Source organism: Nerophis lumbriciformis, linkage group LG38, assembly GCF_033978685.3.
Source record: "Nerophis lumbriciformis linkage group LG38, RoL_Nlum_v2.1, whole genome shotgun sequence".
Classification (NCBI taxonomy): Eukaryota; Metazoa; Chordata; class Actinopteri; order Syngnathiformes; family Syngnathidae; genus Nerophis; species Nerophis lumbriciformis.
In genome coordinates this window covers 13,374,820-13,444,562 of record NC_084585.2, presented here as the reverse complement: position 1 = coordinate 13,444,562, position 69,743 = coordinate 13,374,820, and the positions used below count along the sequence as shown (strand labels likewise).

The 69,743-nt window shown below is 42.4% G+C and overlaps 7 protein-coding genes across 19 annotated transcripts in view; 3 read left to right on the top strand and 4 right to left on the bottom strand.

Moving 5' to 3' along the window:
• The window catches only part of ddx27 (DEAD (Asp-Glu-Ala-Asp) box polypeptide 27), a 13,750-nt gene extending 3,244 nt beyond the window's left edge, over positions 1–10,506 (bottom strand). Inside the window, exons 1-16 of the mRNA XM_061932478.1 lie at positions 10,302–10,506; positions 8,522–8,677; positions 8,384–8,443; positions 8,058–8,241; positions 7,871–7,929; positions 7,688–7,771; positions 7,399–7,504; positions 7,154–7,327; positions 6,937–7,087; positions 6,776–6,875; positions 6,548–6,689; positions 6,329–6,482; positions 4,306–4,387; positions 4,060–4,237; positions 3,877–3,983; positions 3,708–3,801 (exon numbers count right to left, since the gene is read on the bottom strand). Of these exons, the coding sequence (XP_061788462.1) occupies positions 3,708–3,801; positions 3,877–3,983; positions 4,060–4,237; positions 4,306–4,387; positions 6,329–6,482; positions 6,548–6,689; positions 6,776–6,875; positions 6,937–7,087; positions 7,154–7,327; positions 7,399–7,504; positions 7,688–7,771; positions 7,871–7,929; positions 8,058–8,241; positions 8,384–8,443; positions 8,522–8,677; positions 10,302–10,385 (1,915 nt within the window). The 5' untranslated portion in view covers positions 10,386–10,506. The remainder of the gene's footprint in view (positions 1–3,707; positions 3,802–3,876; positions 3,984–4,059; positions 4,238–4,305; positions 4,388–6,328; positions 6,483–6,547; positions 6,690–6,775; positions 6,876–6,936; positions 7,088–7,153; positions 7,328–7,398; positions 7,505–7,687; positions 7,772–7,870; positions 7,930–8,057; positions 8,242–8,383; positions 8,444–8,521; positions 8,678–10,301) is intronic.
• A 4,088-nt stretch (positions 10,507–14,594) lies between these two features.
• On the top strand, positions 14,595–24,173 carry pltp (phospholipid transfer protein). Of its 5 annotated transcripts, none has more exons than XM_061932813.2 (15): positions 14,595–14,736; positions 17,667–17,779; positions 17,932–18,031; positions 18,100–18,228; positions 18,312–18,467; positions 22,134–22,197; positions 22,261–22,416; positions 22,487–22,663; positions 22,731–22,790; positions 22,861–23,025; positions 23,096–23,163; positions 23,228–23,270; positions 23,362–23,425; positions 23,507–23,583; positions 23,674–24,173. In XM_061932813.2, the coding sequence occupies exons 2-15, from the start codon at positions 17,668–17,670 to the stop codon at positions 23,746–23,748; spliced, it is 1,446 nt and encodes a 481-aa protein (XP_061788797.1). In that variant the 5' UTR covers positions 14,595–14,736; position 17,667; the 3' UTR covers positions 23,749–24,173. The 5 variants fall into 5 exon arrangements, with proteins under 5 accessions (XP_061788797.1, XP_061788793.1, XP_061788795.1 ...); XM_061932809.1 differs by having other exon boundaries at positions 14,627–14,736; positions 17,647–17,779; XM_061932811.1 differs by having other exon boundaries at positions 14,715–14,857; positions 17,647–17,779.
• On the bottom strand, positions 24,089–36,726 carry khk (ketohexokinase). Of its 7 annotated transcripts, none has more exons than XM_061932816.1 (8): positions 36,533–36,726; positions 26,252–26,368; positions 25,972–26,106; positions 24,944–25,016; positions 24,720–24,872; positions 24,571–24,659; positions 24,350–24,507; positions 24,089–24,281 (listed from the first exon to the last, which is right to left on the bottom strand). In XM_061932816.1, the coding sequence occupies exons 1-8, from the start codon at positions 36,643–36,645 to the stop codon at positions 24,175–24,177; spliced, it is 945 nt and encodes a 314-aa protein (XP_061788800.1). In that variant the 5' UTR covers positions 36,646–36,726; the 3' UTR covers positions 24,089–24,174. The 7 variants fall into 7 exon arrangements, with proteins under 7 accessions (XP_061788800.1, XP_061788802.1, XP_061788798.1 ...); XM_061932818.1 differs by having other exon boundaries at positions 24,726–24,872; XM_061932814.1 differs by lacking the exon at positions 25,972–26,106 and adding an exon at positions 25,658–25,792.
• Positions 36,727–37,172: 446 nt separating this feature from the next.
• Positions 37,173–47,650, bottom strand: ctsa (cathepsin A). 3 transcript variants are annotated; one of them, XM_061932532.1, is made up of 14 exons: positions 47,525–47,650; positions 41,624–41,787; positions 41,439–41,550; positions 41,317–41,367; positions 41,164–41,250; positions 40,916–41,071; positions 39,059–39,235; positions 38,879–38,970; positions 38,147–38,225; positions 37,924–38,072; positions 37,763–37,838; positions 37,602–37,691; positions 37,444–37,545; positions 37,173–37,371 (listed from the first exon to the last, which is right to left on the bottom strand). In XM_061932532.1, exons 2-14 carry the CDS (start codon positions 41,785–41,787, stop codon positions 37,288–37,290), a joined length of 1,419 nt encoding a protein of 472 aa, XP_061788516.1. In that variant the 5' UTR covers positions 47,525–47,650; the 3' UTR covers positions 37,173–37,287. The 3 variants fall into 3 exon arrangements, with proteins under 3 accessions (XP_061788516.1, XP_061788517.1, XP_061788515.1); XM_061932533.1 differs by having other exon boundaries at positions 47,498–47,557; XM_061932531.1 differs by lacking the exon at positions 47,525–47,650 and having other exon boundaries at positions 41,624–41,811.
• Positions 47,651–48,227: 577 nt separating this feature from the next.
• On the bottom strand, positions 48,228–50,145 carry snrpb (small nuclear ribonucleoprotein polypeptides B and B1). The gene is made up of 7 exons (XM_061932389.1): positions 49,986–50,145; positions 49,311–49,462; positions 49,113–49,224; positions 48,881–49,033; positions 48,683–48,812; positions 48,478–48,603; positions 48,228–48,399 (listed from the first exon to the last, which is right to left on the bottom strand). Exons 1-7 carry the CDS (start codon positions 49,986–49,988, stop codon positions 48,359–48,361), a joined length of 717 nt encoding a protein of 238 aa, XP_061788373.1. The 5' UTR covers positions 49,989–50,145; the 3' UTR covers positions 48,228–48,358.
• A 151-nt stretch (positions 50,146–50,296) lies between these two features.
• LOC133578181 (E3 ubiquitin-protein ligase RNF182) lies at positions 50,297–52,869 on the top strand. The gene is made up of 7 exons (XM_061932388.1): positions 50,297–50,735; positions 51,168–51,356; positions 51,424–51,577; positions 51,642–51,709; positions 51,793–51,901; positions 51,971–52,188; positions 52,259–52,869. The coding sequence occupies exons 2-7, from the start codon at positions 51,309–51,311 to the stop codon at positions 52,439–52,441; spliced, it is 780 nt and encodes a 259-aa protein (XP_061788372.1). The 5' UTR covers positions 50,297–50,735; positions 51,168–51,308; the 3' UTR covers positions 52,442–52,869.
• An 11,544-nt stretch (positions 52,870–64,413) lies between these two features.
• On the top strand, positions 64,414–65,581 carry LOC133578144 (regulator of G-protein signaling 9-binding protein). Its single transcript, XM_061932331.1, has 4 exons — positions 64,414–64,499; positions 64,637–64,856; positions 64,922–65,125; positions 65,262–65,581. Exons 1-4 carry the CDS (start codon positions 64,455–64,457, stop codon positions 65,579–65,581), a joined length of 789 nt encoding a protein of 262 aa, XP_061788315.1. The 5' UTR covers positions 64,414–64,454.
• The last annotated feature ends 4,162 nt before the right edge of the window (positions 65,582–69,743 follow it).

The following is a 69,743-nucleotide window of genomic DNA, read 5'->3' as shown; positions in this document are numbered from 1 at the left end:
GTGCAGTGTCTCAATTTGGCGGCTGCATCTTTTGCAGTGCGCATTTGTAGGGTGCCGACCAGGGCTGGGCGATATATTGATATACGCGATATATCGCGGGTTTGTCTCTGTGCGATATAGAAAATGACTATATCGTGATATTCGAGTATACATTCTCACGCAGTTGCTTTTAGCTGCTGGCATTACACTACAGGCTCTTCCCACTCCTCCTTGTGTCTCCTTCTCACAGACAGCAAGCGCACCTTCTACATGCGTCACATACTGTCACGTCATACGTCACATACGTATACGCCCTCGCGGAGCAGAGAGGTAGCAGCATGGATAACGTTAGCTGTGGTGCGAGTGGTAATACGAGAGAAAGAAGGTGCGAATCTGGTAACAAATGAAGGAATAATTAATTCCCAAGAAAAACCGCACGGGGTCCATCGTCTGGCGGTGGTTTGGCTTCAAGTGGGAATATGTCGAACAGACAACCGTAATTTGTCAAGTGTGGGGCATAAGCGTTTCTACAAAAAGTAGAATTACTGCTAATTTGTAGCATCATTTGAAAAGTCACCCGCTAGAGAATGAAGAGTGCTTACTCCGCATGTCAACATCTCCGGCCGGTGCCACACCATCAAAATGCAGAGGCAAACATTTCCAGATCAACACCGTATGAAAAAAAGAGTCGACAACAAAAGGAGATAATGTCCGCAGGAACCTACCACATAGCGAAGGACGAACACTATTTGATTTCCTATTATGTAGCTCATTTTTATTTGACACTTAATGAAATATCTTGTGTGACATCATGTTTTTAAGCTATTGTAGTGGCATTCTGTACAAAAAGTGCACTTTAATTTAGTGTTATTTTGATAAGTCATCTTAGTGACACCATGCACAAAAGTGCACTAACAGCTTGTTTTAAAATGTCTCTGACAATCTTGCACTTTCTGTTTTGGAAATGACATGACTGTTTGTGCCATTGCTTAATAACTGTTTAATAAATACAGTTTTGGTAAATTGACTTAGTTGTGATTTCCTTCTCTGCCTGAAAGTTTAAAATGAGCATATATTAATGCAGTATGAACAAGAATGTTTTAATGTAGACAATAGAATCATCATACTGGTATGATTATATGTATCAAGTGTTAATTCAAGGCTAAGGCAAAATATCGAAATATAGATCGTGTATCGCAATATGGCCTAAAAATATCGAGATATTAAAAAAAGGCCATATCGCCCAGCCCTAGTCATCATCGCCATATCGCCCAGCCCTAGTCATCATCGCGGTGCACGAAGGCTGTTCCAATTCAAAAAAGTTCCAAGTGTCCTTCGAATCTGGCTGACAAATGTGTTATTTTCTCCCATTAGCAGACAGGTTGCATCCGTGGACACTTCGTGGCCTTTCATATCCCGAGATCCTTTGCGCACTTAACTCTGAAAATTATTTTCAACATGGCAAAGCTATGCGGAGCGGAAAGAGAGACATTAAAATGTAAGAGCTTTATTTATTCATTTAAAACTTCTAAAAGCAGACATGTCAAGCTGGGGTGACAGTAGTTATATACATTTGTGTTAAAATACGAGATCTCGACTGTCGTAATGTTGAGCGACCTCCGTGCTCTTTGTTTCTGTCTTTACCCCGAGGGAGAGCCATATATCCAGGCATTGCAGATGGCTTTGTGCCTGTAGCTATTTTAAACGTTGGGAAAAAAAAGCCTAACATCTTTTAATTAACTTTTTTAGACCGCGATAAGTTGACTTAATTATGTTCTATTATTGTGTGGTCGGAATAGTGAAGTATTGTAAATGTGTGCATCATTGTACCGATATTAGTTATTGCTCTTTTTTGTGTACATTTGCATGTTATTTGAAAATGTTTACTTCTATTAATAATTGTTGTGTTTAACTTTTCTGTTAGTTTTTTTTGCTGTGCAGAATAATCAAGGAGGACTTGGACAACAACAGTGCAAAAATAAATGACACAAAAACGTATACACCAGTTTGGAGGATCATTTAAAAACAAAGTATTTTTGTAACTTGTATAAATTAATAAACTCATGTGCTGCAGTTGTTGTGATTCATTTCCTCTGCCTTCATTGCAAATAATTATATGATAATAATTATACTAAGCTATCCCAATATTTACTGTTACTGGCTATAATACAAACAATTTGACAAGATTAGTACATCAATTGTGAGTCACTTATTAATAAAGTAACTGCTAAGTAAGATTGTGTGGTGTTGCTGTATGAACAGACCGTAAGGACTCTTTCTGGGATACTCATACCTGCCAACTTTTGAAATCAGAAAAACCTAGTAGCCAGGGTCCAGGGGCCACAGGCCCTGGTAGGTCCAGGACAAAGTCCTGGTGGGGGGTTCCTTCGCCCCCCGACGCAAAATGATTATTAGCATTCAGACAGGTTAAAATGTTGCTAAAACCCTCACTTTTCTATCAGTCACAGTGACTTTTCAAAACAAAAATATTACAGCAAAAATCATATGGGTTGATTGACATGTTTATTCTGTAAGCTAACTTCAATAGTTTGAAATTATTTTGACAGTTAATGCCAGTTATCCTGTCAACCTTTCACAAGACTTCAATTTGTTAATTGAAAGTATAAACACTTTTTACAGTAAACAAATGGTAAAACAGTACTAAACAATTCCATTAAAAAGAAAATTGGTGTCATTATTAACTTTCTGTCCAAACTTGTATAATCTACTGCCTTGTTCAATTGTAAAAAATATTCTGTGCCTAAAATTCACATTTCTATCACAATTATCATACTGTAAACATGGTAAGCTAACTTCATTAAAATTAATAGTCCTGTCAATAGCATGGAATTACAATTCAAATGTAGTTTTTTTGTAAACCTTTCAAAAGAATTCAAAATATGAAAAATTAATGAAAATTAATTTAAGCCATCAGACACTTGAAAAGTGGCACATCACATCTCTAATGTAATCATTTTAACTTTTCAACAGAAATAGCACTGCAAAAATATTAAGGACATACTTCTGTATTTTGGTAGTTATGCTGTCAACATTTAACAAGATTTCTTCAACTTGGACTTGAAAGCATAAATAGTATTAACACTTTTAACAGTATAACAGTACTAAACAATTCCAATAGATAATATTGGTGTCATTACCTTTTTGTGACTAAAATCCAAAGTTTTCCACTTGTATCGCTAGCAACGGCATTAGACTTGTGTTTCTTTGTCCCAACGTGGTCTTTTACATCGCTAATTCCTCCGTGTCCGATCGAAAAATCTTGTCTGCACAAGGTGCAATTCGCGTAGTTTTCACCCTTTTTGGAACGGATAATTATTCCCGGATAGGCTTTTGAATATTCTTCCCGGAATGATTGCAGTTTTCTTTTCGGTTTAAGACTCGTTTGCGATTTTTCTCCGGCTGATTCCATGATCGTTCGCTCATTTGGAAACAATGGGCAACAGGTGCCTCGTGCTTGGCAGCGGTGCTATAAATAGCCTCCCGCATGGCATTCGGAATGGCTCGACAGGAAGTTACGGGAAGCAGTGTCGATTATCATTGTTGTTACGCGATTTCGTGAATAAAACTTAAAAAAAAAAATTGTTTTAATTAATGAAAAACCGTATTTTTTATCACTGCAACCGTAACCCGGAATAGGTTGATGAAAACCGTACTAATTACGGGAAAACCGGAGTAGTTGGCAGGTATGTGTATGATTTTCTACTCACTGCGGTTCTGTTTTCTTTCCTGTGGCGTTTGAAACCAAACTCTCGGAGTATCACTGGGGGCGGAGCCATCCAGGCGCTTCTGTGCCACGCTTAACTACACACAAAACACAACATGTTGTATTCCATGGTTGCTAACGTGACACGTGTCACCAGTTGGCTCAAACAGTACCTTGGCCTCGGAGGCAGCCAGCTCCCTTTCTTCCCTCTCCAGCTTCACAACAGCTTCCACGTCTTTCTCCAGCTTGCCGATGAGGTCTCTGAACTTCAGGACGACGTCTGTGTCAGACACACAAAAAGAGTTTCAATGCCAGAAAATGTGAAGCAGATGTCCAGCAGAGAATGTTTCGCAGACCTGCAGGCAGCACTCGAGCCTTCACTGCAGTCTTGGCCGACTTGACCACTTCCTTCAGCGTCTTCCTCTCCGACTCTCCCACCAGCGACACAGAGCGACCTGAGCGACCGGCTCTGGCCGTCCGACCCACTCGGTGCACATAGTGCTTCACGGTGGACGGCATGGTGAAGTTGATCACCTGACACAGGAGAAGCACGCGCCCTCAGTCAACAGGCCTGTTTGTCAAGTCCACCTGCAGCCTCTCACCGTTTTCACTCCGTTTATGTCCAGACCTCTTGCAGCTACGTCAGTGGCCACCAGGATGTCGATCTGGTCGTCTTTAAAGCGCCTGCAGAGACACATGAACACCATGGCATCTTGTGTTTCATCACCATTGCCTCTCTAAACCACAGGTCTTCAACAGGGGTCCGCAAATGTACCGCAGGGGAGCCGTGAAATCTGCAGGTGATTGTTTTTATTTTTTTATATTTCCCCCCGCAATTTTTCCACAAATGTGAATGTCTTTAAATAGATATGAAGATTGAGCCAACATACTGCAATAAATAGTAACATAACGTGACTAACGATATTGTTGTATTCATGTTTGCATTTAAGATAGCCAGTGATTGGCGTGTTAGTTGTCAGCTGGCAATAAGATAGCAAGTTGTCAGCTAGCGATTAGCGCACCCGTTGTCAGCTAACGATTGGCGTCTTAGTTGTCAGCTAGCAATAAGATAGCCAGTTGTCAGCTAACGATTGACGTGTTAGTTGTCAGCTAGCAATTGGCACGTTAGCTGTCAACTAGCGAATGGCGCGTCAGTTGCCAGCTAGCGAATGGCGCGTTAAAGACCTACCGTATTTCCTCGAATTAGCGCCCGGGTGGTAACTAATTTAAAACCTCTTCTCACTCCGGTGCTTACCAAAGGCATGCGGTAAATTTAGGCATGCGGTAATTATTTTAAAACCTCTTCTCACTCCGGCGCTTACCAAAGGCATGCGCTTATAAATTTGAGTGTGATGTAAGGATACCATGATGACAACGTTTAATGTCGCAATAAAATTTAAAGCACAATGAATCATCCCGGGAGTTCTTTTTGTTTGGGTCTGAAAAGGCAATTATAACGTGACACTCTTTATTTTTACGAGGGGTCATTCAACAATTACGTACGCATTTTTCTGTATGTAAAAACGCATGAAAAACAAATTGAAAATAAAACATTCTACTTTAATTCTTAACTACGATTGTAACAACAAACATTATCAATCAATGTAAACAACATCCGTGAGGCCAGAGAGAAAATATCATTGGAACTTGAACAAACTGAAAATGTTCCTGTAGGCATTACTGACAGATGCTTCCCCCACTGCACCTTGATGGACATCTACTACGGTACTTGTACTACATCCTTTGGAGATCCATCAGTTGTTAAGACCTCTTCATCTTCAACGTCGTCCATTTCTCCGTCACCTTGTCTGACATGTACGTCCAAAACTACAGCACCGTCGTTTGAAATAATTTCGTCTGTGTCCGCTTCCTCATCACTTCTTACGGCTATGTCTTAGTCGTCATCTGTGTCATCTTGTGTCAGGGGCTGATTGAAGAGGCCGTGTATATCAATACATATGTATTATTTTGCGAAACGAGTTTGGCCCGGCGGTAATTCTAGGCATGCGCTAATTATTTTGCGAAACAAGTTTGACCCGGCGGTAAATCGCGGCATGCGCATACTATATACCCGGCGGCAATTTAAGGAAATACGGTACTGTGGCCAGGGACTTATTTCCTTAGTTCGTAAACAATAACAAAAACAACAAAATATTTTTTGATAATAAAAAAAGATCTAATCACTGTAGTATTGACCATATACTGATACTATACTATCGTTACGGTCAATAGTTGTATCGATCCGCCCACCTTTGCCAACGTTCAAGAACTTGCGCTTAGCAGTTAACATGGATTATTGTCTCCTAAAGTGTGTGGTGTAGCCTGTTTAGCTCTTCCTCGTTCTCCAGTGATAATGGTACTTGTAAGAAACTTAGTTGATTTGTCGCTACGGAGGTGAGGATTGCTGACTTCAAAGTAGCTTTGCACTGTGCAGGAATGCTCGCTAGCCACTAGCTAGCTATCAAAGACGCTTCAGTGTGTTTTCTCTTGTCGCTGCCAAATTAGTGGAACATAGCTAGAACATGTCAACATGCATTATCCCAATATTACTATAGTATTAAAAACTCTACTGTCGGTCAAATTTATATAAATGATATTGTCTATATAGTGGTATCTATAGTGTACCTGAGGTTCTCCAGTCTTTGGTTCTGGCTCAGTTCTCCGTGCAGTTCCCCGACCTTGAGCCCCATGAGACCCAGCAGTATGTGCAGTCTGTGCGCTTGCTTTCTGGTCTGCGTAAAGACCATCACGTGGTCCTGGAAGGTTCTCGTCAGCAGAGCTAACACAAACATGAGTCAGGACATCATGTCACCTGACCACCATTACAATCAGAGGCGACGTTACCTGCCACCACCGCCTCTCGGTCTCCCTCGCGGTTTGCTCGGATCCGAACAAACTCCTGTCGCAGGTACGGAGCCACGTCAGTGTTGCTGTTGACAAAGATCCTGACGGGCTGCTTCAGTGAGACAGCTGCCAGGTCCTTCACCTAGAAACAGAGATCACATGATACTCATGCGGTGGAGACGCAGGTCACATGACACTGACGCCAGGTAAGAGGTCATGTGTGAGTACCTCTTCGGTCATGGTGGCAGAGAACAACATTGTCTGTCTGTTGTAGGAACACAGCTTGATGATCTCCTTCATCTGCTCTTCAAAGTACTCGTCCAACATCCTGACGAGCACAAAATAACATTTTACATAATTTTTTTTTGGCCGGTTGACTTTCGCGCTACCTGTCTGCCTCGTCCAAGATAAGGATCTCAATGTGGGTCAGCTCAAAGCTGGGTGTGTTGTGAAGGTGATCGATGAGTCGGCCGGGCGTGGCGATAAGGACGTCTGGCCCCGCCCTCAACGCCGCCTCCTGAGACTTGAGGTCCAAGCCACCTGCAGAGAGACGAAAGGTGAGCTGAAGTTCGCAACAACAGTACGAACGCCTGTGAAGAGTCGTACCGACGGTTAAGCAGGTGGTGATGGAGGTGAACTGGGCCAACTGACGGGCCACAGAGTGAACCTGAATGCCCAACTCCCTGGTAGGAACCAGAACCAACACCCGGGTCACTTGGGACGTCTTGGGCTTGTACACCAACCGCTCCAACACGGGCAACATAAATGCCGCAGTCTTTCCTGAGGAGTGTAACAATATGACAATAGCATCTGGTACGGCAGCTTTATGTTCGACCTTGTGAGGAAGATACCTGTCCCGGTAGCGGCGCAGGCGCACAGGTCTCGGCCCAACAGTCCAACAGGGACACAGGCCTTCTGGATGGGGGTGGGCTGCTTGAAGCCCAACACTGTGATGGCCTGAAGGGAACCAGATAACTCAAACAAACCAAAACTGGCACCACATGGAGAACAGAAGGCTAATCCTGCCTGACCTTTGTTTATCTAAATGTAGCTCGATGAGCACGAAACAAAGTTCATGTAGCATAGCATAGTATAGGTTTGACAAAAACATCAGTTGATCACGCTACAGAGACGCATTACCTTCAGGATGGGTCTGGACAGATTCATGTTGTCAAAGGTCAGCGTGTCATCGAACTCTGAAGCGTCTTCATGGAATGACTGAGCCTGAAAACACATGTGTGCGCACACACACACATAGGTCTGTTACTATTGTGACAAAACACAAGCCTCCATGAACACAGGCAACCATTAGCTAATTTTCACCTCCTCCTCCTCCTCCACCTTCCTTTTCTTCCCCCGTTGTTTCTTGTCTCTCAGCGTGTCTGCAAGCAGCCAACAGTTATTTGCATTGTTGGTATTAGCATTAGTATCCTTATTTTTAACAGGGCCTCCTTCATAACAGCTTCCCTCAAAAATTCAAAATAAAATCTCCATGGTTGGTTCGACTCACCGGCTTTGGTCAAGATCTGCTCATCGTCCGAATTAAATTCATCATCATCATCTTCTTCTTCCTCCTTCGCCTCTTCATCATCATCTGTCTTAATTTCCATTTTCTCTTCCCCCTCATCCTCTTCATCCTTGTCTTCTGTTTTTTCTGCAGAAGATGCGGCTGCATCACTTTGGGATGATTTCTCCTGCAGAGCAGACAGGAAGTAGAACTTGAGCCTTTATATCGACATGTACACAGTAACAAAGTATAACACACAAAGCATGTGAATAATCAACACAATAAACAACACAAGAGCATTGGATATCAGAAGTAGAAAGTGGACATACCTCAGCTTTCCTCTTCTTTCGAATTTTCTCAATTTTTTGGTCCAGAGTCGTGAGAGTTTTCTGCCCCACAAACAAACACCAGGAGAGGATCAGAAAACAAAAGCACAAAAGAACTGAGTATGTTCCGTTGAGTTCTACCTTCTTCTTGAGCTGCTTCATGACATCAGCCATGATCCACTCGTCATTTTGGGCCAGCCCGTCTCTCTCTCCAAACACAAAGTCAGTGTTAAAGTCTCTCGCCCCGCGACTCTGACTCCCAAACTTCTTTTTCCTGTTCAGAACGATCGGCTCATCCTGGAACACAAAATAAGTAGAAATCATGAGTAGTAGGACAAGAACTACCATGAAATTCGAATTCGAAACGCTAATATTACATATACCGTATTTTCCGCACTATAAGGCGCACCTAAAAACCTCAAATTTTCTCAAAAGCTGACAGTACGCCTTATAATCCGGTGCGCCTTATATACGTATGGACCAATATTGAGCCACAACACACCTAAACTTAATTTTCATAAAGTTTAGGTCTCGCAATTACGGTAAGCAGCCGCAAACTTAATTTTCCCCCGTAGAAGAGGAAGTTATTCTTCTATGGTATGCAGCCGCTGACTTCAACTTCCCCCTTAAAAGAAGAAGCGCTTCTTCTTCTACGGTAAGCAGCCGCCGAGTTCATTTTCCCCCGTTGAAGAAGCGCTTCTAACCCAAAAATGGCTCCTATTAAGAGACACGCTTACGACGCAGAGTTTAAACTTAAGACGATCAGTCACGCAGTAGAACACGGGAATAGAGCAGCAGCGAGAGAATTTAACATAAACGAACAATGGTGTTTAATTCAGACCCTGAAGAAGAAGAATTTGAGGGATTTGTGGATGAGGATTAACTTCATAAAGTGAGCTTTACACGTTTATTTTGTGTGTTGTGTTGTTTCAAATAAACGTTTGAGCAACGTTGAGTTATTGATATTGTTATTGCTCTGCACTATTTCGAGTGTTACTATGTTGTGATTGCACTAACGTTTGATTTACCGTAACAGTATCACTGTTTTTTACGTGTTTATTGAATCAGGGAAAAGTTCCCCTCCACTATGTGATATAAATGTTGCACTGCATGTTATACCTTGCTGTTGTTAAAAGATAAACAAAACACCACATCAATGACTTTATCTCGGGGAAAATAATAAAACAGCTGTTTATTCCTTTTGGGAGTGAACAGTTGTCAGAATGCTTGTTTGTAATCTATTAATAAAGTTTGACTGACCCATCTGACTGTTGTGTTGACATTCCCTTTAGCGCAGCTTCATCTAATGGATGCATATGTGCGCCTTATAGTCCGGTGCGCTTTATATATGAACAACGTTTTGAAATATGCCATTCATTGAAGGTGCACCTTATAATCCGATGCGCCTTATAGTGCGGAAAATACGGTATGTTATATTTTATATTGCTACTATGGTACATTTTTTGTCTACTTTATACCTGCATTATCCTTTCCATCCTTTGTAACTGAGCTACTGTGTGGAACAATTTCCCCTGTGGATCAATAAAGTTAGTCTAAATTAATTTTGAAACATGGCTAAACCTAAGAACCTAAATACTGTTATGTGTTTGTTAGTATGTATTTGTTTAGGCGACCTGTAGGAACACTGACAATAGATCAACAAGGCTTTTTTATTTTGAAATCTATTCGACTCTTTAAATTATCAGAATGAGCAGTGGAAATAAATACCATACTAATCTATTCAACAATGAACAACACCCATGTAATGTGTTGATATTAGTCAATGTCCTATTATGGTGTGAAATAACATTTTACGACTTGGTGTGCACCTCCGCACATAAGCGCTACCCGTGGTTCGTTTAGCTGCCTGCAAGTGTACTTCTTTGGGGAGAACACTGCTGTGGTGGTCGGTGTTCCTTACCTCCTGGTCCGACTCGGTGTCGGATTCTTCGGGACTCTTCTCCCCGTCCGTGATGGTGCCAATGAGACCGAGCTGCTCCAACATGGCGGATTGGTACCAATACACGAATGTAGACTGGTTTATTCCTAAAAAGCTCAGGTTTATCTGCCTACAAAACACACACACACACACACGTGTCCGGACTCAAACCCGGAAGTTCAAACAGTCTGCTTCCGGTGCAAGTTCCATACGTTCGTCTGCTATTTTTTTCTACTCATTAATTACAATTTGAAAATGTACGTTGCCAATTCGAATTAACATTAAATACACATGAATGGTACACAATGTATAAATTAAATATAAGTATTTTATTTTTAGTCACGTGACCGAAATTGACGATTGGTTTGAATGCCTGCAAAATCAGAGCGAGCGGGGATATGTAACGTCAATAACGTCAACCTCGTTTTTGTGTAGCGGGGACACATGAGGTACAAATCAAGCATACCTGCCAGTTGAGACGCCTTTAAGCTAAAAAAAAAAAAAAAGACAGAGACATATATATATTTTAGATAAATAGAATTGAAAACCAGGAAAACAGGACAGTGTATACTTTATTGTTATATACGTAACTATCCTAAGGGTATTCTAGTAATGTATGCACAGTTGAAATGTGTCAATATATAAATATTACTTTAAAGGAGCCATATGTAAGAATTTCATGTAAGGTCATCATTTAATGCCGCTGATATGTCAAAAGTCATTAATAAATCTTCCATCCATCCTATTCCTACCGCTTGTCCCTTTTGGGGTTACGGGGGGTGCTGCATGGAGCCTATCTCAGCTGCATTCGGGTGGAAGGCGGGGTACACCCTGGACAAGTCGCCACCTCATCGCAGGGCCAACACAGATAGACAGACAACATTCACACTCATGTTCTTTTCGAATACCTCTATAACTGATAACAGTAGTTCAGCCGGGATATGTTCATTTCAAAATCAGATGTACAGCCCCGAAATCTTGCTTTTGTATTCATTTCGATGTCCCGCCCTCTACCGTGTTAACCAATTAGAAAGTCCGTGAGTGTGTCACATCCATGTGTCACATCCAGGTTGCCAGGTACACACCGCCATCTTTGTCCAGTTACTGCCACTGGTAAAGTTACTAAACATGTCAGACCTTAGTGAATCTAAAAGGCGTCGTTACAATTCTCAACTTATTCATGACAAAGCCAGGAACAAAACAAGGATTTGTATCGGGGATGCCTTTGGAAGATGGAGGCGATTGAAGGCAAAGAAGATTTTTTTCATCTGAAGCCAAACTTGCTAATTTCCTCCTTGATAGTTAACTAAGGCATTTTCGTTTCCTTATAACTTGTAATAAATGGAAATGGACATTTCGTATGTAAACTATATTGTCCAATACAGTCTATGATCTTGTCTAACAAAGCTAGTATGTTTGTGCAACGAATGCTTAGCATGCTAGCCCGGTCAATAACACATCGACATACAGGCTAACGGGGGAAATATATGTCCGTTAGCCTGTATGTGGATGTGTCATCCAACTGACAGGGCAAAATATATTTTCAACAAATAAAACCTATGTGGAGATTGGTAGTGTCAGCTGATACGCTGAGGAAATGGGTTCTAACATTAGCACGGCTGTCATGGCAATGTGAAACGTATGGACTCCATTTTATCATGTGATTTGGCTGTCTCCATACTATGGAGACAGCCAAATGACATGATGAAATAATTCCTCATTCGTGTTTGCATAATGTGCAATATATTTACCATGTTATATGGCAATCTGGAACGTGTTTGCATAATGTGCAATATATTTACCATGTTATATGGCAATCTGGAACGTTTGAAACAGTAACCTTCAGGCATACCTTGGAAAAATGTATTTTTAGTTTTGGGCGTATATTAGGCTGCTAAGGATCCCATCCATCTTCTACCGCTTATTCCCTTCGGGGTCACAGGGGCCGCTGGAGCCTATCTCAGCTACAATCGGGCGGAAGGCGGGGTACACCCTGGACAAGTCGCCACCTCATCGCAGGGCCAACACAGATAGACAGACAACATTCACACTCACATTCACAAACTAGGGCCAATTTAGTGTTGCCAATCAACCTATCCCCAGGTGCATGTCTTTGGAGGTGGGAGGAAGCCGGAGTACCCGGAGGGAACCCACGCAGTCACGGGGAGAACATGCAAACTCCACACATGCCTTAGTTAACTATCAAGGAGGAAATTAGCAAGTTTGTCTTCAGATGAAAAAATCTTCTTTGCCTTCAATCGCCTCCATCTTCCAAAGGCCTGGGATTGAACCCAGGACTACTCAGGACCTTCGTATTGTGAGGCAGACGCACTAACCCCTCTCTCACCGTGCTGTCCGCTGCTAAGGATACTCTACTTATTTTCACCAGTATAACTATTGCTAATGTTGGTTGTAGTTCGTTTTAGTCTTTGTTTTCTGATAGTAGGGACGGCGTGGCGCAGTGGGAGAGTGGCCGTGCGCAACCCGAGGGTCCCTGGTTCAATCCCCACCTAGTACCAACCTCGTCATGTCCGTTGTGTCCTGAGCAAGACACTTCACCCTTGCTCCTGATGGGTGCTGGTTAGCGCCTTGCATGGCAGCTCCCTCCATCAGTGTGTGAATGTGTGTGTGAATGGGTAAATGTGGAAGTAGTGTCAAAGCGCTTTGAGTACCTTGAAGGTAGAAAAGCGCTATACAAGTACAACCCATTTATCATTTATCATTTATAGTGCTGCCATTTGAAGTTCCTTGGAGTAGCCCAGTCGATCGAGCTGGATTCGGCTGCATATCTGAGGTTGCCATGGCAACCTCAGTCAGGGAGAGGGGTAGGGGACTACCGAGTTTTGACCATGATTGCAGTACCATTTCAGAATCTTATATATGTTAAGTTAAGTACCAATGATTGTCACACACACACTAGGTGTGGTGAAATTTGTCCTCTGCATTTGACCTATCCCCTTGTTCACCCCCTGGGAGGTGAGGGGAGCAGTTGGCAGCAGCGATGCCGCGCCCGGGAATCATTTTTGGTGATTTAACACCCAATTCCAACCCTTGATGCTGAGTGCCAAGCAGGGAAGTAATGGGTCCCATTTTTATAGTCTTTGGTATGACTCGGCCGGGGTTTGAACTCACAACCTACCGATCTCAGGCTCCTTTAAATCACTTTTTGGCACCCAAAAATATGTATTCTTATATATGTATAATTGATTTAAGGAATACAACAATACACTATTAATATTTATTATGTGCATGAACAAAGAACAGTTACTATTGCATGTGGCTTCTAAACAATAAACATCTCTTAGCACATCAATATCAGATCAATAACAGTCCTTTACAAACTCATATATTCCATAGAAATGGCCAACTCTTCAATTTTTTGGACACAACAAAGGCTTATATAATTTCAAACACATATTGTTACAATAACCATCACAAATATAAGTGTTTGTCTTACAAGTAGTAATCAGTTGCGGAGATGAAGTCCCAGCAGTCCAGCTTTAACAAGTGGTGCATGATCCCGTGGCGGGAATCACTTTTTGGCACAACAACGGTATTGCCAAGATATAGATACCAAAACTTTTCAAGCTCATTGAATAATTGTGTTTATTCATTATTCATGATTATTATCAGACAAATATTTCAGGCAAACAAAATATATTGTTATCAACAAACTTATTTGTGGCCAATTCAACAATACAACAATGCAGGTCAAACAATACAACAAAATATGGAAATGTTTCCTTATTTCCCTTTATGACATACAAGTCCTCCAGCAAAATAAAGTCAATAGTGCAAAATAACTAAACAAAAGCAAAAACTGTTTGTCCCCTTGAGTTGAGCTTTTATCTATAACAATATGAAGAACAAAACAAACAAACAAACAGACAGTTTGGGAAAATAAACATAAAAAAAACCCTGACAAATATCCATCTCATCATGCCAGTAGATCTGATGCAGAACACCCTTGGTGTTGATACTACAGTACTGATATCTGTATTGATTCGCCCGCCCCGACTCATCAGTGTTTGTGTTAGGATTCAGTGTGAGGGCAAACAGCTGTAACACACACACACACACACACACACACACACATTCGTTTAAACAGCAATAATTCTCGGAAAGCTTTGGTCTTCTCAGAGGCAGCCCACCATTGACCTTACAGAGTCGCCGACCAGAAAATAAAAACAAGGCCTCTGGGAGACACTAAAAAACATCTAATTAATGTGTTCTTCAAAAATAAAGTCCTTTAAAAAGACACACACACACACACATTACACCACAGTGTCCCTCACCGCAGGGGAGCTGGGGGGAGGAGTTGGTCCCAGGGGATAAAAAGTCTGCTCAGAGGAAGAGAAGAACACATCAACCACAGAACCAACACAACTTTGCGCGTCTTCTCTCCGGCTGCTGACCAGTGAGTTTCTTCATTTTCACTTTGACACATTCCAAGTTGACCTCTTACACAGAAACACACACACACACACACACATATACTGTTCAGACTGGACACAAACACACAGAGACATGATGGACAGGTGAGTTTGTCTCAAACGTTTTTCTTTTATGTTGTTTTATTTATTTATTGGCTGTTCTCTCTCTCTCTCTCTCTCTCACACACACACTCACACACATAGTGACTACTGAGGGTTGGGTGTTTGCTTGGACGGAAAGTTAAAAAAAAGTTAAAGTTGTTTTAATCAATGTTGTGATTTAAACTCTTGTGTCAGTTAAATTAGCTGGTGATGCAAACATAAAATATGTGAAAGCTCTCAAGCACATATATTCAACAGGCGGCCCGGGGACCAAATCCATACAAGTAATGACAACATACTGGCCCTCGAATTAGGTTCAGGATTTTTGCAACAAAGTCCTAAAAAACAAGTACAGTGGTCCTGTTGTGTGGAGCAGCGATTTTCAACCACTGTGCCGCGGCACACTAGTGTGCCGTGAGATACAGTCTGGTGTGCCGTGGGAGATTATCTAATTTCACCTATTTGGGGTAAAAAAATATTTTTTGCAAACCAGTGATTATAGTCTGCAAATAATGTGTTGTTGTTGAGTGTCTGTGCTGTCTAGAACTCGGCAGAGTCACTGTGTAATACTCTTCCATATCAGTAGGTGGCAGCAGGTAGTTAATTGCTTTGTAGATTTCGGAAACAGCGGGAGGCAGTGTGCAGGTAAAAGGTTGTCTAATGCTTAAACCAAAAATAAACAAAAGGTGAGTGCCCCTAAGAAAAGGCATTGAAGCTTAGGGAAGGCTATGCAGAACGAAACTAAAACTGAACTGGCTACAAAGTAGACAAAAACAGAATGCTGGACAACAGCAAAGACTTACTGTGGAGCCAAGATGGCGTCCACAATGTACATCCGAACATGACATGACAATCGACAATGTCCCCACGAAGAAGGATAAAAACAAAGTAGATGCGGGAAATATCGCTCAAAGGAAGACATGAAACTGCTACAGGAAAATACTAAAAAAAGAGAAAAAGCCACCGAAATTGGAGCGCAAGACAAGAAGTAAAACACTACACACAGGAAAACAGCAATAAACTCCAAATAAGTCACGGCGTGATGTGGCAGGTGGTGACAGTACACTTACTTTGAGACAAGAGCTATATTGATGCATGCTTGGTTATGCTTTAAATTCATATACAACAATTGCAGCAACAACTTTTTTCTGTCAACTGAGTTTCGTTGTTTAAAGATTTCTGCTGGTGGTGTGTTTCCGCATTTTGTCAACACAAAAAATGTGTCTTGGCTCAAAAAAGGTTGAAAATCACTGGTGTGGAGTAACATGGACCACTGTAAACACATAGGCAGATCCTTGCATTGACATTAACCTTGCTAGCAATGGGGTCCAAACTTAGGATTTACATAACTGAGGCGTTCCTTTAGGCACCCCTTTAAGCCCTCTCCTTTTTGGTAGTTACCTTTTCTCAAAATGTGACTTATGTAACTAAGGTGTTGCTGTAGCTTGTTTACTTCAGATGCAGTCAGTAGGTATTTGTTCAATGACTTTAGTTATACTAGCGGTGTTCCTCAAGGTTCCATTTTAGGTCCTCTCTCGTTGATCATTTGGGCTATTCAACTGCCACGTTCAGTTCAAAAAACCTTTTGCAGCAGATTCTAAAAAAACACAAGCGTCCCGTCATAGAGAGGATCTTTGACCCACTATTTTTGCAGAAGGTCCTTAAAAACCGCAGAGCGCCACCTGTAACTCTGACAAAATAAATAGACCAAAATCAAATGTTGACTGTCAAGGACGACGGTTCTCAGGAATATACAAAACAAGAGGCGTAAAGAGTCACTTACAAGCTGGTTGAGTTCATCATGTATGAAGTTGTGTGAGTGATGCTAACATGGGGTTCCCAGGCAATTTTATGCAGTGAGGTTACCGTGACAACGACACTTGCTATTTTGTCTTTACAAGCTAGTGAAGCATCGACATGAAGCTGCTATTTCTGGATAAGAGCAAACTCCGTAATACTAATAACATGATTCGGGTTGGACATTTAAACCTGTCCTCTCAAAAGAGAGACTTTGCGGAGGCTGCAGGGGTTAAAGGTTGATGGGCGGAAGCCGAAAGTTGTCTCTTTGAAGCAAAGCTTTTTCATCGGGGGTTAGCACTTAGCGGTTAGCCAGATGTCCGCATGTGGTCCACTGATCTGTCATTAAGACAGATTACAGGATGATTTTGTGTGTGTGTGTGTGTGTGTGTGTGTGTGTGTGTGTGTGTGTGTGTGTGTGTGTGTGTGTGTGTCTGTGTGTGTGTTCGGTGTGTTAATCATCAAACTTTAGAACTACTTAACGCTACGATTCCTTTAGACCACAAACATGCCTTTGTCTTATTTGTTTGTGATTTTGTTGCTGCACACAGAAAAAGGAATTCAAGAGAAAAAAGTGACAAAAGTGACTTAATTTAAGGCAAAGAAAGTCAAGAGGAGCATAGGGAAGGGGAGGCGGGGATGTAAACAGAAGAGGCCAGGCAGCAACAGGAGGAGGCGGGGCAGTAAAAGCAGGGGGCGGGGCAGCAACAGGAGGGGGACGCACTGCAGTAACAAGAATTGGGGCAGCAACAGGAGAAGGCGGGATTGTGAAAGTGAGGCTACTGTTGTTCAAACTGAAGCCAAACAAGAAACATTTGGACACACAAAAGATGTTTGACCCCGGAACGACAACAGCTGACACCTGTGAGAACATTTTGGCTTTGAAAAAAACACCACAACCACAGTAAACATCAGTAAACGTCAGTGGTGTTCAAATGTTCAATTCCTTTGGACGCCATGCTGTGTTGTCACTGTCTTCTCCTTGTGTCTCTCAGGCTCGGGCTTTTTGGACCAGGATGACTTCCTCCCTGTTGTCCCGTCTCTTCCTCCTCTTGGCGTCCTCCATCATGGCGGCCACAGAACCGGCTGGCTGCAAAATCCGCATCACGGACAAAGGACTGAACATGCGTAAGCTCAGGGAATCCGACCGCTACGACCATCAGGGGGCGCAGAGCGTGTCCATCGAAAGATGGCGCTGTCCCTGGTGCTAAACTAGCATGCGTAAATGTCATGTGATCCACCTGCCGTGACTAACGATGAGTCATGTTTGTTTTTTCCAGTGAAATTTGAGACTCAGAAGTTTGTGGAGGAGGAGCTGAGTACCATCACCATGCCAGAGATGACGGGCGCCGAGGGACGCTTCCATTACAACATCACTGAGTACGGACTGTAGCTCACACTTCAGAAATTGTCTGGGTGGCGTCTTCAACGTGTTGTGTCTCCTCCAGTGTGAAAGTATCGGAGCTGAACCTGAACAACGCTGATCTCAGCTTCCTGCCCGAGGTGGGCCTGCTTTTTGATGTCCAGAACTCGTCCATCACGCTGAGCTTCCACAGGCAACTGCTCTACTGGTTCTTGTCAGTTCCCACGCAGAACCTGTTTAGAACCTCAGTTGGCGAAGGGCGTCACCACTGACGACATGTTGGTGTTGTTGTCTTAGTTACGACACAGGATACATCAACGCTTCCGCTGACGACGTCAACATCAACACTGTGCTCAAGCTGGTACGAGACCAAGATGGCCGACTGCAGATCAGCAACATCACCTGCGAAGCCAAAATCAATAAGATGAGGGCAAAATTCAGCGGCACGCTTGGGTAACATCTTCATCATCATCGCCATTATCATCATGGATGACATTAACTAACGAAACGTTATTAACATCAGTACTACGGATACCATTAAAAACAATCTATAAAACAGCCCACTACGTATAATATGGGCTTTTTAAAAATCAGATCATTGTCTCCCAAAACGTTATTAGGTAATGAGGTCATTAGAGACAACAATCTTAATGTCATTGGTCTCAGCAAAACCTGGCTAAAACCAGATTAACTTTTCCCACTTAACGAAGCATCTCCTTTTAACTATATGAGTGCACATGTTGCCCGTCCCCTTAAAAGGGGTGGAGGGGTCGCACTAACATCCGATGAAACCTTACCCCTACCTCTCCATCTGGCTGATATCTATCGACCCCTGGGACCTATTCGGACTTTATCAGTGAATTTTCAGAGTATGTCGCTGATTTAGTGATGCACGCATATAATATAATTATAATGTGGGATTTGAATATCCATATGAATCCGCTGTCAGACCCTCCGTGCGTGGCGCTCCAGACTATAATTGATAGTTGTGGTCTTACACAAATATTAAATGAACCCGTGCATCGCAATGGTAATACGATAGACCTAGTCCTTGTCCGGGTGTCACCACATCCAAAGTTACACTAAAGTAATGTCCGATCATTACCTTATACAACTTGAAGTTCTGACTCATTTTCAACAAACTACTAATAACCACTGCTTTAGCAGCTGCAACATCATTGCTGTCACAACTACGACTCTTGCTGGCGGCGTGGCGCAGTGGAAGAGTGGCCGTGCGCGACCCGAGGGTCCCTGGTTCAATCCCCACCTAGTACCAACCTCGTCATGTCCGTTGTGTCCTGAGCAAGACACTTCACCCTTGCTCCTGATGGGTGCTGGTTAGCGCCTTGCATGGCAGCTCCCTCCATCAGTGTGTGAATGTGTGTGTGAATGGGTAAATGTGGAAGTAGTGTCAAAGCGCTTTGAGTACCTTGAAGGTAGAAAAGCGCTATACAAGTACAACCCATTACTGCCTTCGGTAATGGCACCATTCCAAAATTATGTGAGCTCTATCGATAACCTCACTAACAACTTTAACGATGCCCTGCGCAACTCCATTAATAGTATAGCACCGATAAAGCAGAAAAAAGGCCCCTAAAAGGCGTACCCCCTGGTTTACAGAAGAAACCAGAGCTCTTAAACTATCATGTAGAAAGCTGGAACGCGAATGGCGAGCGAATAAACTTGAGGTTTTCCATCAAGCATGGAGTGATTGTTCAATAACTTATAAACACACGCTTACCTTAGCTAAAACGAATTACAATTTCAATCTCATCCGCCTCAATAAAAACGATCGTAAATATTTGTATAGTACAGTAGCATCGCTAACCCAACAAGGGACTCCCCCCAGTAGCTCCACCCAATCGGCTGATGACTTAATGAATTTCTTTAATAAGAAAATTTAACTCATTAGAAAAGAGAATAAAGATAACGCGTCCCAGCTCTAACCGGGTTCTATTAACGCAGATACGAATGTATGTACGCCGGATATTGCCCTCCAAAACAATCTCTTCTCTTTTTGAAGATTTCACATTAGAAGAACTCCTGTGACTTGTAAATGGGACAAAACAAACATGTTTACTTGACTCACTTCCTGGAAGGCTTATCAAGGAACTGTTTGTAATATTAGGACCATCAGTGCTAAATATTATTAACTTATCACTTTCCTCTGGCACTTTTCCCCTAGCTTTGAAAAAAGCGGTTATTCATTCTCTGCTCAAAAGACCTAACTTTGATCCTGACCTCATGGTAAACTACCGGCCGGTGTCCAACCTTCCCTTAATCTCGAAAATCTTCAAAACAAATTGTTGCGCAGCAGCTAAATGGACAATTAGCATCTAACAATCTCTGTGAACCCTTTCAGTCCAGTTGTAGGGCAAATCACTCTACGGAGACTGCCTTTGCCAAAATTACTAATGACCTATTGCTAACTATGGATGCTGATGCATCATCCGTGTTGCTTCTACTTGATCTTAGCGCTGCTTTCGATACCGTCGATCATAACATTTTATTAGAACATATCAAAACACGTATTGGCATGTCAGACTTAGCCTTTTCTTTGTTTAACTCCTATCTTACTGACAGGATGCAGTGCGTCTCCCATAACATTGTGACCCTGGAGTATGTTAAGGTAACGTGCAGAGTTCCACAGGGTTCGGTTCCTGGCCCTGCACTCTTCAGCATCTACATGCTGCCGCTAGGTGACATCATATGAAAATACGGTGTTAGCTTTCACTGTTATGCTGATGACACCCAAGTTTACATGCCCCTAAAGCTGACCAACACGCCAGATTGTAGTCTCGTGGAGGCGAGTCTAAATTAAATTAAACAATGAATGTCCAGCAACTTTTTGCATCTTAACGCTAATAAAACGGAAATGCTGTATTTAGGTCCTGCTAGACACCAGCACTTATTTAATATTACCACCTTCCTATTTGACAACCAAACAATTACACAAAGCGACTCTGTAAATAATTTTGTATTATATTCGACCCAACTCTTTCATTTGAGTCACACATTAAGAGTGTTACTAAAACAGCCTTCTTTCATTTCTGTAATATCGTTAAAATCTGTCCCATTTTGTCCACCACCGACGCTGAGATCATTATTCATGCGTTTGATTGCTCTAACGTATTACTTTCGGGTCTCCCTACATCTAGCATTAAAAGATTACAGTTGGTACAAAATGCTGCTGCGAGACTTTTGACAAGAGCAAGAAAGTTTGATCATATTACGCCTATACTGGCTCACCTGCACTGGCTTCCTCTGCACTTTAAGATGTGAATTTAAGGTTTTACTACTTACGTATAAAATACTAAAAGGTCTATCTCCATCCTATCTTGCTGATTGTATTGTACCAAATGTTATTGGTGATTACCAGAGCCCCAAAAAAGTCTGCAGGCTTTAGAGCGTTTTCTATTCGGGCTCGAGTACCCCGCAATGCCCCACCGGTAACAGTTAGAGATGCTACAGTAAAAGCATTTCAGTCCCATCTTAAAATTCATTTGTATACTCTAGCCTTTAAATAGACCCCTTTTAGACCAGTTGATCTGATCTTTTCTGCTCTGACCCCCTCTCCTGCATGGAGAGGTTATCAGATGACCACGGATCAGCCTCCAAGGATGACGCGCTAGCTGTTCAAAGTCGGGACCCAGGATGGGCCACTCCCCTTTGCATCAGTTGGTGACGTCTCTGCACTGCTGACTTGTCTCCATTCAAGATGATCCCCTGCTAGTCTCCCAATGGACTGGACTTGCACATGACCACTCCCTATGCATCAGTTGGTGACGTCTCTGCGCCCCGACCTGTCTACATGCAAGAGGAACCCCTGCTGACCCCACTATGGACCGGACTCTCACATTATTAACTGTATCCACTCGGCATCTATTGCACCGGTCACCCAGGGGGGGTTGGGTCCCCACATCTGCGGTCCCTTCCAAGGTTTCTCGTTGTTCCAATTGGGTTGAGTTTTTTCTTGCCCTGATGTGGGATCTGTGCCGAGGATGTCGTTGTGGCTTGTGCAGCCCTTTAAGACATTTGTGATTAAGGGCTATATAAGTAAACTTTGATTGATTGATTGTTCTCTCACCAATGTGTCACTTCCTCTTTTCTTGACCGTAGGAGAGTTTATGACTTCTTTGCCAAGTTCCTCACCACCGGCCTGCGCATCCTCCTTAACCAAAAGGTATTATTTGTCTCAATGACCTGTCTCTCTCTCTGACCTGTCTGTGTGTCTCTGGCTTGTCAGATCTGTCCAGCTCTGAACCACGCAGCTCTGGTCCACATCAACTCTATGCTGGCGACAATACCGGTGAGGACAAATGTAGACAACTACATTGGGATCGATTATTCCCTCATGGATGATCCCGTGGTGACCTCTCGCAGCCTGGACATGAACTTCCGAGTAAGGCAGACTCGCACACTATTACTGTGTCATTTTGTGTGTTTTGTCACGATCGTGTGTGCGTGTGTAGGGAATGTTTTACAACCTGGCCGAGGAGAACGACACATTGGTGAACTACGCAGCAGAGCCTCTGATCAGAGAGTACGACAGGATGGTCTACTTGGCTCTGTCAGAGTTCTTCTTCGACAGCGGCTTGTTCTCTTACTACAAGGCAGGAATCTTCCAGATGCACATCATAAACGAGAAGGTGAGCACTCCCTTGCGGCGTAGCGGGTCAGCAGTACATGCTGAAGGACCTTTGTCTGATTTGTAAGATGCCAAAAGATCTGGAGATGCTGCTGAGGACTACCTACTTTGGAACCATCATGATGATGGCGAGTAACACAACGACACAACAAGCGCACAAACACAACACACACTTACTGTTGTTGTTGTTGTTATTAGAATCCCGCGCTAATGGACTCTCCCGTGTCTCTCCAACTGTCCGTCAACTCGCCTCCTAAAACCACCATCAAGACATCCGGGGCGACAGTTGCCATGACAGCCATCGTCAAGGTGATGCTGTGGCCAGCAGGTCAAGCTCCGGTCCAGCTCAGCAGCATGACCATGGTACTCGCGCACATGCACGCATGCTCGCTCGCACGCATACATGCTGAGAGATGCTGTTGTCCTTCTGCAGGAAACAAAGTTTAACGCCAAAGTTTCAATGAGGGGAAAGCGTTTGGCCATCCACGCTGACCTACGCAAGTCAGGACATGTCCTCAACAATATCAATGTCTTTTACCTCTGACTCATCTTTGACTTGTTTCAGGTTCAAAATCTTCTCCAATCAATCAGCACTGGAATCTCTGGCGGTAAGACCTGCTTTACTGTGTCTATTTTTTCGTGTCCCATCTGTCCTCTGACAGCTTTGCTCTGTCCATGTCATGTATGTCCTCTCCTCAGCTGATTCCTCTGCAGGCTCCTCTGAAGACCATGCTGCAAATGTCTGTGGTTCCTTTGATCAATAGTAAGACGATATGGTCACTAAGTCACACACACCGGTGAGGTCAGTGTGTATTTCAGTGTGTGTGTGTGTGTGTGTGTTCAGATTGGACAAAGCAAGGCGTTCGGATTCCTCTGGCGGATGGGATAGACTTCATTGAAGAAGTGGTGGAATATCACAACGTACGTTTGTTTACCCTGTCCTGCTGGTGACGTTGAGGACATAGGTCAAAAATTCAGTTGTCTCACAGCAGCACCGTGTTCTCCGTGCAGGGTTTCATCATCATCGGAGCCAACCTTTACTTCAGCAAAGGCCTGAGCGCGATGGTGGCTGGCAGCGCCCAGTAGAAACAAAGACACCATCCCGTCAACCCCTGTGTTTTCCACAAGACACTACCATATTTTGCCCTTCTTTCCAATAGTCCTTTTGTACCATAAGTTTACTGTTTGTTTACTTTAATCAAAAGCTGCATAATACCAATATATACACTTGAGCCACAAAAATTTGCGAGTACAAAAGGGCAACGCCTGGGCGGCGAGCAATTGTGACGGCTGCAAGGATTTTTCTGGTAAATGTCCCTAATTTTCAAATGCAAATGTCGACCGAGTGTTTGCTTGGCGGTCACCACGGCAACAACACAGAAGCTAACGTAGCATCGACAAGCTAAGTTTAATGACGTACTGTGACTTGTTTGCCAACACACTTTATTTATCCATAGTGTCCTTATAAAGTAAAATGACAATAAATCGTGATACCAGTCTGTCAAACAAGAGTCACTCTTGGCCGGTCACCATGTCTGCAATGCCGCCGTAACCATGGAAACCGCACTTCCCGCCTGCCACTCTGCAGCCAAAGGTCAGCGCCTCCTCTAAACGGGCACCTGTGGACACAGAAGTCAGGATGGCAGAAGGACACGAGATGCCAAAAAGTGGGATTTGAAAAATTCACCGTTGGATAGTTTGTGGATTACGGCAGCGTTGAACGTGTCCCCCGCACCAAGCGTGTCCACGAGACGTTCCGGAGGGAAAGCATCCGAATGGACGAGCAAGCCATCAGGAGCCAGCGCGTCCGCCCCTTTTTCGGCCCACGCACAGATGACGACCGCCCTGCGGGCATCAAGAAAAGACAATGGGTGAGACGCCACGGCTGTCGACTTTTGATTCACTCACCCAACTTTGACACGGCAGCGGAGTCCTTCCAGAGCAGTTTGCGGCGTTTGGAAGCCGAGGTGGCGAGCCACGTCTTTGCTGACGAACACCTGAGCAGGAAAGGCGAGGAGGTCAAGCCGCGTACGGGACGTGTGGGTGGTTTGACACACATTTACCACGTCGCCGTACGCAAACAGCTCGTACAGCGGCTCTCTAGGCTTCTCAATTTCCACAGAGATGGTGATTTGCTGTTGCAACGGCAACGCGGCATTGTGGCGTGCCACCTGCTGGATCATCTTCAGTTGCTCGTCGACATTGCGCCCCTTCGGGACACACAGGGAAGCACAGCATGTGGTCCATTTTACACGGGACGGTTCATTTGGGCGGCACTCACCTCCCAGTGGATCCACTTGAAGTGACTCAGGTCCACTTTGGAGAAGTCTTCTGCCGTCACATCAGGGACGTTCCTTTCAAAAGGGAGATTAATATGACAAGGATTATTAATCAATAGTTAGTATTCTATTTTCTGCAAATGATTTATCAATACTATCATAATTACTAATTAAACATGACAATCAATTTAAAAGCACCAAATTAAACCCAAACCACTGCAGATGACTATTAGCTAAACTACGCTAAACTAAACTAAGATAAACTAAACTAAACTAAAATTAGATACACTCAGCAAACCAAGCTGAGCTAAGCCGCTTCCTAATTTGTTCTCTCACAATAATCATACTTTTATTTTATTTATTTAATCTTTATTAACTGCACTAAGTAGCTTCGTAACCTCCTGTCAGCCATCAGTGGGAGAAGCTTGAGGCTGTGATGTCACTTCCTGACATGCAGCCACACGGGCGCCTTGCACTGCAGTGGGTCACGTGACCTACCATTAGACCATGATTAGGATCAGGATCAGATGTATGTGTCAGAGCAGAAGGAGCGTTCACAAACAGCCATGGAGCGTTTTGATTTAAGTTACTGCAGCGCCACAGGGGCAGAGCTTAAGGAGGTTTGATTGAACCTCTTGTTTATGTCCTGCTGGCGGGCCGAATTAAAAACCCTCTGGCATGTCATGAACGCCGCGCGGGTCGTCGAGTCGTCTTACGTGTCGGACAGAACGACAGTGCGAGAGCCGCTGGCCGGACACACTACACAACACGCACTGGGCGTTTGGCCTTTGACCTGCCAGGCCACAGCTGAAATATCAATGGCATGCTGCGAGAAGTCGTCCACGATGAAACTGATGGAGACAGACACAGGAAATGGTTTGGCCAGGCCTTTAAAATAAAAGCACAGGGAACCTGACACCGCGGAACTCCGGTGAACACAGTGTCCAGGACGACAGCGATGGTGACCCTGAAGCAGAGAGTGTTATTGACACACACACGGACAGACACACACACAAACAAACACACACACCTGTTGATGTGCAGGATTGTGCGACTTCCTGTGCTGCTGCTGCTGATGACCAAAGATGTTGGCGTGACACACTGAGCGTGCTCAGACACCAGAGACATGTCGATGTTCAACTTCTGAAAGTCCTCCAAAATAAAACTATAAACAGGAAACTGTTTCACACCTCCTCCACCCTCCAGTGTAAAAAATAGTGCAGGTGATGTTATCAAAGATGAACAAGTTCAAATACATGACGGTAAGATGTGTGTGTGTCAGCACACCTGAAGTGTGGTGGAAACCTCACCTGGCCACAGGTCCAGCACACAGAGAGCCCATGAAGGCGCAGGAGGTCCCCAGCAGTGAAAGCACCGTACAGGAATTGGAAGCATTGCCGCCTCGCTGCCATCGCTGTGACACGCACCTAAACACAACACATTACTGGGACACGCACTTAAACACAACAAATTACTGTGACACGCACTTAAATGCAACACATTACTGTGACGCACACGTAAACACAACAGATTACTAGGACATACACTTAAACACAACACATTACTGGGACACGCACTTAAATGCAACACATTACTGTGACGCACACCTAAACACAACAGATTACTAGGACATACACTTAAACACAACACATTACTGTGACATGCACCTAAACACAACACATTACTGGGACAAACACTTAAACACAACACATTGCTGTGACACGCACTTAAATGCAACACATTACTGTGACACGCACTTAAATGCAACACATTACTGTGACGCACACCTAAACAACAGATTACTAGGACATGCACCTAAACACAACACATTACTGGGACAAACACTTAAACACAACACATTGCTGTGACACGCACTTAAATGCAACACATTACTGTGACACGCACTTAAATGCAACACGTTACTGTGACGCACACCTAAACACAACAGATTACTAGGACATGCACCTAAACACAACACATTACTGGGACAAACACTTAAACACAACCCATTACTGGGACATACACTTAAACACAACACATTACTGGGACACGCACTTAAACACAACACATTACTGTGACACGCACTCATACTTGCCAACCTTGAGACCTCCGATTTCGGGAGGTGGGGGGTGAGGGGCGGGGCGTGGTTGGGGGCGTGGTTAAGAGGGGAGGAGTATATTTACAGCTAGGATTCACCAAGTCAAGTATTCCATATATATATATATATATATATATATATATATATATATATATATATATATATATATATATATATATATATATATATATAAGAAATACTAAGTCAAGTATTTCATATATATATATATATATATATATATATATATATATATATATATATATACATATATATATAAATACTTGAATTTCAGTGTTCATTTATTTACACATATACACACACACATAACACTCATCTACTCATTGTTGGGTTAAGGGTTGAATTGTCCATCCTTGTTCTATTTGTCACTATTTTTCTAACCATGCTGTTTTTCTAGCCACCTCTGATGATGCATTGCTGTGTGGCACGCAAAAAGTGCTTTCATCAAATGCACTAGATGGCAGTATTGTCCTGTTTAAGAGTGTCACAACATTGCTGTTTACGGCAGACGAACTGCTTTACAGTAGACAAAGATGTGACTGCTGTTGTTGTGTGTTGTTACCGAGCTGGGAGGACGTTAATGAAACTGCCTAACAATAAACCCACATAAGAAACCAAGAACTCGCCCTCGATCATTCTACAGTTATAACGTCATTGGGCAGGTACGCTGTTTATATTATGTGCCTGAATTTTGGGAGATTTTCGGGAGAAAATTTGTTCCGGGAGGTTTTCGGGAGAGGCGCTGAATTTCAGGAGTCTCCCGGAAAATCCGGGAGGGTTGGCAAGTATGCACGCACTTAAATGCAACACATTACTGTGACGCACACCAAACACAACAGATTACTAGGACATACACTTAAACACAACACACTACTGTGACATGCACCTAAACACAACACATTAATGGGACACACACTTAAACACAACACATTACTGGGACACGCACTTAAACACAACACATTACTGTTACACACACTTAAATGCAACACATTACTGTGACGCACACCTAAACACAACAGATTACTAGGACATACACTTAAACACAACACATTACTGTGACATGCACCTAAACACAACACATTACTGGGACAAACACTTAAACACAACACATTGCTGTGACACGCACTTAAATGCAACACATTACTGTGACACGCACTTAAATGCAACACGTTACTGTGACGCACACCTAAACACAACGGACAACAGATTACTAGGACATACACTTAAACACAACACATTACTGGGACATACACTTATACAGAACATATTACTGTGACAGGCACTTAAATGCAACACATTTCTGTGACGCACACCTAAACACAACAGATTACTAGGACATACACTTAAACACAAAACATAAGTGTGACATGCACCTAAACACAACACATTACTGGGACATACACTAAAACACAACACATTACTGTGACATGCACTTAAATGCAACACATTACTGTGACGCACACCTAAACACAACAGATTACAAGGACATACACTTAAACACAACACACGACTGTGACATGCACCTAAACACAACACATTACTGGGACACACACTTAAACACAACATATTACTGTGACACGCACTTAAACACAACACATTACTGTGACACGCACTTAAACACAACATATTACTGTGATGCGCACATAAACACAATATATTACTGTGACATACACCTAAACACAACAGATTACTAGTACATACACCTAAACGAAATATATTACTGTGACATACACCTACACACAACCAGTGTTGGGTTAGTTACTGAAAACTAGTAACTAGTTAGTTACTAGTTACTTTTTTTTCAAAAGTAACTCCGTTACCAACTCAGTTACTTACACCAAAAAGTAATGCGTTAATGTGAAAAGTAACTATTTAGTTACTTATTTTTTTCTTCTTTCTTTTTTAAGGCTCCCATTAATGCCCTTTCAGCCTTCATTTCAGTACTGTTATTGCACTGGAGAATAATACAATCTGTTGATCAACTTGACATGCATTTGCATCACTGAACTTTGCTAAGCAATGTGGTCTACATACAACACACAAAGACAAAGATATGTTTCAAAAGGGACAATTTATTTCAGGCCAGAACAAATTGACAAAACTATTTTAAATAGCTGCAACATAACATACATAAGTAACAAACAGCATGATAACAACATAGCTGTAAACCTGGCTTCACCCAAGGAAGGCACACATGACATACAGTACACAAAGCCTAACCAGGCATTTTTTTCTCTCAAGGAATTCGGAAATAACATCATGTCTTCAGGAGATCAACACTGTACTGAAGCCCAGAACACTCTACGCATTTCCCCAGTTTTAGTTTCAGATAAGGAAAGATTGGCCTGACCCACTAGGATCCCTCTTTATGTTTGTGAACTGTATAGTCTATACATTTAGAGAGATGTGATAATCAATGGCTCTATCAATGTTGTCCTGGCTAGCAGTGCCTCCGTTAAAATTCTTAGGTGGATGTGGACGTGGAGGTGAAGTGGCATCGGAGTCTGTGTCTCTCTTTACTAGCTTTGTCGAAGCATGTTGCTTTTGTAGGTGTTTCAGCAGATTTGAATTGCTGTTTTGGGCAGTAGATAGGATCTATGATCCAAGACACAACTTACATTTAACTAAAATGTTCTTTTCTTTGTGCTCGACAAAAGAAAAGTAGTGAGAATATCTCCATCTTAAGAAACTTGACTTCAGCTATGGCATGATGTCTTGTTAGTAAACACAGAACCTCCCCCCCCCACACACACACACACAGACACCCACACACAGCTGGATAATGTTGAGGTTTTGTCAAAAAAAGAAGAAAAAAGAATCCTATAAAACTAAAACTAAAAATGAACTAAATCTTTGTTCTGTACATCATTGTTCAAGTTACATTATATTGTCATCTTCCTCTTTACGCCATTTCCTCAATGTGACAGAAAAACATTACACAACCTGCACTATTAATATCCAAACTGCCCTATTAATATCCAAATAAATCGCACATTATGTGGTTAAGATGCAGCTGTTTGTAATTATACATTTGACCAGCAGGTGCAGTCTTGTGCCGAAGCATGTATTGAAGCTTCGAGAAATTCTCGAACCAGTTGGCTGAAGTGGTTCAATGCCTCATGAGGCTTCATCTGACCATCACGAGATGTAACGATAAACGGTAATAATGATGACAGCGGAAAAATTCCCGAAAGTTAGTATTTCCCTTTAAATTAAAATGACCTAAAAAACAGAGATTGACAACTGCACTTTGACAAACTCACTGAGGACTGACGGTTGCCAGCTCGCTAACTTAAACGCTAACATGAAAACAAGAGACATATGTCTTTCCCCGTTAAAAAACATACCCCTATCTAAACTTATATAAATACATTACTGTCTGAGCAACTAAGCTGTTCAGTTGTGCACATTGAACCTACAAGCTGTGATCTCTTAGCACGGAATTATGATGATCGGTCTTACCATGAATTGATTAACGTGGACCCCGACTTAAACAAGTTGAAAAACTTATTCTGGTGTTACCATTTAGTGGTCAATTGTACGGAATATGTGCTGTACTGTGCAATCTACTAATAAAAGTTTAAATCAATCAATCCTCAGTCAGTGGTTCTTAACCTGGGTTCGATCGAACCCTAAGGGTTCAGTGAGTCTGCCTCAGGGGTTCGGCAGAGCCTCCACCGCAGCGGTCAAGACACACCAGACTCATGAATTGATTAACATGGACCCCGACTTAATTAAACAAGTTGAACAACTTATTGGGGTGTTACCATTTAGTGGTCAATTGTACGGAATATGTACTGTACTGTGCAATCTACTAATAAAAGTTGAATTCAATCAATCAATCAATCGTGTAAATAAAAACGTCTCCCTATCAGCGTATCTGTACTGTAAAGTTAACATGTTAACTATGGACACCCCCAAACAATGTTCCCTCTAATTTTCCATCTGATTTGCAAGTGTGTAATTTGTTGTGAATTCATGCACTGTGTTGGTTTTGTTCTTTGAACAAGGTGATGTTCATGCACGGTTCATTCTGTGCACTAGTAAAAAAAAAACATATAACTTTGTCTTGAATTTGAAAAAAAGAAATAAATAAAACATTTTATGTTTCACTAAAGAAGGGTTCGGTGAATGTGCATATGAAACTGGTGGGGTTCGGTACCTCCAACAAGGTTAAGAACCACTGTCCTCAGTGGAAAAGAGACGGAGGTGTTCTAATGGTGCGTTCAAGAACCGCTGAACAGAATAGGACAGACAACGCCCGCCAGAAGTGATATATAATTAGAATATATTAAAAAAAAAAAAAATCGCACTTTTCATTTAAATACATCTTAAAGTGCTACAGTACAATCCAATATTTACCGTACAACAATAAAAGTTTAGCTAATAAAACAGATACAACACTAAGACACTTCATTGAAGCATATAGAAACACAAAACATGGACAATAGTGGCCTTTCTAACAGTCTGTTTATTTATTTTAGTTATGTTTAAAAAGCTTTTGAAGCTTTTTGGAGAATAAACATTTGGGGTTTTGGCACCAGCCGCTAGACTAGATTTGATGACGCCTACTTGGATGAGAGGTGAAACGTCTTCTAAGACAAACCAAAAAGTCCAGTTGCGATCGATTGAATGCCCCGAGATGACAATGACCTGGATGAATGAGAACATTCATAGACATCTACCGGGTATTTGAGCACATTCCACAATACTGCGATAATAATGATTACGGTGATAATTTGGGTCACAATAACTGATATGAAATTATTATATCGTTACATGATCCCTACTTCTTTTTTTTTTTTACATACATCATTTCATAATGTCTTATACAACTGGAAGAAAAAGAAGACATATGGCGACATTTGACCTTTTCAACGGTAGACAACAAGACACATTGTAAACCCTGGGGCTTGATTTTCTCCAGTAAAAATACAACCAACTCGAAGAGCCATCTACAGACTAATCATCAGAACATCTACGCAATAGTAAGTAGACCTAAACTAATATTTCCAAATGACTCATACTGTACTGAATTACTGTTACTATTAAAGACAGTAAAGAAGGAGCAAGACTGCTTACTCAACCACTACTTTTGTAGTACTCATAGGCGAGCTCGCCCTCCAATCTAAAATAAAACTACTTTGACTATTTTAGTTATATATTATTCAACATTTGAAAAACAAATGCTTAATTTCAGCTAAACAATACCACAGTAAAGTTAGTGTGAAATGTACTTATTGAAATATCCATGGAGTACAGGTCTTGTGCATTTAGTTTTTGAGATGCTCTACAATAGTAAATAATTAATAAAAGTGCTTTCAAGACAACTTCAAATATGGGTGGTCTGTTATACTTTATAGTTTAGTCAACATTATGTACTTTAATTTTAGTCAACTAAAATGTTGATAAATGTAAAAGTCGACTAAAACTGGATTAAAACTAAAATAATTTACACGACAAAAATACGACCAAAACTTAAATACATTTTCGTCAAAAGACTATAACTAAAACGACATTAAAACTGCTGTCAAAATTAACACTTAATTGCCGGTGATATTGTTTAACAATTATATCAGCTCGCAATTAGAGATGTCCGATAAATGCTTTAAAATGTAATATCGGAAATTATCGGTATCGTTTTTTTTTTATTATCGGTATCGGGTTTTTTTTGGTTTTTTTAATTAAATCAACATAAAAAAACACAAGATACACTTACAATTAGAGCACCAATCCTAAAAACCTTCCTACCCCATTTACACTCATTCACACAAAAGGGTTGTTTCTTTCTGTTATTAATATTCTGGTTCCTACATTATACATCAAAATATATCAATACAGTCTGCAAGGGATACAGTCCGTAAGCACACATGATTGTGCGTGCTGCTGGTCCACTAATAGTACGAACCTTTAACAGTTAATTGTACTAATTTTCATTAATGACTAGTTTCAATGTAACTGTTTTTATATTGTTTTACTTTATTTTTTATTCAAGAAAATGTTTTTAATTTATTTATCTTATTTTATTTTATACATTTTATTAAAAGTACCTTATTTTCACCATACCTGGTTGTCCAAATTAGGCATAATACTGTGTTAATTCCACGACTGTATATATCGGTTGATATCAGTATCGGTTGATATCGGTCAATCAATCTTTATTTATATAGTCCTAAATCACATGTGTCTCAAAGGGCTGCACAAGCCACAACGACATCCTCGGTACAGAGCCCACATAAGGGCAAGGAAAAACTCACCCCAGTGGGACGTCGATGTGAATGACTATGAGAAACCTTGGAGAGGACCGCATATGTGGGTAACCCCCCTCTAGGGGAGACCGAATGCAATGGATGTCGAGTGGGTCTGACATAATATTGTGAGAGTCCAGTCCATAGTGGATCCAACATAATAGTAAGAGTCCAGTCCATAGTGGGGTCAGCACTCGGTATCGGTAATTAAAGAGTTGGACAATATCGGAATATCGGCAAAAAGCCGTTATCGGACATCCCTACTCGCAATGTAATTATGTGTCGGTATCGGTAATTAAAGAGTTGGACAATATCGGAATATCGGCAAAAAGCCGTTATCGGACATCCCTACTCGCAATGTAATTATGTGTCATGACAGCGATTTTTTTGTACGTCTCCGATGATCCTAATAACCACAAGTCTCATTTAAACACATTAAAACATTATCACCAACACCAATTAGCAGTGGAAACTACTTATTTTTTAAATCCAGAGCTAGACAGCTACCAGCGCTAACCTATTAGCATGTAGCATCCCTTCTTCTACTTTATTTACATTTACACATAGCTAAACAAGCTGAAATGACCACAACTGCCCCTTGGTGTACGAGTGGCACACTGCGTATGGCCATCAGTCACATTAGAGCAGGGGTCACCAACCCCTTGATAGCGATCGACCAGTTGCTCTTTGGAACTCTACCGCCCTTTTGCGAAAATATTAGGGAAAAAAAGTATTAATATAACATCAGTGAAACCACCGCCCAAAGAATGACCAACAGACCCGCAAACAGGCACGCATTTTAACCCCTGACCCTTATCGCTCACCTGCAACGGGAAGCACAAGTACGGATTTTCTGTTGATTTATTGTGAATACAAAACTAAACATTGAAATGTGCAAAGACAGTAATAAGGCGGCAGGCAGCTAAAGAAGGACTTCCCCATGTATCCCCTCTTTTATCACATAGGAAAAACCGTAATTTGAACAGCTTACTTTACTCATTCCGGTGCTGACGTAAAAAACATGTGACTCGCATCCCATACGTGATCAGAACAAATATACTACTGTACAAAGACTATTGTGGCCAAAAGCAGTTAGCTTCTAAAGCAGGGATGCCCAAAGTGCGGCACAGGGGCCATCTGTGGCCCGTGCCGTGACTTGATTGTCATTGGCCCTAAGCAGTGTTGGGACTAACGCGTTACTGTAACGCCGTTAGTTTCGGCGGTAACTCCGGTAGTAATCTAACGCGTTATTTTTTATATTCAGTAACTCAGTTACCGTTACTACATGATGCGTTACTGCGTTATTTTACGTTATTTTTTATGTAGTATCGGCTAGAAACAGAAGATCTGAGTGTGTTTTATTGCAGCAAAGCAGTGACGTGCTTCTGAATCTTCCTCTGCGCTCTGTGTGTGTGTGTCTGGGTGTGGGAAGGGGAGTGGAAGGGGGGGGGGGGGGGGGCACGCAACACAACGTAAACCGTTGGCCAACCAAAAAGTAACAACAGAACATTATCGGTATAGCGTTCTGTGGTTACTTTATGGTTGGCCAAGCGGACGTGACGACAGGCTGTCCACACTCAGGTCCGCACAGACCTGGAGGGGGCGTGCCTTAAGTCCGGCTGGAAATCGGGAGAAATTTGGGAGAATGGTTGTCCCGGGGAGAGGCACTGCAATTCAGAAGGGTTGGCAAGTATGAGATATTCTCACTTATTTTCTTTTGTCGAGCACAAAGAAAAGAACATTTTAGTTAAATGTAAGTTGTGTCTTGGATCAAAGATCCCGTCTACTGCCCAAAACAACAATTCAAATCTGCTTGGTTAGGCTTTGTGTATGTCACGTGTGCCTTCCTTAGGCGAAGCCAGGTTTACAGCTATGTTGTTATTATGCTGTTTGTTACTTATGTATATTATGTTGCAGCTATTTAAAATAGTTTTGTCTATTTGTTCTGGCCTGAAATAAATTGGCCCTTTGAAACATATCTTTGTCTTTGTGTGTTGTATGTAGACCACATTGCTTAGCAGAGTTCAGTGATGCAAATGCATGTCAAGTTGATCAACAGATTGTATTATTCTCCAGTGCAATAACAGTACAGAAATTAAGGCTAAAAGGGCATTAATGGGAGCTTTAAAAAAAAAAAGAAGTAGAAGAAGTAACTAAATAGTTACTTTTCACAGTAACGCATTATTTTTTGGTGTAAGTAACTGAGTTAGTAACTGAGTTACTTTTGAAATAAAGTAACTAGTAACTGTAACTAGTTACTGGTTTTCAGTAAATAACCCAACACTGGCCCTAAGCACATTACAAAAAAAAAAAAAACACCGGCAAAAATTTGGAAAACAGCAAGAAACACAATGAGAAAAACCCCAAATGTTGACATCAGCCAATAACAACGACACAAAGCTTTGTCTTAAAATAATAATAATAAATATATATACACTCACACACACACAGTAATCTTCAATGATTACTTTCAAACTAGTAAAAAGAACATCTATATAATTTGCTGTCATCTGTGTCAGTATAAATGTTCCCATTTCAGCCTACAAGAACCCATTTTCTAAGAGAAATCATGTTGAAATTAATTGTACATGATTTACAACACCTGTTTTTATTTGCACACACAAATTGGCACAATCAACCAAGGACGCGTTCCAGCTGTGCGTGTAAATTTGTACAGCCGATATGGGCATCTACATCATCAACAATATGATTTGCCTGATCAGCTGGACAGGACAAAAATAAATGAATAAATAAATAAATTAAATAAACATATGATTTATTAGATTACTCGATTAATCGATCAGGATATTCGATAGAATACTCAATTACTAAAATATTCGATAGCTGCAGCTCTAGATTTAACCTCCAATTCCAACCCTTGATGCTGAGTGCCAAGCAGGGAGGTAATGGGTCCCATTTTTTAAAGCCTTTAATATGACTCGGTCGGGGTTTGAACTCACGACCTACCAGTCTCAGGGCGGACATTAAGACAACACAACACATAAATACATTGCTGTGCCACACACCTGAACACAACACACAAACACAGTTCTTTAGCATTGTCTATTAGCTTGAAAAGCGACTATAATGAATGAAAACAGGACGTTTACTTCCATATCTATGTCTGATGAGTTGTTATGTTGCAAAAACACTAGTTTATCTTCTCTATTGTCTATGCTATGCTAGTTAGTGTTTTTAGCAGCGCTAGCTTTGGCCTGCATGCCAACCTGTTGTCAGTGTCTTCTTCTGGATATTTATCCACCACGCTGATGATGTCAAGGCACACAAGACCAATGCAAAGGACCTTCTTGTCTTTCTGCTCCATGCTGCGAACGCTCATCTTCCCGACGCGTTGTTACAACCTGTGTGGACTTTGGTAGGTAAACGTCGCAATTAACCCCTTTCAATGTATTTATTGGCGTCCAACCAACTGGGCTTTGCCCGCCACCTTGTGGTTGGGATAGGAACTGACAGAACGCCATCAAAAACAATGCACCCCTCTCATTCAAAGTAAGCTGGGATAGACACTAGCTTTCCTTTCGTAGAAAATGAACGACATTTTATGAACTCTCATCTTTTATATCATTTATATCACTCACTGCGTGGGTTCCCTCATGGTTCTCCGGCTTCCTCCCACCTCCAAAGACATGCACAGGTTGATTGGCAACACTAAATTGGCCCTAGTGTGTGAATGTGAGTGTGAATGTTGTCTATCTGTGTTGGCCCTGCGATGAGGTGGCGACATGTCTAGGGTGTACCCCGCCTTCTGCCCGAATGCAGCTGAGATAGGCTCCAGCACCCCCCATGACCCCGAACGGGACAAGCGGTAGAAAATGAATGGAATATAATAATCAAGATGCAAAAAGGTCAAGGTCAAAGTTTATTATTTAAAAATAAACAGCAGCAAAATAAAAAAAGCTCTGGGCAGTGCTTGTTACCATGGTAACCGGGAGAGCAAATGCTAGACGACTGGCAGCTGAGGTTAGAACGGTTGCCTCTTGATGAATCTGGAAAAGACTGTGAACGCCGCCAGCGGTTTGTCTGTCGGTACCATGTGACCCGAACCCTACGGGCAGACAAGAGACCAAAGGTCAGCGGCTCAGTGGCCAAACACAACACCGTCTCGCTTAGCATTTACCTTCACAGTGAGGAAGGCTATGTGGTCAAACTCTTTGACAAAGCCTCCCACCTGTCGTCCGCCTTGGTCCTCGTAAAGCCACGTACGGCGACTCACCTCAACCTGAGAGACGCCGTGTTAGCAACCAGTGTGTCCATCACTCGAGGACATCGCCTTACCTGCTGGTTCAACGACTCCACGAACCACTCGTCCCCCATGAAGTTACATGCCATGTCCACGTCGCCGTTGTACACCAGGACACGGTACTTCTACACAAACAAACACCGACCTTTAAGTTGAAAATTAACAGGAAGTGTGGACATAAAGGAAGTTGTCAGACCAGAGCAGCCAGTAGTTTGAGGTACTGCTTCCTGACGTCCATGAAAACATGACCGTAGTTCAGATTCACCTCGGAGCTATCAAAAAAAGGTCATTGCAAGTGTTTTTATGTTATTTTTTTCATAGGAAGTGGGAAACACTACAACTTCCTGTGTGTTGTACCTGCAGATAGTCCAGGCCGCTGCCTTGGGGCTGATGTGCAAGGCACTTAGCACGTATGGGTCATTTAGGAAGTGCGTCGCGGGGGTGGAGTTAGTGCAGGGAGGCTCCAGCCGCAAGGATCGATGAAGCGACGCCAGACCTCGGAGCTTCTGAAAAGCGAACACACACACACACATTGAGAGAGAGCCCCAGGTACACATGTCCTCAGGTGGGTTGTCCAGACCTGCTTCCACAGCTGAGTCCACTCATGATGGATAAAGAAGTGTCCGAAATCTCTGATGACCAGCTGGCCTCGCTCAACACTGCGAACAGAAACGCGCAATGGCGGGGTTGTCAAAAGTATTGATACCAACGCGCAAAAAATACATCGATACCTGCTTTTTCCCCCGGTATCGTGGGTACAAGACTTTGTCTATTCTCGGCATGTGAGCAATAAGTCAGCCCCCAAAGAAGAATGCTGCAGTCTTAAAAAATATCCAGTATTTCCATAAATGTACTTATTTAACATTTATTTAGCTATATATATGTTTAGAATTTAGAAGTACATGGGTTCCTTTTTTTGATTGCGGTATCGAATAAGTACTGTATCAGAGGTATCTGAAATTCTGTTGTCGTGACCATAGGTGCCGATCCCGTGGGTGCTTCGGGGCCCGAGCACCCACGGACAATGCAGAGCACCCACGTGGGATTGATGGCAACTTTCAATCTTTCAAATAACTTTTGAAAAACCAATCTTGTTGTAGTTAATTTTGTGGCGAGTTTGGTCCGTTTTACAAAATAATAAAGCCACAAATCATATGGGATATTAACTTCGCTGAACGTCTATTTTTATTTTTAATACACCACACCAAGCACCCACTGGCAGAAATGTAGATCGCCTGTGGTCGTGACAAGTTCAACCCTATAACAGAGGCTTGCTTCTGAGGTCTCAACCCGCTCGGCCGCTTCAACTCACCTGAACCTCTGGGGGGCGCCACCTGGACAGGGGGCGTAAAGGTTGTACATGTTGAGTCCGGAACTGTAGATGATGTCCTGAACCTCCGCCAGCTAAGGAAGAGGAGCGAACGTCAAACACCTGAAGGATCTTTGAAGTCAGCAGGAAAAAAAAAAAAAGTAAAGAAATGGTGACACTCACACTGTTAGAGCAGTTCACGTCTTGGTTGTTGTGAAAGTTGCACTTCTGCTCACTGCAGCAGAACGCCTGCAGCTGGCTCCACAAGCTACGTCCCAGCAAGCCGTGGTAGTAAGCAAAGTAGACCAGAGAGTTGTCGTTCAGCTCGTAGCTCGACATCCCGTTCCCAACCGCCATGCCCTGCAGGCACGTGACTTAGTTAAAAGAATAACTGGAATGATTCTGGCGTGTTTAGTGAAATAAAATGTAAATATCAAAGAGTATCATGGAAAGTGTTTGACCCTCTTGGACTAGATCAGGGCACAAACTTTTTGCCTCCAGCAACACCATGAGTGATGAGCCGTGATGGGAAAAGCACGCTTCAGTGAGTATATGGCACACTCACTACCTGTTTTGGCACTGATATTGAAATCGGTCCGATATCAGCAAAAAAAAACAAAAGTATCTGATTATATGAGCTTGCATCTAAAATGTGTGATATAATGCAAGCTACAAGCAGTCCTGCAGCATGTTAATTTGCAAAGCTGTACAGCCAGTTAACTATCCCTGGGCCGATATTTGATAAGTCAATTAACCGATAATACATTTAAATCGAGTGGGTAAGTTTTCCAGCGGCGATAAATTGCCATGTGCATGCTTCAAGAGCATTCACGCTTTTAATCATCGGTTTCAGCAGCTGGGCGCGTTTGTGCTATAGCGTAATGAAAAGAAGGGCGTGAATCATTTGTCCTTCATTAAGTGTCTTTAAACTGTTTGTGCGGCGAAGCGATGCTTCTGGTCCGTTAGCATAACATAGTGCAGGTCTGACCAAACCGCGGCTCTTTGCCCGGTTTCATGCAGGCATTAAAGGTCGTTTCCCATTACGAAACATCATTCCCCAATCTAAACTTGTACCCATTGCTGTTTAAACAAGTAAGGTACAGTATTCACATTGAACATGTTTTGTGCTGATTTTGCACAAAGTTATCAATAAACTTGAGTTTTGAGTTGAAACGTCTTTTCAACAGGAAGTGAAATTGCGTGATGTCACAAACGGGAAGTGAAACAAGTGATCACCCTTTACAATTTCAAATAGAAGAAGATAAACATTTAAACACACAAATAAAAATTATATGGCTCTTATGAAGCCAGACTAATATTTCAGGTTTTCTCTGCCAATAAAGTATAGTGTGGTTATTTATTTTAGTTATTTAAAAAATACAACTTGGTTAAAATATTTTAGTGTGTGTATAAGTACTTTTTGAGCAAATTCAACAATACCACGGTAATAATGATAACCGTGATCATTTTGGTTACTTTATTTAGCCATTTTGATTATTGTTTTGGTTATTTATATTTGAGGGTCCATAACACCCTCCTTAACAAAGACAGAACCTATTTTATTGCTTTTGGTTGTGATTTTAATATAAGTGCAAAGTTTTGCTTACAAACAGAGTATACTTAGTTTATTATTTGTTTGTTTTATTTAACTTGAGATGTAAATGTTTACATATCAATTACAATGTTGAAAATACGAGGAATACAAGTTAATTGCATTTGAAACGGTTTGCTTACATTATTATTATGTATTGTCATTACTTCAGTGGTTAATTTGGTCTCAAAGAAATGTCAATAATATCATCGAGCAACACACACACACACACACACACACACACACACACACACACACACACACACACACACACACACACGGCTCGAATTTAACCACGGCAACCGCCCTCATCATTTGCAGTAATGCCCTAAAAAGTTGACCAACATCCGAGGCAAGAACATGCCGTGACCGCCCTTGACTTTTTACTTGTTAATGGACTAGGGATGTAACGGTAAACAAGGTGAGAAAGTGCGGCCATAAAGCAGAACCTTCAGGTTGAGGCTGTCGTCCTCCATCACTCTCTCAGCCAGCGTGGGAAGGTAGATTCCTGCGTAGCTTTCTCCGGTCAGGAAAAGCTCGTTCTTACTCAACTCGGGGAAGAGACGGAAGAACTCCTTCAGAGCCAAGTAGTTGACCATAGACACCTGTGAGGAGGAATTTATGTTTTATTTTTTTTTAAACAGCCAACCTTGAGGAGAACAATCAACAGCTGAGTTGGCTGGGGCGTTCTGCGGACCTCTGTGTCATTGGTAACGTATCTCTTGTCGTCAGAGTACGAGAAGCCCACCCCTACTGGAGACTCCAGGTACAACATGTTCGCCACCTGCTCAAAAAGGGGACAGGTCACGTGACGGGTCACAAGACAGGTCAGGGAGTGCAAAGCATTCACCTTGTTCCAAGAGTACGGGTTCTCCAGCAGCGTAGCGCCATCATCCTGAATCTGAAGCACAGGTCAAAACTCAGCACGTTTGGTGACGGAAGACTGGAATGAAAATGCGGGGTGCGGTGTACCAGAAAGGGTCCATGTTCGGTCAGTAGTCCGTCCAGAGAGCTGCAGCCGGGACCGCCGTTCAACCACAACACCACCGGGTCGGATGAGGGCACATTCTGGGACTCCACAAACCTGCAAGCGGGTGAGAGAGTAAATGAGCAAAGAGGGACACAGACACAGCGGACATGGCGATTCTGGTTCTGACCAGTAGTGCAGGTGCTTCCCGTCCGGCACACTCAAGTAACCCGAGTAATGTTTAAAGCTGGGCTGTTTGTGCAGGCCAGGCAGCGTGACCACCTCGTGGTCCGCCGGCGCCGCCTTGACGCTTACCAGCCAGAACAGGATGTAGCCCGACCACAGCGGCAGCATCTGCAAGCACACAGGAACTGACATCATTGGACAGGAAATATTTAGCACATTTGATGGGCTTGTACAATTATACAGTATCCTACGGACAACTTTTTCAATCAATCATAGTTTTATCCTCTCATAGACCATTCTAAACAGCTCTCAATCACATTAATCTATAATTATTGATTGAGTAAAGAACACAGATTGCAGCTATGTTGCTGGACAGACGATATTTATCATTTAATTTCACTCTGTGTGCGATCAATTATTCCAAAAATCTCATTATGCAGGATAAGTTGACCCCTTCAATACATGGCTATTAGCAAACAAGATACAGACTGCACTGCGCCTGGTGTTGTGCATTTTCCTACATGCCCTTTTTATAGCCAGGTGGGGGGCATTGTTGTGCCAGTGACAGCTTTTTATCCCCAGCTGTGCGGTTAGTTCATTAAAAAGGTAAAAATAGTATGGAGCATGGACGCTGTAGGGCGTGCTTAGCAGGGGCTGTGTAGAAATGTGACCTTTTTTTGTTTTATTGGCACTTTTGCTAACTCCAGCCGTCAACTTTACAATACTTTTACGAACCAGTCATGTGAAGCCTCTTTTTTGGCCATCGCACCTGTGAATTCTGCAATGTCTGGCCGTGGGAAATCCAACAAGCCAGGCCGCTCCAAGCCTTGTGCGCCTCCGGATCCAGATATCATGGAGGAGTCGATCATCGACTCGGTCCTTTTTAGGAGCATAAGTCGGAAGATGGACGAAGTGCGAGCAGACATCCTCGACAATCTTAAATCCATTGTCAGGAGAAATTGGAATGGAACCATTCGAGAGCAATTTCTCGTCCCATAGCGGGGTCATCGCTCGCCTAGAACTCACTGCTAATGCTAATGCAAACAAGCTAACCCATCTCTGTGCTTGTGTCAACAAGCTAACTGCAACCGTGGATCTCCCGATCTAAAATATGCGATGGAGGGCTGCTTGAGGTGAAATAATATCGTAGTGTTGGGCTGTGAGGACCCCCGTCCGACTGAGTTCACCGCTCAGTTCTTGCAGGATGTGGTGAAGCTCGACGACAAGCCCATGTTGGATCGTGCTTACCGGACCCTGTGCTCTAGGCCTAAATATGGCGAACCTCCTCGGCTGCTCCTTGTACGAGTGAATTTATTTCAAATCCGGAATCAGATTCTACAACAGCCGTGTGAGGCTTCTCTACCATATGGGCAAGAGGGTTTCTATTATTCTCGACTTTACTCCGGCGGTAGCTCGGAAAAGAGCAGACTTTGCTTCGGTGAAGAAAAATCTGCATTCATGTCCCAACGTGAAGAGACGTTCTCTTTCCGGCGACACTGCGGATCACTTTATCCAACAGCCAGACATACAGATTTGAGGACCCAGTATAAGCAGCAGACTTTGTAGAAAACCATTTAAAAATGGGAGTTGCACCAGACCCCGTCCAAGAGTCACGCTAACATGCTTGCTGTTCGCTGCTGTTAAGGCCTTAAGGACTGCAAATCCCTGAAGCGCAAGATAAATTATCTGGTTACTTGTTGGACTTGTTTATCCTCACTCGGATAATGTTGCTACTGGGTTTGCTCTGGGCTAATTACTTTTAACATGACTACTATTTGAGTTTGTGAAAGTCTTGCCTTGCTTATTAATTTTTTTCTGACTCACTCAGACAGTATTGCTTGTATGGTTACTCCTTGTCGGTTTTGTCAAAACGACTACCGTATTTTTCGGAGTATAAGTCGCACCGGCCGAAAATGCATAATAAAAAAGGAAAAAAAACATATATAAGTCGCACTGGAGTATAAGTCGCTTTTTTGGGGAAATTTATTTGATAAAACCCAACACCAAGAATAGGCATTTGAAAGCCAATTTAAAATAAATAAAGAATAGTGAACAACAGGCTGAATAAGTGTACGTTATATGACGCATAAATAACCAACTGAGAACGTGCCTGGTATGTTAACGTAACATATTATGGTAAGAGTCATTCAAATAACTATAACATATAGAACATGCTATACGTTTAACAAACAATCTGTCACTCCTAATCGCTAAATCCCATGAAATCTTATAAGTCTAGTCCCTTACGTGAATGAGCTAAATAATATTATTTGATATTTTACGATAATGGGTTAATAATTTCACATATAAGTCGCTCCTGAGTATAAGTCGCCCCCCGGCCAAACTATGAAAAAAACTGCGACTTAATAGTCCGAAAAATACGGTACTATTCGAGTGTGTATATTAGAGCTCTTTGCTGATATTAAGCTGTAACTATATGGCCTTTTTTTCTCTTTTTTTTGTTTGTTTGAACATTTACCTCAGTACACTTCACTTGTTAACGACATGTCACATTTCGATTTCCCTTTGTGCAGTTTGTTTTTTCACAGCTGCTTAGTGCAGTAAAGGCATAAGGGTTTTTCTTGTGGGGAGGAGAGGATTTGTGCACCCTGCTTGGGAGGATGATTCTGCAGGTGCTTTGGGGTTGGTGTGGGGGTTGTTTGTGTGTTTTCCTTTTGTTTACATCAGTAAAGTTGATGTTGTTATCAATTTTTTAATTGTATTTATTATTTGAAGATTCTACTACAAATTTGCATTCTTGTGTTCTGTTTTATGACACTAATCCAACAGCAACACGGAACGACACAGGAAGTCCTTCATACCGGCTGCCATAAGACTGTATAATGCATATGTTCCTTCTTGACTGCACTTATATGTAGAATATATGTAGAATATATTGATATTATTCATATATTATATATATAATATAATATATATATATATATATATATTATATTATTTATTATTATTATTGTCTATTGTGAGCGAACTGTGGTGCTGAATTTCCCCCAGGGATCAATAAAGTACTTTCTATTCTATTCTACGTTAATCCAGTCTTTTATGGAGAAATGTTCTGTCTCAGTCTTTATCCTTTGTAACTGAGCTACTGTGTGGAACAATTTCCCTTGTGGATCAATAAAGTTTGTCTAAGTCTCAGATGTCTAGCGCTTTATGAATCCTATTAAAAGGCAATGTTCATTATTTTCTCACACCCATCAGACCTTTATCCGTATTGATTACTTCTTAGTTGATAAAAAATTACTTTCATCCATACCTACATGTAAATACGATGCAATTGTTATCTCGGAACATGCACCAATTTTAATGGATATACGCTTTAAAAACCTAACAACCACACATGCGCCGTGGCGTCTTAATACACGATTACTTTTTTAATAAGGACTTTGTTGATTTTATTTCGAGTCAAATAGATTTCTTTATACTCTTGAACAAGACCCCCCAGTGTCGACCTCTGTGCTCTCGGAGACGCTGAAGGTGCACATTAGCGGGGAGATAATCTCTTATACAAGTTATGAGAAAAGACTCAGGAAGAATAAATTGACTAAGCTGGCAACGCATATCCTCACTAGACAACTCTTATGCTGTCTCTCAAAACCCAGATGTTTACAAGGAAATGTTCTCTCTACAGGCAGAACTGAATGTTGTTACAACAGACTGTGCCACTGAAAAAATGGCCCGCTCAAGATCACAGTTCTTTGAACATGGCTACAAGGCCAGAAAATTATTAGCACATCAGTTAGTTGGAAGTGGAATTCTTGTAGCCTAAAATGTGACCATTTCTGCTGACACAGACGATGATATAGTGTTATTTTTCCTAATTTGTAAGTAAACATTGAAGAGTTAAGACCTCATGTCACTTTTTACAGTGCGTACTTCGAGTGCGGTCATGTGACTTCCAGGCTCTGTTTGATTGGAGAAATGGAGTCAAAGGTCACTGTACTTAGTTGGATTGTTCAAAACAGTCATATGACAGAAGTCCCTAATGAGCCATATAAATACACCTTTGCAAGCAGAAATCAATAGATTAGTTGAATACAATGATATAAATAAATGTAGCAATCAAATTGAAACTCAATGTAATGAAGTGAAATAGTGTTTTACTAAAATACTGACGCAAAAGGGAAAAGTATGTCACATTAAAACTACTCTGATGAGTACAATCGATCTAAAAAGTGACCTCAGTAAATGTTACTACCCACCTTATCACACATTCGGAATAATAAGCTATACTGCACACTTTTATATGAATGTCTGACAAAAGGAAATGCTGACATTGAATCAGAATAGTTTTAATTGCCATTGTTTGAGAACGGGTTTATCCATCCATCCATCCATTTTCTACCGCTTATTCCCTTTGGGGTCGCGGGGGGCGCTGGAGCCTATCTCAGCTACAATCGGGCGGAAGGCGGGGTACACCCTGGACAAGTCGCCCCCTCATCGCAGGGCCAACACAGATAGACAGACAACATTCACACTCACATCCACACACTAGGGCCAATTTAGTGTTGCCAATCAACTTATCCCCAGGTGCATGTCTAACTAGGAATTTTTCTTGGTGCAATCGTGCAACATAAAACACATAACACAGATTTGGTGATAACAAGAGCTGTAACTGAGCTATCAGATCTTGTTATAGACTTAGAAGGAATTCAAAGTATATTTTCATTGCCAAGAAAGGAACGGCGTTGCGCAGTGGAAGAATGGCCGTGCGCGACCCGAGGGTCCCTGGTTCAATCCCCACCTAGTACCAACCTCGTCATGTCCGTTGTGTCCTGAGCAAGACACTTCACCCTTGCTCCTGATGGGTGCTGGTTAGCGCCTTGCATGGCAGCTCCCTCCATCAGTGTGTGAATGTGTGTGTGAATGGGTAAATGTGGAAGTAGTGTCAAAGCGCTTTGAGTACCTTGAAGGTAGAAAAGCGCTATACAAGTACAACCCATTTATCATTTATTTAAGCGCCCACTACAAAATCTGCATGAAATTAAATACAGGACTGGAGGAAGGAGATGAAAAGACAAAAATCCCAAAGACCAGCTTGAAGTCATCAACAATCAACAATAACTCTACTAAGACAACGGATCATGAAGATTATGCCAAATTTCACAATTTTAAGCAATCATGTCATTCATTGATCATTCCCAATAAACCATTACATACTTTATATCCAAAAATTACTTCTAATTAAGCCAAAATGATACTCAAGTATGTCCATAGTTTTTGTGATTCTCTTTGATTTACTGGCTCCACTTATTCATATTAACCTATTTTTTTTTTAAATAGTTCAACTTTACTTTAACGACATCCTTATTTTTGTTACACTTTTACTCAATTTTTTAAGACATTTGAGGCAAAGTTTTACAGTTGCATGTATGATAGTTTTCTTCAAAATAAGATACAGTGATAATTTGTCATTTGCCATTTGGCAACGCGACGTTGCAGTATCACTCAATGACCAGCAGGCGGCCACTTAACTACTCATGTGGCGTTCAGGTAAAATGTCTTACAAAACCATAGCATTTTATGTAAAAGCAACCACATTGTCAAGCACAGAAGTTGAAAGACGGAAAAAGAACCTCCAAAAAGGTTGTCATTACCAAACATTTTCTTCAATGACAACTTTTAGACGTTTTTTTAAAAAAGGAAGCGTGAATTAGCAGCATTAACAACAGCTTGTTTAGGGCAGCCAAGTGGTTCATACGTCACAGCAGTATAAAAATACATCAAAGAGATATGTTTACTTTTAACAATCAAGTGACGTAATGAGTGGCTAGCAAGCAGCACAAGCTAATCACTATCGACAGCGCGCGTCCTGCCAAAATGACACAACAAAAAAGGTTGAGTAAATGTCTCTAGTTACTTTGTTAGGTGTCAAGTGTCCTCTCACCTTCTCTTTGCGTGGACGTCTCACTGGGGTGGGGACACTCGCACCGGAGCTTCCGGATCTACTGAAAATGCTTTGTCACGTGACCTGGTGCGTCACGTGACGGGGTCACATGACTTTGTTAGGAAACTTCAGTGGCTTTCATTTCCTTCCTGTCGTTTGTTTTTAATTCAATTCTCATTTCTATTTTAAAAACGTAGAAAAAACATGCTTGGTTTTATTGAAGACATAGCTATAAATATTTTTCTGTAACTACAGTACCAGTCGAAAGCTTGGACACATATATTTTATATCAGTGATTACAGTATAGCATTGAGTGTTTCAAAACACATGCTGTGAACACTTTGTAGTCAGAGAAAACATGTAAATATATTCACAATTATGTCAGTTAAGCCACTGAAAATAAAAAATTACCCACATAGCTGTAATTCCTTTGTGGCAAATTCTATATATTTGTTAAAAATGTTCAAAGATAAGTCTTGCTTCAACACATGCTGATTTCATTGACTTATGTCAAATCTATTGTGTATGATGAAGGCAAAATTGTAAAGAACTTGTCACAATCCTTGACTCCTAGACCTTACTGTATGTTTACAAACATTGACAGTAAATATTGTTTAAATTTACAGCAACAATCAAGTGTTAAGTCAAGTCAAGCTATAAATGAAGTGTTACATGCTCATTTGACACAAACATTGACAACTGATTGGCTTTTTTTAGACACATTTATTGAACTGGTTACCATGGTGACAATCAGCCCAGCATGAAGAAAACCAATAACTTTATTTTAAAAAATGGTAAAAAAAAAAAAATCTATACAGTGGATGAGCTTCCTTTTTAAGGACGGGGAGGTGGTCTCAAGCCAGGAGGTGGTGGTCCTGCAACAATAAAAGGAGATTACAGGTGAGCAAACATTCATTAATCCACTTCATGTTTTCATCAAGGGAAATGCTTACCTCTCATGCCAGGGGGAGGCGGCCTCATGCCTGGAGGGGGCATCCCCATTGGTGCTCCTCTGCCAGGAGGCATACCCATTGGAGGTCCCATGGGAGGCCGCATTCCAGGGGGTGGTCCCATCATTCCTGCAGAAGGACAAGGACCCAGTCAATCAGTGGCCATCATTTTCAACAGACATGACGGGAACATCGGCTTAAACCCTACCAGGAGGCGGGGCGCCACGGCCCATTGGGGGCGGGACTCCTCGTCCGGGTGGATACTGCGTGGGAGCTCCAGCAATGCTTGCGCCAGCAGCGGCTGCGGCAACGGTGCCTCTGCCTTGCGGGGTCATCACCTAGGAGATGCACTCTACTTTCAGCAACTGTGGAGACTTGACATGGCAGGTGTGATCACCGTGGTTACCTGCTGCGACGGTCCGCCCACACCCCTCACAGGCCCCGCCAGTCCAGCAGGAGCCTGAGGCATCGGTGCACCAGCCGGAATGCCACGACCTGCCGCCCGACCCACACCTGGACCGCCCGCCACACCTGCCAAAGGAACACGAGCGATGCCGGTCTGAAGGGACAAGAGATCACCATTTAATAGAACTTTACTTTGCAAGAAACAGTGAATGTGTGTGCGGGCGCGTTCTTACATCTTTAGGGGGTGGGCCCTCCACAGTCATGGACACCAGATTCTCTCCCCTCAGCAGGACCAGTCCCAGAACTCTCTTCTCCTCTCGCTCTGGCTGCTTGGAGTTCTTGGGCCTGCGTGAGAAAGACAACATTGCTCATGCGCTTTAACACAGACCACTACGGCTGGGATGTTTCTTAAGGAGTGTCCCAGGGCATACTTGATCTTCCTGAACTCGTCACAGTCACACAGGATCAGGTTCATATGTTTGTCAAAGGCCTTGAAGGTACCAATGAAGATGCGACCGTCTTGCAGGATGCACCTCATCCTGAAGTCGATGTGCTGCAACATTTTACTGCTCTTGCCCACCGTCTGGAAGCAAACCCACAGGCCGCCATGATTATGACCTCTTTAAGACGTACCTCTAAGAGCATAGCGAGACTTCTGATCACGTTGCATATTGTTTACTTCCTAAATAATCACAATACAAGGCGACTCCTGCTTAATTACAAATAATACATTCATAATTGTTCCTAATACTACTATAACACGAGGGGCAAAAATGGTTAACATTGTGCTCCTCAACTTACGTTACCACAATGTCGTAGTGCTAGCTAGCTAGCAGCTATGTTGGCTACCGGTTATGCTAGCCCGGAACTAAAACAACTTATTACCGCAAAAATAAAATGTTTTAAATCACACATGACTTTTAACAACAAATACAGCAAAGGAAGGTATGTTGAGGTTTATGGTTCGGTGATTGCATTAGCATTCGACTCCTGCTTTCAGACAACACAGCGGCGTTCATTCATCCCCAAAAATGTACCAAAATAAAGTCAATAGTAGCCGCATCGAGGTGGCGAACACATCAGCTCTAACTTGCGAAGATACTCACCATGTTTGCGGTTCTGATGGCTCCGATTACCGCCGGATTCACCTTACAAAACCCAAAAAATTGAACCGCGGTTGTCCCGCCAGCCCCGTCTTTATTCGACCTTCACCGGAAGTTACGTACCGGTAGTGCTACATGAAAATCCTGCCCCTGGAACGAATAAACATTCGTTCCTACCCTGCGACATCAATAAGCTCGTTGTCAGATTTCACCCAGTCAAGCACATAGAGCTAAATCATATGTTATATTCCAACGTACAATTTATTTATTTTTAGGGAACATGTTTTTTCGGGTTTTTAAGTAGAAATGGTTGAGTCAATTCATGTTAAAATGGATTTTATTTTATGTATGCATGCAATTTTTACAAAGATATTATTTTCATATTTTACTTGCTATTTGTCTCTGCATAATAATTATCTCACGCGGGAAGAAATTTGCGATCTCCTGTCACGTCATCAAGCAGTCACGTGACCACGGAGGACCAACACATGACGTACCCAAGAGCGATCAGAACGCAATCATGATCCACATGTTTGATCTCTCCGGGGACCAGTTGCCATGGTAACCCGGGATAACCCCCCAACCCCCACCCCCCGCGGTGGCCACTTGGCTGGCCGCGTGCACCGCGCTGCAGTCAGTCACGAGCGGACTATGAAGATGACGTCACGTCACCCGAACTAACCGTGCAGTCGAACATGGGCGACGTCGAGTGAGTGACAGCTGCCGAACGAGCCGTCCTTGCACGCGCATCAGGTGAGCGACATGCTGCGTATAGTCACGTGACACGCCCGATTCAACACGCGCCCACTTTTTTAGGTACACCCGTTTGCATGCGTGTCACGGCGAATCCATATCTGTCGAGCTGGCGAGCTCTCTAGTTAGCCGCACACACGTGTGTCTGTCCACGACCCTATTTGCGCGATAGCCAGCAACATGACATCATCACATTGAGTGATCAGCCATTCAAGTGAAGCTGTTGCCATAGCAACTCCAGTCAGTTACGTAAGAGCTGCAGCCTGTGTCTATAAATAAAGTGTATGTGTATTGCTGTGTATGACTGTGTAATGAAAAGAGAAAAAAATGTCCTTGACACGGAATTGTGTGTGTAATGCAGTGCTGTTGTTTACATTGTATCGCTGTGATGAGGACCAATCAGGAGGCTTGCTGACCCAAGTGTGCCTGCAGATGGACGCGTGTCTCCGCGTTGGACGCTGGACGTCCTGTCACCCAGGACCACCTCAGTGAAAAGCAGTCACGCGTCGTCGTCACAGGAAGTGACGTCACAATCCCCGCCGTCGCCGCTTCCTGCTTCTGACAGCCAATAGGATGAGCCAAGCAAAGAAGGCGGCGCCAAGTCAGGAGATGGAAGGCAAGGTGAGAAGTCCGCGCGGTCCTCGAAACATGACTGCGCAGTAACGTAGACGCTGTGGGACATGTGCAGGTGCAGACGTGGGCTCAGTCGCTGGTTTACACGCTGGAGGAGCTGGAGTGTAAAATCTGTTACAATCGCTATGACACTCGCAGCCGTAAACCCAAACTGCTGGCGTGTCTGCACCGAGTCTGCGCCAAGTGTCTGAAGAGGATGGTGGACATGGGTGAGTCCACCTCCATCAAGCACAACCGCCATCATCGTCGTCACGGTCATGTCTTGTTGTGCAGGCGAGTCCTCCCCGTCCATCATCAGCTGCCCGTTCTGCCGCCACGAGACCCGCGTCCCAGATGAAGAGGTGCCATTGTCGTTTGTTTCCTTCACCGTGTTGATGGTCGCCAATGTTCCCCCTTATTCCTGCCGACTTCCTGTCGTCTTCAGGTGTGGCTGATGGAGGACGACCGACACATCCTGGCGGTCCTGTCGTGTCAGGACCGAGCACGTCGGGGCGGTCACGGCGAGGTGGTGCTGAGTCCCAGCGGGCTGACAGGTGACAAGCCGCCATCTTGCTTTGATTATCTCTCCGAGTTAGCGTCGAGTTGAAACCGCGTCTCACCAGGTGCCGACTCGGCGCATCGCTCCTCGGACTGCCTCGTCATCACCATCATGGAGCTGCCTGACGACTCGCCGTCATCGGACTCACTGAGCGTGCTCAACGTGGTGGGTCTGTACCGCCCCTCCAGCCTGGACTCGCTGCCCTGCAACCTGCCTGCTCAAAAGTGTCGCACCTGGACGTCTCACAGTTTCCCCCGCTGCCTGCTGGGGGCGCTGTGTCTGGTCAGTGCTGTTGTACATACGGAAACAGGCGGTGCCAGAGCGTTGACGGACGTTGTTGTTTGCGGCGCAGGTGTACTTCAGCTCGTTACCACTGGGCATCTACCTGCTGATGATCGGCCACATGTGGTTGGGCGTGGTCCTAGTCAGCCTGGTTCCGTCCACGCTGCTGCTGCTTGTCCTCTACGGCTTCTGCCAGTGTCTCTGCCAAGAGGTGACGGAGGCGCTCACCGCACGCAGAGGCACGCTGCCGTGACGTTGACAAACAATGCGCCGCCGCCAACTTGGCAACTTCATGATGCTGCCAGCCAATCAGAGAAGATGCCTTCAGGACAACAGGAAGCAGACTGTCATTCATTCCAAAATGTGTCTGAGCCATCAATCGTTAAACTTCATTCGTTGTCGCTAACTTAGCAGAAGTGTTGCAAGAAGACTGCACGCCTAGCTTAGCATAAAGACAGGAAGTTAGCTTGGCGATGTGATTGACACGTCGTATGTTTACATAGGAAACTTAGCAGTATCAGCTCTGGAGGTAACACTAGCAGTGTACACTTGAGCATTTAACAAGAGCACTAGCTGCTAGCCTTTGTGCTAAGCTAAGCTAAACAGTGGATCTTCACCTGCAACAATTCACTGCTTGTTTATGTGCAATATAAATAGAATAAAACAAAATAATAACATTTATTTTGAGTTGGAATTCATTTTTTATCTAGTAAAAAAAAACGAGGGCAGTTTGTTCTTGTATAAAGTAGTCAAAAGCCAACCTAAGTCAAAGTAAAGATATCTCACAGGAAAATAACTTTGGTTGTTGCCTGTGGTGCACAAGACCCCGGAGGTCCTGCAAGCCAGGTCGTATTTGTGCGTTCCATTTGTACTGGGAAGTCGGAATTTCAGAGTTCCTAGTCGGAATTTCTACTGGAACGCCCCTCAAGGTCGGACTTCCGACTCGGAAAGTCGGAGCATTCTCACCAACCCCGAGTGTTACGGTACAGCGGGGGAAGAAGACGGCACAGAATGCAGGGACATAGTTTTAGCTCACTAAGTATGGAATGTGAAACTAATCCAAAATGGTGTGTGAATATGTGTAGCGATTATCTGATGAGTGTTACTGGAAGTGTGGAGCGAGGTGCGGAAGTCCAAGGGGGAAAGGCAAGCTCGGATGTCCGCGGGCAGGCGTGAGGTCAAGGGCAGGGGCGAGGCGTCAGAGTCTGTGTCCAGGCGGGAGGTCCAGATCCAAGAGGCAGCCAGAGAACCAGAGGGAATAGGGGGAGACAAGACACACAGCTCGTGACGCGGGAACGGAGGAATGCTGCTGGAAGACGACAAGGGACACGAGACAAATGAACACGAAGGGGGATAAACACAGAGAGAGAGAGTGTGCATAGAGCTTGAGATATTCGGCTTACTGCACTGGAACAGGTCGCTACGTTCTGGCCCGGAACGCATGTTTGAACTGGCTTAAGTAGCCCAGGGAGCTCATCAGAGGCAGGTGTGTTGAGTGCTGACTGACTGGCGATTGAATGCAGCCGTAGCGGTGTGTGCAGGCTCGCGCAGCGCAGCACACAGATGAATGCACACTCGAGTGCGCCCGGGCCGTGACACCGAGTTTGTTTCAAAGATGGCTGCTCTGGATGTAAACAATGATATCCGCTGCCATAATATCAGTTATTAGCACTTCTGATTTGTTTTTGTAACACTAAATCAGCCAGATACAATCTTTTGTTGTACAAACGTACGTTATATATGGTAATGTCACTGCAGTGTAAACTACGTTTATTTCTAGAGATGTCCGATAATATCGGCCTGCCGATATTATCGGCCAATAAATGCGTTAAAATAGTAATATCGGAAATGATCGGTATCGTTATTTTATTATCGGTATGTTTTTATTTATTTTTATTTTATTTTTTATTTTTTTATTTTTATTAAATCAACATAAAAAACATAAGATACACTTACAATTAGTGCACCAACCCCAAAAAAAACCTCCCCCATTTACACTCATTCACACTCATTCACACAAAAGGGTTGTTTATTTCTGTTATTAATATTCTGGTTCCTACATTATATATCAATATATATCAATACCGTCTGCAAGGGATACAGTCCGTAAGCACACATGATTGTGCGTGCTGCTGGTCCACTAATAGTACTAACCTTTAACAGTTAATTGTACTAATTTTCATTAATTACTGGTTTCAATTTAACTGTTTTTATATTGTTTTACTTTCTTTTTTATTCAAGAAAATGTTTTTAATTTATTTATCTTATTTTATTAATTTTTTAAAAATGTACCTTATATTCACCATACCTGGTTGTCCAAATTAAGCATAATAATGTGTTAATTCCACGACTGCATATATCGGTTAATTTCGGTATCGGTTGATATCGGTATCGGTAATTAAAGAGTTGGACAATATCGGAATATCGGATATCGGCAAAAAGCCATTATCGGACATCCCTATTTATTTCATGTGGTAAATACGCTGTACATTGCAAGCAATAGCGTCTGTGTTTCCTCATCATCCATCGTATTTAAAGGATGCAGAAAGAATGGATTTTTCCCATAAGTTGTTTATATTCAGACAAGACAGGCGCAAAATTGCTTTCGTGGATGTGGCCATCATGATTTTCGACATCGCAACTTGGCTTGGACGTCATTCCAAGTCTATTGGACCTGCACTCTGTTTCTGGTCTTCCCTTACTGACACCGCCATAGTAGAGGTTAGTGTGCCAGCCACTAGGCTAAAAGCCCAAGCTGCAAATCAAGTAGCTAGAACACTCTTTGAAGTTGTCAGGGAGTAAGGTTTAACTAGGATTGGATAGACTTTTTTTATCCCACAATAGGGAAATTACAAGGTTGCAATGCAGGTTTTTACATACAGTAACAAAAGTAAAGCATGATAAAAACAAACAAAAAATAGTAATAAATACTACATATTGCTCACTACTATGTATAGATAGAAGATAAAATACAACAAAAAAACACTAATATCCGTATTGCACACCACCGAAAAAAATCATCACAGTAATCATGTAAGTGCGTTGTAAACTCTTATGGTTGTGGGTAGAGCGGACCTGTGGTAGCGCCCCTTCTTGCACTGTGGATGTAACAGTCTAATGCTGAAGGAGCCCGTGACAACTTCCGAGGTAATGGAAACGCAGCATTACTTCCTGTTTGAATTGGCGCCACACCCAACTAACCAATCATACATCTTGTTTTTCTATAGCTTGACAGACGCGCAACATCACAATACTTCTGGCAGCCAATGGCTAAACAATACAAAAAGTACAGAGTGTCGACAAAGCTTGTTGAAAATACAGCAAAGTAAAAAATAACTTTTTTTCTGAAGGTAAAAGTTAGTCCTGACACAAACAGTAAAGTACTACATGTTATCGATGAGACATTGTACTTAAAATAGAGGTGGGCGGTACCGGGAATTTTGGTATAGATCTGACGTAGCACAAAAACCAAACCCAGTGAAGTTGGCACGTTGTGTAAATCGTAAATAAAAACAGAATACAACGATTTGCAAATCCTTTTCAACCTATGTTCAATTGAATAGACTGCAAAGACAAGATATTTAACGTTCGAACTGGAAAACGTTGTTATTTTTTGCAAATATTAGCTCATTTGGAATTTGATGCCTGCAAACATGTTTAAAAAAACCTGGCACAAGTGGCAAAAAAGACTGAGAAAGTTGAGAAAACTACAACAAAAAAAAAAAAAATGGCGGTCGGATATGATGTACACCTACTTACGGTTCAAAATCCAGTTTAGGGCATGCCTACTGCGTGTGACATCATCCTTGACTGACCCCTGAACAAGTAGTGCATTTACAAACAATACAATGATTCCCTTATTTCATTTTACCACAGACAATTGAAAAATAAAGTAAGTCTATTAATGAAATGGTAGTAATGTTATTAATGACACTAGCAATAAGTCTCTAATCTGCATGAACAATTAACACAAATGGGTTATCTCAGTGGTCTCCAGGGACCGGCACCGGTCCGTGATGAATTTGCTACCTGGCCGCACAGAGACATTAAATAATTTATAACCGATTGCATTTTCTTCTACTTAACTTTCACCAGTCCCACCGGACACACCAATAAGCTTGTTCATAGATTTATTATAAAACTCCTGATTAGAGATGTCCGATAATATCGGCCGATAAATGCTTTAAAATGTAATATCGGAAAATATCAGTATTGTTTTTTTAAATTATCGCTATCGTTTTTTATTTTATTTTTTATTGTTTTTATTTTTATTAAATCAACATAAAAAACACAAGATACACTTACAATTAGTGCACCAACCCAAACCCCCCCGCCCCCACACACTCATTCACACAAAAGTGTTGTTTCTTTCTGTTATTAATATTCTGGTTCCTACATTATATATCAATATATATCAATACAGTCTGCAAGGGATACAGTCCGTAAGCACACATGATTGTGCGTGCTGCTGGCCCACTAATAGTACTAACCTTTAACAGTTAATTTTAATCATTTTCATTAATTACTAGTTTCTATGTAACTGTTTTTATATTGTTTTACTTTCTTTTTTTAATTTATTTATCTTATTTTATTTTATGATTTTTTTTAAAAAGTACCTTATCTTCACCATACCTGGTTGTCCAAATTAGGCATAATAATGTGTTAATTCCACGACTGTATATATCGGAATCGGTTGATATCGGTATCGGTAATTAAAGAGTTGGACAATATCGGAATATCGGATATCGGCAAAAAGCCATTATCGGACATCCCTACTCCTGATAGGAAGTCACCATTTGCTGTATTTGTTCTTCCGCCATCCAAGTCACGTCCGTTGTGTCCTTCAGCAAGACACTTCACCCTTGCTCCTGATGAGTCGTGGTTGGGCCTTGCATGGCAGCTCCCGCCATCAGTGTGTGAATGTGTTTGTGAATGTGGAAATAGTGTCAAAGCGCTTTGAGTACCTTGAAGGTAGAAAAGCGCTATACAAGTATAACCCATTTACCATTTAAAGGTGCCAAATCGTAGCCAAAAAGTTGATGACCTAAGATCAGGAACAAAGTGACCATAGTAGGTAAAGTGCATAAGGCAAATGGAGAAGTGCTTAATTGTTGCATATAATGATTGTGATGAAGGAAGAAAATACACATCTCCTCTGACCTCGTAAGTTAAACTGGTATTATTGCACGTAGTCCTATTACACAAGTACCGGTAGTTAGCAATAACAGATGTATTTACGCATGGAAAATTAAACCAAAAAAAGCTAACATTAGTGTATCTACGTATGAAATATTGCACAAAATATGAATACATAACTTTTAGAATGGAAATAGAAATCCACAGAAATCTATTGGAACTAATGGCAAGTATTTCTCACTTCATTATACAGTATATACTGTACATGCTTTTGTCCTTGAATGTGATAAATCCCCTATAACCCATCAGATACTAAAGCCCAAAAAAAGTCTACTACTAGGTAGGTAGGTCTTTATTGTCATTGCACAAGTACAACAAAACTTTGTTTTCAGCACAAACCCGTTCAAGATTAGACAAACAAACAGTGTACAGGGTTACAGAACAGGAACGCTGACGGGTCGCCACAAGGCGTCCCGTAAAAGATGGGGAAAAGGTAAACGCTGGGGGAGGATGAGTAAATAAATACAATCTAGACTGGGCTCCTAAGGGGGCCCATTGTGGAGTGGGGAAAAAACTCCATAGTAAAGCACATATACATATTACAACATACAACTCAAGACTTGCAACAGAGGGGAGGGAGTGGGGGCTACGGAGGCAGGCTGCAGCTCTTCAGGCGCTGCCCAGCTGTCCATCACCCCTAAGGGATTCGCGTCAAGGTCGTTGGATGGGGGTGTGGGGTATGTGTGTGTGGCGTATATTTTTTGTGGATGCATGTGTGTGTGTGTGTAAGCCTGCCGTGTGTATCTGTTCGGCGGCCTTGGTGTTGTTGCAGCCGCCAGTCAGTCCAAAGTCAACAACAACAGGTGTGTGCCCATGAGAGACAAGAAGGGAGTTTGTTGTGTCTTCGCCGCACTATCCTTCAGGAGAGTCTCGAAGCCAGGGAAACAATCCAAGTTAGAATGTTTTGCATGCGAGTGAAAATAAAATTTACTTTTCACTCTATATCAGTCTTAACCTGGGTTCGATCGTACCCTAGGGGTTCGGTGAGTCGGGCTCAGGGGTTCGGCGGAGGTCAAGACACACCTAACTCATCGTGTAAATAAAAACTTCTCTCTATCGACGTATTACAGATATGGCAACAGCAGAAGTCACACTGATTTGCAGGCGTGTAATTTGTTGTGAGTTTATGCACTGTGTTGGTTTTGTTGTTTGAACAAGGTGATGTTCATGCACGGTTCATTTTGTGCCCCAGTAAAAAAACATGGTAACACTTTAGTATGGGGAACATATTCACCATTAATTAGTTGCTATTTAACATGCAAATTAGTAACATATTGGCTCTTAACTAGTCATTATTAAGTACTTATTAATGCCTTATTCGGCATGGCCTTATTATAACCCTAACCCTCTAACCCTGGCCCTAACCCTCTAACCCTAACCCTAACCAAATAACTCTACATTAAGTCTTTGTTACTTAGAATATGTTCTCCTAGTGTCCAAATAACTCTAAATTAAGTCTTTCTTACTTAGAATATGTTCCCCATACTAAAGTGTGACCAAAAACTTATAACTTTGTCTTGAATTTGAAAAATTATTTTTTTTATTTTTCACTAAAGAAGGGTTCGGTGAATGCGCATATGAAACTGGTGGGGTTCGGTACCTCCAACAAGGTTAAGAACCACTGCTCTAAATTGTGTATGACTGGTCTTCAAATTCATCGTGCAGGGCAGACGGTCCGATGTTATCCAAATCACAAAAGTGTCCACAGTTCTGCCCGCACCCTCCAATTATTTGTGGCAGCCTTGGGGTACTTTGAAGACTGCCAGAAACGTTCCCTCTAAGGTGCGCGCCTGTGCAATTGCGCACTGCTCAAGCGTCCTCTGCGCACGGCAAATCTATGCCACGCACAAAATCAAATAAAAAAATAAGCGCATAACAATTTTCGACACACGGACACGACAGAGAAAACAGTTTTCGTCATCATTGCTCAAATATTGTAACGTCTGTCGAGACGGTTTGAGGACATGAATTCCATCGATCACTTTACTGAGCAAAACTCTTTATTGTCGGCCATAAACACATCACCAAAACATTGGTAAAAAAAATGATATCTAGCAAAAGTGGTCATTTCTGCAGTACAAACCAGACCAAAAGCAACTTTGTTGTATCAAAAGCAGCCGCTCGCTCTTTCTCACTTGCGCCAACAATGCACATATGGCACTTAGCCAGTGATGTGTTTACAGCCACACAAAAAGTCGGACAACTCCAACACCACACATAAAGTGTCATTCCAGGTCGTTACACTATGATTTACCAATCAAATGTGTGCTTATTCTAGTGTCATTTATTAGGAATCTTAATTTATAAATATTAATCATGAAATGCTGTTAGTATATTATATATATATAGGCGAGGGAGGGGGGGGGGGTTAAGAGGGGAGGAGTATATTTACAGCTAGAATTCACCAAGTCAAGTATTTCATATATATATATATATATATATATATATATATATATATATATATATATATATATATATATATATATATATATATATATGTGTGTCACTAGAGGCAGGTGAGGCGGGGGCCTCACCTGCCATCATGGAAAGAAAAAAAATGTAAAAAGAATTTTTTTTAATTAAATTGTTATATGTATCCAGTGATTATACTATAAAGTTATTTTCCATTTAACTTCACCAGTTTTAGATTATTTTTTATTTAAAATAGCTGAATTTTCACATTTGCCGTTCAAATACTGAGAAGAGACGGTGCGGTGAACAGCAGCCAGTTGAGGCACGTCACTCAGTTGTGCCTCAACATGGTTTGCGGACTCGGCTAACTGCTGGCCTGCTGTGCAGTGAGACCGTATTGCTATGTGAACTATATTATACATTTCCATAGTTTAGTTAGCTGAGGTATATAATGTACTGTGTATTTTGTCAACAACTGTATGTGTGTAACGTATTTCTTGTGCTGAGCAATCATAAAACGGCTGCAAAAGACGCACTGGCTGAGGCTCGCAGTAGTCCCGCCTCCTGCACCACCGCCGTTGAAAAAACACATGAGTGTAATATCAACTAAAGCCCACACTTAAACTTTCCACGTGCAAGATTGAATCTATTTAAAAAAGTTATTTCACAAGAAGCCAAAAAGTGCAAAAACAATAATGTTCGTGTTGGAGTTGTGAATGACTGCAGGGCCACAACATTAGGTACACCTGCAGACTGCAGGTGTATCTAATTCACAACTCCTCTAACACGAACATTATTGTTTTTGCACTTTTTGGCTTCTTATTAAATAACTTTTGTAACCTATTTTTATGGGCTTTCCTCTTTGTGATGTTAAGTTCCTGTTATGCGCTGTTATACAGTATATGCCTTGAGCTCTTATTTTGAAGGCGCTAAGAGCGGAAGTGATGACACAGTGGAGCGGAGGTTTTTGAAAGAAGGTAAATAAAGTGGTCCTCGTGTAAACTGGAGCCTCCGTGTTTATTTTGTAGTTTCATACAGTATAGGCGACATTTATACACCCTCGGTTACACTTTTTTAAATAGATTCAATCTTGCACGTGGAAAGTTTAAGTGAGGGCTTTAGTTGATATAACACTCCCGTCAGGGTGTGCATTAATCCAGCACAACAGCGGGGCATGGACTTCATTTATAAGTAAAGGTAAGACCATAATAAGGTTTTTTTTATTAAATGTGCTTTTTTGTGTGCTACAGTTTGTATGTGTAAAGTCAAAGTTAAGTTAAAGTACCAATGATTGTCACACACACACTAGGTGTAATGAAATTTGTCCTCTGCATTTGACCCATCCCCTTGATCACCCCCTGGGAGGTGAGGGGAGCAGTGGGCAGCAGCGGCGCCACGCCCGGGAATAATTTTTGGTGATTTAACCCTCAATTCCAACCCTTGATGCTGAGTGCCAAGCAGGGAAGAATGCTGGTATGAGCTTTTAAACATAACCCGTTAACTGCTGCCAATCAAATGGTGAATATGATACTCTTTAGGGTTCATATGTTTGTAAATCTGACTGTGATGAAGTCAGTGCCTCACCAGCAGTGTTGGGACTAACGCGTTACAAAGTAACGCGTTACTGTAACGCCGTTAAGTTTCGGCGGTAACTAGTAATCTAACGCGTTATTTTTTTTTTATTCAGTAATTTAGTTACCGTTACTACATGATGCGTTACTGCGTTATTTTACGTTACTTTTGATGTAGTATCGGCTAGAAACAGAAGCGCTGCGCGGTGTCGTTCTTCTGAATCTTCCTCTGTCACAAGCCGGAGAGAAGAAAAGAGGCGCGGTCTATGTGTGTGTGGGTGTGGGTGTGGGGAAAAAAAGTTGTTGGCACGTTCAGTCCACACACAGCGTGGTCATGGCGAGCGGAGTAACGGAGGAGCTCGAACGCCCCCGCCATTGAATCGATGTGTTTATAAGTGCAGACTCGGTTGTGCAAAACGAGGGTTTTAAACACATGCTGAACGTGCTTGAACCACGTTACGACATCCCGTCGCGCACCCACTTCAGCAATAAGATTGTGCCAGATCTTTATGAGCAGGAGAAGAAAAAAGTTGTGGATGAACTATCCCGAGCATCATCTGTTGCACTCATGACAGACGGGTGGACGTCCAGCGGAACTATAAGCGCTCACTTCATCACAGCAGACTGGGAGATGAGAAGACACGCCCCCTCTACGAGAGTCACCTTGCGCAGGTACTGACACAAGCAGTGGAGGAATGGAAGATAAAGATATCCCAGTCACACGTGATAATGCCAAAAATCAAATAATTACAGAGAATGAGGCAGGACTGGGACCACAGATAGGTGCTTTGCACATGTAGTGAATTTGGCATCACAGAAGGGAATCTCAGTCAATAGGATGGAGCGCCTCTTTGGGAGGATCAGGAAGGTTTCTTACTTCCACCCAAGCACAACAGCTGCTCATGTGCTTAAGACAAAGCAAGAAATGCTAAAGCTGCCTGCTCATACATGATGTCCCAACGAGGTGGAACTCCACTTATGATATGTTGGAGCAGCAGGCATTGACCCACAACACCCTGAAGACAAATGTCACCCTGTCTGATGATGATGTGAGAGTGGCAGGTGAGGTCCTCCAGGTGCTTAAGCCCCTCAAAAGTGTTCCATCTCTACTGAGCACTGAAACTTCACCATCTGTGTCAATGATCCTGACACTGAAAACAAGGATTCTACAATCCATGGCTCCAAGTGTGGAAGACAGCAGCATCACTCCAGATGTCAGGCTTTATGTTTCAAGGAAGATGATGTGCCTTCTTATGTTGCACTTTAACTTGTTTTTTATTCATGGTCATTGGTCCAAGTTTAAAGAAAGGAGGAATGCCTTTTTATGTTGCACTGTTTTTCATTAATTATGTTAAAAGGAAAATAAAAATGTATGTCAAGTTGATCAACAGATTGTATTATTCTCCAGTGCAATAACAGTACTGAAATGAAGGCAAAAAGGGCATTAATGGGAGCTTTAAAAAAAAAAGAAGAAAAAAAGAAGTAACTAAATAGTTACTTTTCACAGTAACGCATTACTTTTTGGTGTAAGTAACTGAGTTAGTAACTGAGTTACTTTTGAAATAAAGTAACTAGTAACTGTAACTAGTTACTGGTTTTCAGTAACCAACCCAACACTGCTCACCAGCCATGAACCTCACAGCACGTCACTTATATATATATATATATATATATATATATATATATATATATATATATATATATATATATATATATATATCTCTTGAAAATATGCAAACAAAACTGTGTTTAGATAATTGATACTTCAAACTTGCATAAATAAATCTTAAGGAATATAACATAACTTGGCTTCTGAGAGCTTCAAAATGTAATGAATAAAATGCTAAAGTTGTTGATAAACAAGCAATTATTTTAATAATTAAATATGGTCATTTTAAATGAATTATTATGATCATTTAAAATTAATTATTTCAAATATGTTTATTTTAATGTATAATTCTATGGCTGGAAAAAAAAAATACAAATAAAAATACAATTAATTTTGATGTTTTTAGCAAAATATAGTAAAAATGTATTTAGTTTATTTTTTTAAATTAATAAATATATTTATTTTTAGGTAAGATAAACATAATAACACAATTTATCTCTAGTCTGGATGATTTAGTTCTTGTCACCCTGTTGTCCTCCCGTCTCTTCCCCAAGGATGGCTCAATGAGCCGGGCAAACGCCTGGAAATGCCCTACATCATTGGTCCCCAACCTTTTTGTAGCTGCGGACCGGTCAACGCTTGAAAATTTGTCCCACAGATCATAAAGAAATACAATCATGTGTGCTTACGGACTGTATCCCTGCAGACTGTATTGATCTATATTGATATATAATGTATATATTGAGTTTTTTATTTTGATTTAATAAAAAAATTTAAAAATTCAAATTTTTTTTTGATTTCTTGTGCGGCCCGGTACCAATCGGTCCGCGTGGTTGGGGACCACTGCCCTGCGTCAACAACACAGTCGGCGGCCCGTCGGTGCGCAGCTAGTACATCGCCGCCCTCTACTTCACCCTCAGCAGCCTGACCAGCGTCGGCTTTGGCATCGTGTGCGCCAACACGGACGCCGAGAAGATCTTCTCCATCTGCACCATGCTCATCGGCGGTATGCCGGACGCCTCATATGGAATAACGTGATTGGGCAGGCACACTGTTTGTATCGTGGGAAAGCAGAAGTGAAAAAAGGCTGTCCTCACTCAGGTCCGCATGGAGCTGGAGGGGGCGTGGCCTCCAGCTCCGGCTGAAAAATCGGGAGATTTTCGGGAGAAAATTTGTCCCGTGAGGTTTTCGGGAGAGGCGCTGAATTTCGGGAGTCCCCAGGAAAATTCGGGAGGGTTGGCAAGTATGACTTTGTTATTGATACCAATGATATTTTCGATATGTCGACATGTTCACTCCTGACTCAAATAGCATGTGTTAATGACTGCTTAGCCTGCAAGGCAGAGCTCAGGGTAAACATGACAGGGGGGCGGGCGGTGGCTCAGGCTCAGCTGGCCTCATCTGCTAATTAAAAGAAATGGCGGCCCCTAGGGATGAGACAAAAGAAGTTGACAGAAGCCTGATGCTGCACATCCTTCATGACACCAGAAGAACAAGAAGCTGCCTGGAGACGTCGCCCGCAGGTACAACTTATTTATTTCATACTTCCTACGCTCGCTTGTTAAAAGAGACATGGCGCGCCCAACTCTGATGGCGTGAAGAAGATGTTCAGGCTCCACCGAGGTTCACCTGACGACTGACCTTCTAACCCTGCGAGCAGGTGGCCGAGGACGTCATGAGTCAGTGGCGGCGTTCATTGGACCAGATGGCGGCGGCGCGGCGGCGTCACCGCGGGGAGTGCGAGCGCGCTCAGGACGCGCTGGTCAAGGCGACCTCCTGCTTCCAGCAACTGGTGGCATCGCTGGGCAGCTCGGCCGACTGCAGCTTCCTGCGGGAGGAGCTGGACGAGACGAGGTCGCTCGCACACGGGATGTGCAGCGGTAACAGCCAAACATGAGCGAGCGAAGAGCTCGCCAACAGCTACTGACGTCTTCGCTCTTTGCAGGGCTTTCCCGACGTCTCACGGCGCTTCTTTCAGACGATGACTCTGCCCGCCCCGGGCCAGAGGACAAACAAGCATTGGAGCGGCTGTGGGTTCACTTCCTGTCCGCGCTAGAGAACTTCCTGTCCGACCTACGCAAGGCTAGCTTCTTGATTGGACACTTCCCGCTGACACAGCGCAACGACAGGCGCTCATTGGTCAAAACAGGTAAGCTTCGATCCACCCATGTCTGCTGTGGTTGGCCGTCTGTGTCTCTTGCCCCCGCCCAAAATCTTATCCAGCTCCTCACTCAAGTTCTGTCCATGTTGTGACAAGAGTGTCGGTGTGTGTCGTTGCCTTTCAGGATGTTTTGACGGCGTGGTGGGCGTGGCGGCCCGGGCGGCCTCCGTGCAGACCCCCTGGCCCAGCTTGGAGGAGGAGCCAAGTCCTGGTTTGGAGCAGCACATTGACGGCTTGGAGGTGCTGCTGAGCGACATGCAGCTGAAGGTGCCGGTGCCGTTCTGGTCTGTGGAGGCCACCCAGCCGGCGTGGGTGGAAGGTGGAGAGGAACCCGTTGAGCCCGACGACAGCTTGGAGGACCTGATGGAGGTTGAGGCGGTCCCCAGCGACAAGATGGCTGGCTGCTGTCAGCCGCCGTGCTTTGGACTGAGCTGTGTTGGCTAAGAGGCATAATAACATACAAAACCCAAAACCAGTGAAGTTGGCACGTAGTGTAATTCGTAAGTAAAAACAGAATACAATGATTTGCCAATCCTTTTCAACTTACATTCAATTTAATAGACTGCAAGGACAAGATGTTTAATGTTCCAACTGAAAAACTACATTTTTTTGCAAATAATCATTAACCTAGAATTTAATGGCAGCAACACATTGCAAAAAAGTTGGCACAGCGGCATTTTTACCACTGTGTTACATGGCCTTTCCTTTTAACAATACTCAGTAAACGTTTGGGAACTGAGGACACTAACTTTTGAAGATTTTCAGGTGGAATTCTTTCCCATTCTTGCTTGAGGTACAGCTTAAGTTGTTCAACAGTCCGGGGTCTTCGTTGTGGTATTTTACACTTCATATTGCGCCACACATTTCAATGGGAGACAGGTCTGGACTACAGGCAGGCCAGTCTAGTACCCACACTCTTTTACTATGAAGCCACGTTGATGTAACACGTGGCTTGGCATTGTCTTGCTGAAATAAGCAGGGGCGTCCATGATAACGTTGCTTGGATGGCAACATATGTTGCTCCAAAACCTGTATGTACCTTTCAGCATTAATGGTGCCTTCACAGATGTGTAAGTTACCCATGTCTTGGGCACTAATACACCCCCATAACATTACAGATGCTAGCTTTTGAACTTTGCGCCTAGAACAATCGGGATGGTTCTTTTCCTCTTTGGTCCGGAGGACACGACGTCCAGTTTCCAAAAACAATTTGAAATGTGAACTTGTCAGACCACTTTGCATCAGTCCATCTTAAATGAGCTCGGGCCCAGCAAAGTTTCTGGGTGTTGTTGATAAATGCCTTTGGCTTTGCATACTAGATCAACTGTAGTTACTGACAGTGGTTTTCTGAAGTGTTCCTGAGCCCATGTGGTGAAATCCTTTACACACTGATGTCGCTTTTTGATGCAGTACAGCCTGAGGGATCGAAGGTCTGTAATATCATCGTTTACGTGCAGTGATTTCTCCAGATTCTCTGAACCTTTTGATGATATTACGGACTGTAGATGGTGAAATCCCTAAATTCCTTGCAATAGCTTGTTGAGAAATGTTGTTCTTAAACTGTTCGACAGATTGCTCAGGCATTTGTTCACAAAGTGGTGACCCTCGCCCCATCCTTGTTTGCAAATAACTGAGCATTTCATGGAAGCTGTTTTTATACCCAATCATGGCACCCACCTGTTCCCAATTAGCCTGTTCACCTGTGGGATGTTCCAAATAAGTGTTTGATGAGCATTCCTCAACTTTCTCAGTCTTTTCTGCCACTTGTGTCAGCTTTTTTGAAACATGTTGCAGGCATCAAATTCCAAATGAGCTAATATTTGCAAAAAAAATAAAGTTTTCCAGTTCCAACGTTAAATATCTTGTCTTTGCAGTCTATTCAATTGAATATAGGTTGAAAAGGATTTGCAAATCATTGTATTTTTTTTATTTCCGATTTACACAATGTGCAAACTTCACTGATTTTGGGGTTTGTATATCATGTAATAATAATCATCATCATTGTCTTCACCTGCAGTAAAGTCCTACATTAAAAAAAGACGATGAAAAGAAAGCGTTCACTTTCCAAAGTCGGCTGGAAGACGAAGTACCTTGTTGTGGTCTGTGTGTGGGGCTGTTATTTATTTTAGATAATTTTTTACCTCAAAATCTTTTTACCGGAAATGATCCGAACAAACACGAGGTGGTCAGCACGTCACATCTCGGGTGATTGTAACAATCCATGCTCGTCTTCGCCGTTATAACTTATTTTTTTTGCCGTATGTCCAGAAACACACTTGGGAATTCTAAACAAGCTAGGAATATCTCTCCCACCTCGATTGTGGCAGTTGACAATGGCACACGTCGTCTGCCTTATGAATATGAAAATTATTGGATAAATTATTGCGACAATTAGCGTTTCACTAACTTCCGCCCTTCAATAAGGATATCGGCAATGCATTGTGGGAAATGTAAAAACAAATCTGAACCCCTCTATAGCTACATTCCTTATGAGGAGTTGGCAACACTGACTGTGTGTTTGAATGCAAACATGCTGCTATTTCCACTCCCTCAGGATTAATTTATCACATTTAATTTATCACAATGTTGCTGATAAAACATTTTATAATTCCACAAGTGTTCATAAGGTTCCCAGGGCTACGTGTAAGTGCAGTAACGATATTGTATGTCTGGTACAGTATATCAAAATACACATAACAGAGGTGTAGTGCCAAGTCAACCAAGTCAGCTGTGGTTGCTTTTCCAGGTTATGATTGGGCAAAATGTGCATGACAACAGGTGTGTGCGTTCGCATGTAAACAGAGACAGTTTTGAAAAATACACCTGAGTGGATGGAGATCGTTTTAACACTGGATATGCGTTTTTGAATACGTGTTCATGTGGACATGGTCTGAGTTTCAACCTGATCCCTACTTATTTATATCATCATATGTACAGTATTTATAACCTAATGATCACTGCTTGCAAAAACATTTGCGACTCGGTTTCACCAATCTAACTTAAGCATTAGTGACCTTTGACTGCTTTCTAACCAACCAAACAGAGCTTAGCAGTCATACGACCGCAATTAAACTACACACAGTAATACAAAACCCAAAACCAGTGAATTTGGCACGTTGTGTAAACATAATACAATGATTTGCAAATCATTTTCAACTTATATTCAATTAAATAGACTGCAAAGACAAGATATTTAATGTTCGAACTGAGAAACTTTTTTTGCAAATAATCATTAACTTAGAATTTAATGGCAGCAACACATTGCAAAAATGTTAGCACAGGGGCATTTTTACTACTGCGTTACATGGCCTTTTCTTTTAACAACACTCAGTAAACGTTTGGGAACTGAGGAGACCAATTTTTGAAGCTTTTCAGGCAGAATTCTTTCCCATTCTTGCTTGATGTACAGCTTAAGTTCTTCAACAGTCCGGGGTCTCCGTTGTGGTATTTTAGGCTTCATATTGCGCCACACATTTTTAATGGGAGACAGGTCTGGCGGGGTACTAGACAGGCAGGCCAGTCTAGTACCCGCACTCTTTTACTATGAAGCCACGCTGTTGTAACACATGGTTTGGCACTGTCTTGCTGAAATAAGCAGGGGCGTCCATGATAACGTTGCTTGGATGGCAACATATGTTGCTCCAAAACCTGTATGTACCTTTCAGCATTACTGGTGCCTTGACAGATGTGTAAGTTACCCATGCCTTGGGCACTAATACACCCCCATACCATCACAGATGCTGGCTTTTTTAACTTTGCGCCTATAAGAATCTGGATGTTTCTTTTCCTCTTTGTTCCGGATGACACGACGTCCACAGTTTCCAAAAACAATTTGAAATGTGGACTCATCACACCACACTTTTCCACTTTGCATCAGTCCATCTTAGATGAGCTCGGGCCCAGCGAAGCCGGCGGCGTTTCTGGGTGTTGTTGATAAATGGCTTTCGCTTTGCATAGTAGAGTTTTAACTTGCACTTACAGATGTAGCGACAAACTGTAGTTACTGACAGTGGTTTTCTGAAGTGTGCTTGAGCCCAAGTGGTGATATCCTTTAGACACTGATGTCGCTTTTTGATGCAGTAACGCCTGAGGGATCGAAGGTCCGTAATATCATCGCTTACGTGCAGCATACTTGCCAACCTTCCCGATTTTCCCAGGAGACTATTGAATTTCAGTACCCCTCCCGAAAATCTCCTGGGGCAACCATTCTCCCGAATTTCTCCCGATTTCCACCCGGCTAACAATATTGGGGGCGTGCCTTAAAGACACTGCCTTTAGCGTTCTCTCTCACCTGAAACCTTCACCCCGTAATAGCCGCATGCTGTCCAGGCGTCCGCTTTTCCGCCATATAAACAGCGTACCGGCCCAGTCATATAATAATGTAGCGCTGGACGGGTTTAGCAGTGGTCTTTACTCGAAGATATCAACAAATGCTGACACGTTATATGATCTTTTAACTGGTTTAATGATAACGCAAGGCATACTTGGTCAACAGCCATACATGTCACACTGAGGGTGGCCGTATAAACAACTTTAACACTGTTAGTAATATGCGCCACACTGTGAACCCACACCAAACAAGAATGCCAAACACATTTCGGGAGAA

Coding starts and splice junctions, on each gene's coding strand:
- LOC133578181 (XM_061932388.1), top strand. CDS start 51,309: ATGAGCCAAGCAAAGAAGGCGGCGCCAAGTCAGGAGATGGAAGGCAAG. Junction 51,357..51,423: donor GTCAGGAGATGGAAGGCAAG/GTGAGAAGTCCG, acceptor GGACATGTGCAG/GTGCAGACGTGGGCTCAGTC. Junction 52,189..52,258: donor TGCTGGGGGCGCTGTGTCTG/GTCAGTGCTGTT, acceptor TTTGCGGCGCAG/GTGTACTTCAGCTCGTTACC.
- pltp (XM_061932813.2), top strand. CDS start 17,668: ATGACTTCCTCCCTGTTGTCCCGTCTCTTCCTCCTCTTGGCGTCCTCC. Junction 22,664..22,730: donor TGCACATCATAAACGAGAAG/GTGAGCACTCCC, acceptor CTGATTTGTAAG/ATGCCAAAAGATCTGGAGAT. Junction 23,271..23,361: donor CAGCACTGGAATCTCTGGCG/GTAAGACCTGCT, acceptor TCCTCTCCTCAG/CTGATTCCTCTGCAGGCTCC.
- snrpb (XM_061932389.1), bottom strand. Junction 48,604..48,682: donor CCGTGGCGCCCCGCCTCCTG/GTAGGGTTTAAG, acceptor GTCCTTCTGCAG/GAATGATGGGACCACCCCCT. Junction 48,400..48,477: donor GCCTCCCCCTGGCATGAGAG/GTAAGCATTTCC, acceptor TTATTGTTGCAG/GACCACCACCTCCTGGCTTG.
- ctsa (XM_061932531.1), bottom strand. CDS start 41,811: ATGTCAGTTCCTGTGTGCTTGCAGATGCTGCCGCTGTGGTCGGGCTAC. Junction 41,251..41,316: donor ACCCGTACTCTTGGAACAAG/GTGAATGCTTTG, acceptor CTTTTTGAGCAG/GTGGCGAACATGTTGTACCT. Junction 37,839..37,923: donor GCGGCCTGGACTATCTGCAG/GTACAACACACA, acceptor TTTTTTTGATAG/CTCCGAGGTGAATCTGAACT.
- LOC133578144 (XM_061932331.1), top strand. CDS start 64,455: ATGACACCAGAAGAACAAGAAGCTGCCTGGAGACGTCGCCCGCAG. Junction 64,500..64,636: donor CCTGGAGACGTCGCCCGCAG/GTACAACTTATT, acceptor CCCTGCGAGCAG/GTGGCCGAGGACGTCATGAG. Junction 64,857..64,921: donor CGCACACGGGATGTGCAGCG/GTAACAGCCAAA, acceptor CGCTCTTTGCAG/GGCTTTCCCGACGTCTCACG.
- khk (XM_061932816.1), bottom strand. CDS start 36,645: ATGAGCGTTCGCAGCATGGAGCAGAAAGACAAGAAGGTCCTTTGCATT. Junction 26,369..36,532: donor GAAGAAGACACTGACAACAG/GTTGGCATGCAG, acceptor TGTTGTGTTTAG/GTGCGTGTCACAGCGATGGC. Junction 24,660..24,719: donor CGTACGGCGACGTGGTAAAT/GTGTGTCAAACC, acceptor TTTCCTGCTCAG/GTGTTCGTCAGCAAAGACGT.